General features: G+C 37.7%; 2 pseudogenes; one reads left to right on the top strand and one right to left on the bottom strand.

Moving 5' to 3' along the window:
* The first annotated feature begins 37,745 nt into the window (after positions 1-37,745).
* Positions 37,746-38,144, top strand: LOC114051252 (annotated as a pseudogene).
* Positions 38,145-40,948: 2,804 nt separating this feature from the next.
* Positions 40,949-41,807, bottom strand: LOC114051308 (annotated as a pseudogene).
* Between the last annotated feature and the right edge of the window lie 30,282 nt (positions 41,808-72,089).

The following is a 72,089-nucleotide window of genomic DNA, read 5'->3' as shown; positions in this document are numbered from 1 at the left end:
TATGGTTATAGACCGGGGCAGGGAACCTGCAACCTTGAGGCCACGTGTGGCCTTCTAGGTCTTTGGTGAGGCCTTTTGACAGAATCCAAACTTCACAGAACAAATCACCTAAATAAAAGGATTTGTTCTGTAAAACTTAGATTCAGTCAAAGGTCTCACTTGAGGACCTAGATGGCCACAAGTGGCCTCAAAGCTGCAGGTTCCCCATCCCTGTTTTAGACCATTTAAAATAACTAGATGGTATAAAATACTTGAGCATATAATTGCCAAAACAGACACAGGAACTATATGACCATAAACATAAAATATTTTTATACAAATAAAGTCAGATCTAAATAATTGAAGTAATATTGATTGTTCATGGGTAGGTAAAGCCAATATAATTTTTAAAATGACAATTTTACCTAACTAATCTATTTATTCAATGTCATCCCAATTAAATTACTAAAAGTTATTTTACTAAGTTGGAAAAAATAATAACAAAGTTCATTTGGAAGAGCAAAAGGTCAGGAACTTCAAAGAAACCAGGGGAAAAAAAACATGAAGAAGGTAGATTCAGCAGTATCAGACCTTAAACTATATTATAAGGGAGAGTATTGTTAAAGTGTAAAAAGGATAATTTTGATTATTTTAAATTAAAATTTCCTTGTATAAATAAAACCTATGTAGCCAAGAATAGAAGGAATGCAGAAAATTGGGAAAAAAACTTTCATAGACAATCTATCGGATAGGATGTGATTGGGTTAGAATACTGTTGTGGTGTAGGAAATGATAAGCTGGCTGATGTAGAAAAACATGGAAAGACTTATGAAGGAAGATACTATCTACCTTCAGAGAAAGAGATGACAGGTGGAAATAACCAAAGTATGGTCTTACATATATGTGTATGAGTATATACATGTATATGTTTATAGATTATGTATATGTATTTATATCCATGCTTAATTGTAACCTTATTTAGGGTAGAGGTGGAGGGAGGGGAAAATGTTAAAAAGTGCGCGGCAGAGAATGAAAGAAGGCCAATGGGGAAGCAGGGAAAAGCTGGTCAGCTTTGAAAACAATATAAAGTATATGGGGTTTCTTGAAATGGAAATTTATTGTTTTATATTGAATCCTCTTTTATGGTTTGCTGTGTACATGGCAATGTTTTCTTTTTCTTTTCTCATTTTGTATTTAACTTTAAAATTTTAAAAAAGAGTCAATAAGGGATGAGATCTAGGGAGAACACAAATGGAATGACTAATTACAGTGAATAGGAAACACTTCTACTTCAGAGCTACTTTCCATTGCCTCTTTGAAAAATGTATGTGATGCTTTTTGGTTTTTATGTCATGTTTTCTTAGTAATAGATCCCTTCCAACCTGCCACACCTAATAAACCTTCCCCTGTAACAAAAATTAAAAAAAAAAAGAGGTTCAAAACCATCACATCAACCACATCTAACAATATGGAGGTACTGCTTTGATAAGTAACAAAGTTGCTTCTTTGATGAAGAGAGGTAGGTTGGTTTTTTCAACCATTCTATGGAGACAAATTTGGTAATTGTAATTACATAGCATTTCATTTCTTTATGGTCTTCCCTTTACATTGTTGCTTCAGTCATGATGTTTTACTGGTTCTGTTTACTTCACTCCACATTTCACATAAGTTTTCCCTGTTTCTCTGAATTCTTCATATTTTGCACTTCTTACAGCACTGAAATATTCTGTTTATTCATATACCATAATGTGTTTATCCATTCCCCAATCAAAAAACCCTGTTCCCAATTCCTGCAACCGAAAGTACTACAAAGGATATTTTGAGGGTGTGTGTGTGATTTTTCTATTTGATTTCCTTGGGGTATATACCTAGTAGTGGGATGTCTGAGTTAAATGTATGGACATTTTAGTCACTTTGCTTTTCTTAGCATAATTCCAAATTGCTTCCCAGAATTATTGGATCACTTTATAGCTCTACTAATAGTGTAGCTTTTCTTCCTGTAACCTTTCCAACATTCACTATTTCCACTTTGGTCATCTTTGTCAATTTACTGGTTAAAACCTCTGAATTTGTTTTAATCTGCATTTCTCATTATTAGTGACTTAGAACAGTCATATCGCTGCTAGTTGTTTGCAATTCTTCTTATGTGATCATATTTTTAAATGACTACCATGACTGCTTACCCATTTGGTACTGAATCTTGGCTTTATTTGCATTAATTCCCCCTATATCATGAACATCAGACCCTTATTAGAGAAATTTAATGCAAAGATTACTTCTCAATCAGCAGTTTCCTTCTTATCCTAGATATGTTAATTTTTGTTCATGCAAAAACTTTTCAAATTCATGTAACCAAAATGATGTATTTTAACTTCTTCTTTTATTGCTTTTTTGTATTATGTCCATGCAGACCCAATGTCTGAGATGTGATAAATCCATATGTTTAACATTGAGTATATAGTGTTGTATTTGGAGTCAGTAAGACCCAGGTTCATATCCTCTCTCTGACATTTATTAGCTGGATGAGCATAGGCAAATTATTCAACCTTTCTAAGCTTCGCTTTCCTAATCTATAAAATGGGGATAATAACATTTGTAGCACCTATCTCATAAGGTTATTGGGAGGCCCTTACATACATAACAATGTATATAAAGTCCTTTGGAAACATAAAAACATTGTAAAATATCCATTTTTACTTTTTTAAAAGAGTTCTAATCCTACTAATGCAAATCACAAATTATTCCTGCCTTCTTACCCTATTTCTATCCACAAGCCTTTAATATAGTATCTGATCTGTATAAATAAGTAACTGACCCTCAATTAGCTGAGTAACTGATTGTCAAAACAATGAGTAACCCCTGAAAGTTTAGAGGATTTAGCCATAATGAGTATTGTGTATGTATGCACATGAATATTTCAGTATTTTATGATGCTTAAAGGGCTAATTAAGTGATAAACATTTGTTTAGGATTTATCATTTTAAAAATTGTTGCAAATTTTTAAAAAGTGAGATTAGGGAGTAATTTTTCATGTTATGAAAGGATTTCACAGAGTTACTTTAAATAACAAGCTTCCTTAGCAGAGTTTAGATGATTTCATTTATAGAAATTTAAAGTATTCTAAACTTTAGAAGTATCTGGATTATAAGGAATACTATTTCCTGGAATGCAATGGGAAAATGGAGATACTACATAGCTCATTTTGACGTTTTGTTATGTATGTTGCCCTTTGTATCACATGTCCTGACTTGTGCATTCTGTGTAAAGTCTTTTCTACTTTCGTTTACATAGAAAAGTCAGTAATAAACACTATCACTTCATGATCTAGGGGAAATATTCTTTACTAACTTCTTTTTAAAAGGATTGTTTAAAAAAAGTGACAAGAAAGTGACCTGTAATAGAAAAAGTACAGGATTTGGAGTCAGAGGGCCAATGTTCAAATCACTGCACTTCTACTAATTAACTGTGTGTCCTTGACCAAGTTACTTATATACCCCAAGGAAGTAGGTCATAGAGAGAGGAAAGCATCCTGGATTTGCTGAAGTATTTATAGCAGCACTTTCTGTGGAAACAAAGGTGGTGCCTATTGATCTGGGAATGAACAAATTGTGATGTATGAAGTGACAAATTTTATTAATTAAGAAAACTTGGGAAGACTTGTATGAACTGATACAGAGTAAAGTAAACATAGCCAAAGGAATAGTATAACAGTAACATTTATATAGTGTTTTACGTATCTCACACTATTTTTAAAAGAAATAATACTAAAATACTTTAGAACTTGGGTCAATCCAATAACCAATCTTGACTCCAGAGAATCACAAAATCACAGGATTTAAAGGAAGACGTCTCAGTGGCCATCTAGACCAACCCTTACATTCAAGGAATCTCTACTAGGACATATCTCCCTCCTCTCAGTAGAGAGATGGCCTACTACAAAATAAGTCATATGTTGTCAGATATGGTCAATGTATCTATTGTTTTGCTTAACTATTTTTTGTTACAGGGGGAGGAGCCTATTCAGGGAGAGAGGGTACAATTGGGAAGTGATTAAAATAGTTTTGAAAAGCATCAACAAAACATTTAATAAAAAATTATGGAGTTAGACTAGATGATTTCTATGATTCTTTACAGCTCTAAAGCTTATAATATTTTAAATTTGTTCAGTTCCAAGAAGTGCATGGCATTTCCCACTATTTAATCAGTACCAATTTCCCCAACAACAACAAAAAAAATGCGGACTATAAAGTTTACACAGAACACAAGGAATTTTATAGTATTCATTAGTTTTTTGCACTCACAGAATATCTTTCTTTGTTCTATAGGTCTATGTCTATTGTTTTGTCTTTTTGTACTTAGTTCTTTGTCATAGTTTTGTATTGTCATCTCCTACAGGACAGGGACTTTGTGCCTGGTGTATGAGTGTTCTAAGTACTGCCTAATGTTAATGAAATTACAACATTATTATAAGTAGAAGTTTAAAAAGCAGATAATTGAGTTATTAGACTTTGAAAAATAAAGGAGTACAAAACAGAAGAGGAAATGAGCAGAAATGTAGGCAGAGTCTCATGAAGAAATGTTTTGCTCAAAATTATTAGGTAATAGCATACAGTCATATTTATTAAGCACTTTATATTTTTTAAATGTCAGGAGGCAAGAAGAGTGCATCTACCCTTGTTTAAAAAAGACTGAGCATAAATTAGTCTCAGTGAACTTTGTTCTCAGAGGTGGTTACTGAGGTAGTACCCAAAATTTCCTTGAAATTGCAGTCTCATATAGATATGTGATATTTATAACTACAGATATAGCTGTGGTCAAATTCTGTAGGCTTTATTCATAGTTGGTGAATTTATAAAGTTCACTGGGTGCATCCTGCCTGTTACGAACCATTGATGATTGACATATTCTAACCCTTCACAGTTTTTTTTTAATTAAACAACTTGTAGCAGAAAATTATATCTCTTTCTCCTCAGGCCATCACCTGCTGAGAGCAACGAGCCCTCTCTCTTCCTCTTTCCCTTTCATAGATCTTTCAAGAAGGAGCTGTGGGCTGTTTTGACTAACCCCCAGTTTACTCTGAGTTAATCAAGAGATGGAGGAATAGTAAAAGTGCTCTTATAATGGGGTAGGTGTGGTTAAAAAGCAGTTTATCCATTAAAATACCTAAGGTTTTACTGGATTGAAAGCTCAATATGAGTCATCAAAAAAGCAAATGTTATCTTAAACTTCATTAAGAGGAGAATGGCCAGGATTAGGGATTCAATAGTTTCTACTGTACTATACTCTGGTCAGACCACATCTGGAGTACCATCTTCAGTTTTGGGTGCCACATTTTAGGAAGGACATTAATCAGCTGGAGATCATCCAAAGGAAGGGGATCAGGATGCTAAAGGACTTTGAGTTCATGTCATATAAGGATAAGTTAATGGAAGGGGGAATGTTGAGTCTAGAGGAGACTTAGGTGCAGATGTGATAGCTATATTCAAGTATCTAAAGAGCTCTCATGGTGTGTGGGGAGGCATTTGACTTCCTTTAGCAGCAAGAGGCAGAAGTGGTAGAGAGGGACATTTAGACTTGACATACGGATAAAAATTTCCTAACATTTAGGATGATCCCTAAGTGAGTGGGCTACCTTAGGAGTAAGCAGTTTCTCCTTCCCTAGAGCTTTCCAATCAAAGACTGGATGGCCATTTGTCAGATATGTCATAGAGAGGATTCTTGTTGACATGCAGGCTTGACAGGATGGCCTCTGAAATTCCATTGTTCTGTGATTTTATCATCCTGAGATTTGAGACCCAGTGGAGATGCTCTGATATGAGCAGAAGTACTTCCCAGGTACTGGGGAGAGAGGAGGAAAGCAATACTGAACTCAGCAAAATCCTTTATCCTATAATGAAGATAAGAGACTTCTTAGAATGGAAGAAGACAATCCTACAGCACCCCAAAAGATATTTAAGTGTGAAACAGCAGGAATAGCGTTGATTAGAAAAAATCTAGAAAAAAAAAATCAACCCTGTTACATGAAGCAGCTCTCTCCCACCCAAGCTGAGTCCTGGAGGAAAAAATACTTCAGGATAAAGTTTGAACAAGTGAGTGATAAAATGATATACCTGTTTATATTACACTTAAAAGGAAATTTGAAATAAGAAAAATATCACTGTGAGGCGGGAAAGTCATAGTGGAGAATACAAGTCTTGATCTGGATCTGAGCTGTAGGGGTTTGATAAAGTGAAAATGAACAGGAAATGCAAACCCATTAAGTTAATTTGACCGCATATATTCTTTATAAGCATAATCATCAACAGTAATAGGGAGAGGGTGGTGGTTTGGTTGGAGAAGATGATAGGCATTAAATAGTTATAGAATAAAGCCATCTCATGTCATGCTGTATATGAAATATCACAAAAGAGAGACCCTTCCTGAAACAAAATGAACTTAAGGCCTAACTCCATGCCTGTATAATCTCAATGCCTTTTGAGAGTTGTAATACGCGTATCTTTTTAGCCAGGCTTCCACAAAGCTGTTGCACTAAGGAACTTTTATCTTTACCCAACAAATAGTTCCTGTTTGTTGTTAGCTTTGTCTTCAGTTTTTAACAGTGGTTTGAAACTTTTTCATCCTGTCATCTCCTCTCTAAGATTCCTTTACTATTCTGTTCTCCACCTCTATTCCCTGCCATTGAGGTTGCAGGAGTTATTTTTTAAGTAACTTTCCTTAGAAATTTATAGAAAGGAGTAAGATTGCAAATAGCTTTATGTTGGTAAGACAGTTATAAGCATCCTGGATTTGAATCAGTCCAGTTTTAGCTTTCTAGGGCTTTTCCTTCAATTAATTAAAAACCTAGGCAAACTCTCTCCACAACCTAATGCCAACATTAATTCCTTCCCCCCTCCCTTTCTTGAAGCAAATGATAAGACAGTGTCAGATTAAAGGAATCCCTTCCCTGGGAAGGCAGATGATGATACAACTTCTAAGACTATAAATTATATATACCCCTTCTAGCTACACTATACAAAAAATAATTCTCTTTTCACAAAGCTGTGGGGCTCTGAGGAGGCTTTCACTATACACACATGACTAATAACCACCTCTAAGAACAAATGTGACTGACTCACCATGTCACCTATAACCATTGTGTTGTTGTTATTACTATATTTAAATTTTTTGCATCAATATTTCTTGGAGATAATGTTTTAAAGTGTTCTTTCCTTGCTTTATTTCTCCCTGGTTTAGGTATCAAGACCATATTTGTGTCATAGAAAGAGAGTTACTCACTAATTCAAACTTTGGAATCATCTTTGATTCCTCTTGTTCTCTCAGCCCTTACATTCCCAATTCCCACTATTTCTGCTTCTAAATATTTTTCTTACATTCTCTTAATTCTGCTTCTATCTACACTAGTTAAGGCCATCATTAACTTTCACCTGGTCTAATAAAATGTCTTTGACCAGTCTCCTAGCCTCCAATTCCTCCTCCTAGCTCCCACCATCAAGTAATTCTAGGTATTGCTGCCAAGGCAATCTTTCTTTTTCTTTTTCTTTTTCTTTTTTCTTTTTTTTGGCTAGGCAATGGGGTTAAGTGACTTGCCCGGGTCTCACAGCTAGTGAGTGTTATGTGTCTGAGGCTGAATTTGAACTCAGGTCCTCCTGAATCCAGGGCCGGTGCTCTATCCCCTGCACCACCTAGCTGCCCCTCAGGGCAATCTTTCTAATGCAGAGCTCTAATCATGTCTCACTCTACTTAGAAACCTTCAAAAACTCCCTGTTGTTTACCAAATGTAGTCTAAAATTCTTAGCCTTAGCATTCCAAATCCTTAACCACCTAGTTCCAAACTATCTTTCTAGCCTCATATTTTACAATTCCCCTTCACAAATACTGTGCCAGCATCCTGCAGCCTCTGAACTTTGATACAGATATGCAAGTGCCATTTACCTTACAACACACATTCATTATTGCCAAATCCTTCCCTGTTCTCTGTGCCAAAAAAAACTTGGGCAACTCACAGAGTAGCCTGGTAACAAAGACTTTTCCAAGGATATATATAACACAGGTAAAGACCATACCCTATGAGGAAAGAACTAGAGAAGAAAACATGTAGCAGGAGCAATCAGTGGAAATTGAAGAGGAGCATTAAGCTTGATGTAAGGCAAAACTTTATAAAAGTTAGAGCTATTCAAAAGTGTTCTGGGATGTCTTGAGAAGTAATAGGTTCCTCCTCATGAGAATTCTTCAAGAGAAGGCTAGATGTACACATGTAGGGAAGCTGCAGTAAGGTCTCTTACAATTATGGGTGCAAGTTAGTGGCCTCTAATGTCCCTTGAACTTAGATTCTCTAGACATAGGGACAAAGAGAAAGCCAGGAATAACAGACTGCAGAGGGAACAGATATAGAAAGATCCAACCTTATAAACACCAGCCCAGAAGTTCTGCTTCTCCCTATTTTTATTTTCTGCTTATTTTATGGGCAGCTCCAGAATGAAAGAGAAACTAGTACAAACATCAGGATTATTGCCCATTGCTGCTACTTGCCTACCCCAAACTCACCTGCTTTAGCTTCCTTAATGTGTTAATACTGGAAGTTAGCCGAACAGATTATTTACTATCTCCTGAAAACATTCCATGCCTTTCTACCTGTTGGCCCTTTGCTCTACTCCCAAACTAACCTTTCAACTCTGCTTCTACAATTTTAGTCTGCTGAAAACTGTCTTTGCTTCCTTCCCTGAGCTGGAAGTGATCTTGACCAGTTATGAACTCTGTACCTCTTTTACACACTTACCATCATCTACTTTGTGTTATAGTTATTTGTGTACATGACTTATCTCTCCTATAAGATTTTAAGATCCTGGAAGACAAAGATAGTATAGTGGATAGAGAACCAACGTAGGAGTCAGGAAGACCCAGGTGCAAGTCCCAGCTCTCATACATGCTGAATGTATCACTATGGGAAAACCTTATACACACACACATATACATACACATACCTTAAAGATGTCTTTGATGCATATGCAGATTATCCTTATAAAATTTCCATATAAATGGAAATGTAGATATATTAGTTTGTGGTCACTGGTGTCCTTTTTTTAATATTTTATTTTTTCCCCAATTATATGTAAAAATAATTTTTAGCATTCATTTTTTTTACTGTTGTCCTCTTGATTGTCTTTTTGGGTAGTAATAAGGTCTGAAATTTTGGGGGTGGCATGGGTGGTAGGCAGGCATGGACCTATGACCTCAGAGAACTCTGGGTGTTTGTATATGTATACCTATATATTATGTATATGTGTACATGTATATACATTACATATGTATTATGTGTGTATACATATATATATGATAAATTAGAAATAATCTCAAAAGGAAGGCACTAGAATTAAAGGAGATTGAGAAAGGCTTCTTATAGAAGGTAGGATTTTTGCTGAGACTTGCAAAAAAGCCAGGGAGGCCAAGAGATGGAGATGAGGAGGCAGAACATTCTGTGAATGAAAAACAGTCACTGAAAATGCCTGAAGTTGGGAGATGGAGTGCTGTGGGTAAGGAACAGCAAAGAGGCTAGTGATACCGGATCGTAGTATGTGTGGGGGTGTAAGGAATAAGAAGACCAGAAAGGTAGGCCAAGGCTAGGCTATGAAAGGCTTTAAAAGCCAAACAGAGGATTTCATATTTGATCCTAGAGACTGGAATTTATTGAATGGGGGAGAGCAAGGTGGTTTGTGTGTGACATGGTCAGTCTAGCGTTTTAGGAAGACTATTTTGATAGCTAAGTGTAAGATGGCCTGGAATTGGGAGAAACATGAGGCAGAGAACCAAACTAGAAGGCTTTTTCAATAGTCCAAGTGTGAGGTGATGGAGGGCCTGTACCATGGTACTGGCAATGTCATATAAGAGAAAGAGATGTATGGGAGAGTTATTGGGAAGGTAGCATCTATAGCACTTGGGAACAGATTGAATATGGGGGGAGGGGCAGTGAGAAAGAATGAGGAGTTGAGAATGATACCTACAGTGTGAGCCTGGGTGGCTGGGAGGATGTTGGCCCCCTAAACAATAATAGTGAATTTAGGAAGAGGAGAGTAGTAGTGAACTCTGTATTATGGTTATTTGTGTACGTGACTTATCTCCCCTATAAGATTTTATTTGTGTACATCATCATTTGTATACATATGGCAGTCATGACTGGGCTATAACACATTTCAAAGATTTGTTTTTGTTTTTTCAAAACTATAAAATCATACCAGAAAATGCAAGCTTTTTGAGGAGAAAGATTGTTTTCTTTGTATATGTGTTTCCAGTTCCTACCATAGTGTTTGCCACATAATAGGAATTGATTGTTGTTTGATTAAGAAATGGTATAGAGAATGTGTTCAGAAAAATTGCAATTAAAAAATTAATAAGACAGGCCAGTCATAGAGTAAAGGAAAACTAATGAATAGCCTACATGTTCTACAATTAAGTAACCTCAGAATGTCAAAAGAACCCAAGAAAGATGAATAGTATATTGGGTGGAACCTCTGTGCAAATTTATGGATGCCAGTCACAAAGGATAAGCAACCATGTATGGGCTATGTCCCACACTATTGCATTGCTGGAGATACTACCTCAATTGATTTTATATATAGAAATATATTATTTTCAATAATTATACATAGAAATAATCGTAAATGGAAACATTTGAAGAATACAGTTCCATGCACACACACACACACACACACATATATATATACATGTATATTCAACAATAACAGTGAAATATTATTACAGTGAAGTTATTGAATAATTCCAGGTGTCAGGTGATAGAGGGCCTGTACCAAGGTGGTGACACATGATTGAATTGAAATTGAAATTGAAAAAATAATGAAAAATTATTATAGTGAAATAACCATTCTTCCTTTTTTCATTCTCCATTATATCTATTGTATATATTCCTGCATTTGGTTCTCAGTCTTAATCTGTCTTGTATTACTGTTTTAGGTTTTCCTTGTTCCTTCTTAATTTTACTATCTTGGAATAGTTTTTAGTCTTTCATTTTTTGTTCATTTAATACAGACTGGTCATCTCCATGATCTAAAAATATTCTGCCCTCAAATAGCCTATATTTTGTCACTTGTTTTTACAACATTATATACCTTCTCCCTGTCACTGTGGACTCTTTTTTTCCTTCCCATTCTCCATTTACCTCAACTAAAGCATTAATAGAAAAAAACTTATCCACCCTCATTTTAAATTTGTAATTAAAAAAAAATTTGTTCCACAAAAGCAAAATAGCCAGCATTCTTTACCATTCATCTGGCACAAATTCCTTGCTTAGGGCAGGTGAGTGAGTGGTTTTGCTAAGACCATAGGATTAAAAATAATTATCCCAATGTCTCTTTTCTGTTTCCAGTTGTTCCTTAGACTTCTTTTTCCTATTCTTTGTATGTTTTCCAAGTAAAAGGGTTATAGAATGATGGTTATTGACCTTTATTTGGCTTCAACTTCTTTACTGAACTCTGTGTCTGAAAGGATTTGTCATTTACTTACTCCCTGTACCATGGGCCAAAAGAAACTTTAATCAATGGTTTCTAGTTTGCTTTGTTCCAAAGATGGCTATGTGCCTAACACAGCTTAGTGATTTTCCTTTACCTGGAATTCCCAGGTAAGAGCTGTAGAATTCTGCTATAGAAATAGTCAGTCCTCATATTTATCATTCAGTAGAAAATTTGAAAAGTGAAGTTAATGACGTTTTTGTTTATGGGAGAGATGCCTGACAACTGTCAACAAATAAAGTGAAATATATTGATTCGTTGCCAATTAGACAATGTAGATTTTACTGGGAGGTTAAAAACTATTCAGCTTTCCAATGGTATTTCTAGATTTTTTAAAAATCTTATTTGTCTCTAATCTGGCCACTTTTTTTATCCATGGAGATTATTATTAGGTTATTACACAGAATAATGGTCTTTATGTGAAATTATATTCTAGAGACTTTAATTTGCATTTGTTTTCTTTCATAAAATCACAGGGAAGGAATTTAGAAGCCACAGGATCATAAATCAAGAGTTAGAAAGGACCTGTCATCAGGTCCAGGCATCTACAGAACATACAAATCTCAGTCAGCTAGCCTCTGCTTAAATGCTTCTAGTGGTGAGCAGTAACCTAATGCCATAACTAGGAATTATTTTATCTGGCCTATGAAGGGATAGGGAACTATGTGACAGTGATGGTGGTGAAGGAAAAGGAAGAGGAGGAAGATGGTGTTGAAGAGCAGCCACAGGGTGAGAGGGGAAAACGGGGTAGGGAAATAATGGTGTATGTGATATTCCAACCATGGTGGAAGTCATTTCAGGAAAGGGTATGGCACATCCCCTAGAGGGTCCAATCCTTACCCCCAGAAATTTGGACCCTGAGAGAGGAGTACTATTGTGACAGGACCCTGGAGTGGGGGCCCTAGGGTGTTTGCATCACACAAGGCTCAGTGTCAGCAATTGTTATAGAGAGAAAGTGCCCCTTCCTGGGGAGATCAGAGCCCTTGGAGTGCAGGTCCATCCATTATTTATACTTATGGCTCTAAAGCTCCCTGCCTTTTCAGGCAGCCCAACAATTATTATGCAATTCTATTAGTTTATTCTTATGTAGAATTGAATTTGCTACCTCTTCTACATGATAATTCTGTAAACATTTGAAGACAGTTATCATGTCTCTCCTTAATCATCTCTTCTCCCATCTAAGCTTCATCTGTTCCTTCAACTATTTATCATCATCCTCTCATCATCTAGTCACACTCTGGTTTATCAAAGCACCTCTTAAAATGTGGTACCTAGACATGAATGCAGTAGTAATACCCCAGGATGGAAGGTGGAGGGAAGGTATTATGGCATACTTCAAAGAGCACAACATTTTAAGAAACCTGAGTACAAATACCAGTTCTGCTACTTAATAAACATATGACATCTGGCAAATGATTTAACAGTTAATTTCCTCACCTATAAAATGAGGGCATTAAATTAAATTATTTCCAAGATACCTTCTAGCTTTCACATTTTACAGTTTTCTGATTCTAGATATAGTCTGATCCATGTAAAGTATCATAGGATTCCCCATGTTCTAGACATTCTTCTACTCATAAAGCCTCAAATTGTCTCACCTTCTTTTGGCAGCAATTTTGGCTCCTAGTTTGTGGTCAGCTAAAAGCCCCCTAGATCTCTTTCATTTGAGATTTTGTGGAGCCAATTTTTTCCTGTGCTGTTCTTATGTATGTGCCTTGTTGAACTTGAATTCAGGACTTTATACTTACACCTGTGAAATGCCATCGTGTTGGTTTCAGTCCAGTGTTCTAAGAGTGATTGAGATATTTTTGAATTTTTATTCTATTACATATTGAATGTTCCAACTTGGTGTCACCCAAAGATATTATTAGCATGCCTCATTGATCTTTATCTAAGCCCCTGATGTTAAAACAGTACAGGCCCAAAGATGAAATAAAAAATGGCATGTCAATAAAGAGCTTCCTCCAAGATTAACACCAAGGCAGTTATTCAAGCATATATAAATCTGCTTGCCAGCACTATCATCTACTCCCACTTCCTACTATCTTATACAAAAAGATATAATGAACAGCTCTGTCAATTGTTTTGCTAAAAATCTGGATATGGTACATCTACAGCATTTTTCTGATGTAGCTGCTTAGTAACATTATCAAAAAGGAAAATGAGGTTAGTTTGGCATAACATGCTTAGCAAACCATGCTGGCTCCTAGTGATCATTACATTCTCTTCAAAATGTTCACAAACCATCTGTTTAATAATTTGTTCTAGAATTTTGCTAGGAATTGCTATCAACCTGAGCACTGCTGTTGTTTTCAGGAGAAAGAGCTAGACAGACAAAAACAAAGAGACAGAGAAAGAAGTAAAGAAAGAGAGAAAGATAAAGAGGAAGAAAGGTAGAATACTTGAGTATGGTAAACATACCTTGGAGAGCAGATATTGACTTCTTCCCTGAGTGTTTTCTTTCAGTAGTAGAGCCAGAGGGAGTTTCAGAGTTAGTCTCATACAAAAGCTTACTTAACTTAGCTAGGAAGGGGCAAGTTCCCATTGGTGGCCTTCACCCCAAGTCAATTGACCAGTTCATGCCAATTATCTAGTTCTTTGTTGCTATCCACACTTTGACACAGACTAGCAAATTCTCTATCAAGAGTTTTCGTTCTCGAAGGAACACAAATGTTTTCTTTGTGGCAGTCCCAAAGGGTCTGACCCACTGGGAGATACAGAGACTCACACAAAAGGTCAGTTAAGCAAAGATCTCATACTATGCAGGAGTGGAATTCCCTGGAGTACAGAGTCCTACGTGAGTATTTCAACTTTAAAATTAAATCATGTTCTTACTTAGCAAACTGAGAAAGGTGGCTAATTAAATTGGAATGAGAGGAGTCTTTGACACCAGTATATGCCCAGGTTAACAGTTCACCAGATTGGTGGCAACTGAAGAACGTCATTCTAATATCATGGCCAAATGTTGTTGCCCCCCATTTGCTTTGTGTCCCTTTTCTCATTCCTCTTGGCCTTTCTCTTGTGTGCAGTGACCACAAATATATGATAGGTCTGACTTTAACCAAATGTGTATTTTTTAACTTCCTGCCAAGACTTCAGTTCATAGCCCTTGAGATATTTCTCTCTTTTTGCCAGCTATGACCTCAAGCCAATGGCACTAGTTATGCCCTGCATAGTCTAACCTAGAAATGGAATTAGGGACTGTATCTGTGAAATATGGCAGACTGTCACCATCCAAGTTTGGGGAGGGGTAGGGGCAGGGGCTAGGTGGAGGTGGGGGAAACTTCTGACCGCAGGAAACAAAGGGCTGCAGATCAGTGGAATTCACCCCATGGCTATAAGTCAGGATTGGGCTTCTTTCATAATATCCTGGGTAAGGAATCAGGGGAGTGGTCAACGTCCAGGGAGCAGAAGTAGTAGATTTATTACTGGCATAGTGATGAGCTTGGTAACAAGTTAGCAAACCAGCAAACTGAATCTGAAGGACCAAAGTCAAATGAATGCATGTCCGAATAGCATAGCACCAAGTCAAGAATCCATTCAGCAAACTGTATCCAGAGGGCAGAGATAAATTTAAGGTTGGGGCATAAATAAGGAATTAGCCACAAGGTGAGCAGAAGGATCAAAGTATGATTTTTAAAGTAACAGCAACAACAGGCAGACACAATTTGCTTTGCTCATGTAAACCATGACTCAAGGTCTTCCAGAAGGAGGTTTCTGGTCTCAAACTGGGTTTAATCTTGACCACTGACCTCTAAGGGTTAGTTTCTTATTTTGGCTTGTCATCTCTACTTGGAGGAGCTCCAGGAAAGTCTGCTAATATGCTCAGCATGTAGGCCATGTCTAGATTTCTTCTACTTTTTTCAAAAGTGGGTAAAAGGGGTCCCCAATTCAAACAAATGTTCAAGATATTAAGTATATATCAAGTATTAGACATATAAAGGTAGGCATTTATTTCACTCAATAGAAAATGCACAAAATGAAAATGATTCACAGTAATCCATAAACAGATATGGAAAATACAGAAAAAATTTACATAATCTGTAAACTCTCTCCAGAAGGCAACTTAATTAGAGGTTGTTACAGGGGCAATGCTTTGGCATATTACTTCCCACAAGATTTGTAGTACCACCCTGTATGTTGAGTTACCCCCAGAAGGTACAGATATTGGGGGGGAGGTTACTCAGCCATCCCCTTCCCATTAGACTTTCAGTGATTATGCAATTTGTCAGCTTTGCTCTGTCAATAGGATGATATACAGGAAAAATAAGGCCATCTGTTTTCAAGAAGTGTGTTATGTCAGGAAAGTCCCTTCACCCTTATCTAGAAGGTCTGATCTCTGAACTCTTGATATTTGGTATTACCCAAAAGAAACTGCCCAAGAAATCTCCTTCTCTGGGCAGATGGTTAGATTTTAGGCTCATGATCCTAGAGAATTCAAAATCTAACCCTCCTCCAAACAAGTAGGAGTTCATAAGCAAAGTCCAAAAACGGTTGTCTCAGACCAATGGGTATCAAGGGCTAATTATTCCTCTTCAATATCTGCTGTTTTTCTGCAGTAAATCTGTCAGTTGGCACTATCTGTTAAGCTTGGTAAAAATTAGTTGAAACAACAATTTCAGCAAACTTGCAGGTTATAAAATAAATCCATACAAACCATCAGCATTTCTATGTAATACCAATAAAATCCAACAAGAAGAGATAGAAAGAGAAATATCATTTGAAATTACTATAGCATGTATAAAATATTTAGGAGTGTACTTTCCTTTTTTTATTAATTAATTATGATTTATCAACAATCACTTCCATAAGCTTTTAAGTTTTAAATTTTTCTTCCTCTCCCTCCCTCCCCGAGATGGCGCACAATCTGGTATAGGCTATACATGTACAGTCCTATTAAACGTATTTTCACATTAGTGATGTGGTAAGGAAGAATTAGAACCAATAGGAGGAACCACCAGAAAGAGGAAACAAAACAAAACAGAAGAGAAAAAAATTAGCAAATAGTATGCTTTGATCTGCATTCAAACTCCATAGTTCTTTCTTTGGATGTGAATAGCATTTTCCATCATGAGAGGGAGTGTACTTCCCAAGATACACACAGGAACAATATAAATACAACTACAATGATTTATAGAAATAAAGACACTAAATAATTGGAAAATATTAATTGTTCATGGGTAGGATGAACCAATATAATCAGTACGACAATGTTACCTAAATTAATTTGCTTATTCAACACTGTATCAATCAAATTAGAAGATTATAGAGCTAGAAAAAACTAGATTACTTTGTAGAATTTTATAGAAAAATAATAAAAGTATTGACATAGAGGGGGAAAAGGTGAAAAATCTCAAGAGAAATAATGAAAAGAAGGGAACAAAAGGGGCCTATTGGTGCCAGATCTCAAACTATATGACAAAGCACTAATTATCCAAATAATTAATTAAAACAGAGAGAGATTGATCAGTGGAGCAAATTAAGTAAGCAGAATGCAGAAGCAAAAATGATTTATACCCTAGCACTTGATAAATAAAAAGATCCCAGCTATTGGAATAGAGCATCACTGTTTGACAAGGACTGCTGGGAAAATTGGAAGGCACAGTGGAAGAGACTGAATTTAGACTAACGCCTCACACTTTATACAAAGATGGGTACGTGACCTCGATGTAAAAAGTTATATCATAAACAAATTACGGAAGCATGGAAAAAATTACCTATTAGATCAATGTATAGTTTTTTAAAAGTCCATAACCTAACAAGGAATAGAGAGGATGAAAGAAGATAAAATAGATAATTTATTTATGAAAAATTTAGAAGTTTTTGCAAAAATAAATCTAATATTAAAAGGGAAACAACTGGGGGGGAGGACTTTGAAATAATTTTTTTTTTCCTAATGAAGGTCTCATCTCCAAGATTCAGAAGAAACTGATTCAAATTTATAAGAAAAATAGCCAGTTGCTGGAGGAAGAAGAGACTGTTTAAGGAGGGTAGCCAGGACAGGGAAACTGAACAAAAAACATTCTGTTGGCCCTCATAGAAAACATACAATCTGTTCAGGTGGAGTAATTTTTCAGGAATCGATTCCCCTTTAACCTACTTGAAGGGTGACTAGTTCAGCTTAGTATAAACGTTCCAAGCTTGCTGCTGACCAGTCTGTTTCATTAGGTTAGATCAAGATGATGCTGCCAAGAACATTTAAAGCCCAAGCAACATCTATATAAGCAACTGTGAGGTGAAATGTTAATACGTTATTTTCAAGGGCAAGGCATTGGTTTGCTGGATGTAGCTGGACGCTAGAATATATAAAATGAAAACAGTGTAAGTGATTAAGAGAAAGTGCCCACTCGATTTTTAGTTGATTCTTTGTTGTTGTTGGCAACTTGAGAAGCTCCAGGTTTTTGAGGTTGGAGTAAACAATGATAGTTATTATTCACCACCACCACTGTCACCAAACTCCTACCAGATGGTGACACAATACTTTAAATACTGCTTTGATGGCTAATAGCAACTACTATCCAATTGAAGAATTCCTTTCAGTGCATGAAAGTTTGTAAGAGAGGTAAACCTAGGCAAGAAGCATTTTGAAGGAGATGATGACTTTATGACAATGTAATTTTCTCTGCCATTGCAAAAGAATTAATTCTGAATGTGAAAGTTTTGAGTGATTTAGGTAAATTAACATGGAACCAAAGTAAACTGACTATTGAGTTCCCTAAAAGGACCTTCCACGTCCTTGTTCCACCAGAATGCTTTTTTGGCACTTGGCATATCAATGACGGGGTGCAGACAGCATGAGTATCTGGAGGAAAACTAGTAGCTCCATAAGTCCAAGAAATGCCACAGGCATTTGGTTGAAGTGAGGGGTGCTGAATTGGACTATTGCCTCTGTTTTACATGAATTCATTCTTATCCTCAGCTGATATGCCCCAGGAATTCAAGCTCTTTTATTACCCACTAAAACAGTACATCTCTAACTAGACAAATAGGTAATTATGGCAGGCCCTAAAGTCTGTAGCAAGTTGGTTCGTTAATGAGCATATTGTCTTCCATTGAAGTGGTTAAGCTCTTGAGGTATGGGGTATTGTGGATATGAGATAGTATGTGGGGGTCAGCTATCAAAATAGTCTGTAAAGAGGTGGGTCTCAACAAGTAAGAGAGGAAATCAACTCCAGCCTTTCAAAAAAGAGTTCAGAAAGCGTTTCAAAGTATGAATACAGTAGTAGAGCAGGCAGTAGGGGCATAGTAGGTTCACCCTAAGGTCTGTCTTCTGTTTCAACAAAGAGAAGCAACAGAAGCTTTTAGGTCTGATGTTCAGAAGAAACCAACTCCTTTCCTCCATCCCCTTTGACTCTGTATATGGGTGGCATGCATATGTTTGGGGTGTGGATGTTGGGGCATTGAGTATGGGAGAAGGAGAACCTAAAGTTTATTGAATATTTGGCAAACTAGTGGGTTTGTATCCTGACCTGAAGTTTTACTTAATTTCTGTGGGAAAATTATAAAAATAAAATATTTCTACTTTTTTTTTCTGTTTTCTCATCCTATTTCCTATTTTCCAGTTCCATCTACCCTCCCAAAGTAGGAAAAAAAATATTTTCCATCACACTGTCAGATACCACCTGGCCATATGGGAGGAGAGTAATCTTTTCTAAACTAATCCTATCTAAATTATAGGTGTGGATCAGGGAGGGATAGCACCCTATAATTGCTATATAAATCTGAGATACTATTATTACTACATGAGAAAGCATGATACAATGAAAGGCATGCCAGATTTGAAGTTACAGTAGGATCCATACTAGATTCAAATCCAGTTCTGACATTTACTGGCTATGTAACTTCTGACAAGTCACTTTTGAACTAAATGGAATGTTACATCCCTTCTAACTCTTAATCTATGATCCTGCGATCATTCTAGTTCTGATTTTCAGCTGGTTTCTCAATTCTACTTCTTCCTGTTTTTTAGTAAAGATCCCAGGTTGTTTTGTCTCAGATTCTGTGAAGCAAACCCACATTATGGATCACCATCCTGCTGTGGCTCTGCTGACACAAGACATACCCCCTACATCCCCTCCAAAAAAAATTATCTTTCCCAGACAGTATATAAAGGGCAGTGGAGCTTCATTGTAGAAACTTCACTTCTGGGAAACACAGATGACAAGACCACTTCTACCCTGAGCCTGTTGCTGAAGTCCCTGAGCCTCACTCCAAGCAACCCTCATCTACAGGTCCCATGATCCTGCTAGGCGAATGCACTGTGATTGCTGTCCAGGTTCATCAGCTTCAATAACCTGGATATTGATTAGCTGTATGGAAATGATAATCAGCAATGGCAGATGGGAGAGAAGGGGATGATACTGAGATATTGCTCTCTCTGCCTCAAGACTCTCCCTACGTTAGTTAATCTTCTATGTTATTGCTAAAGTGATTTTCATTAAGGGCATATCTGAGAACCATTTCATTCCCTTTCTCTAATACCAGAAGCTTCCCGTATTACCCCTAGAATAAAATGTAAACCCTTCTCTTTAGCTTTTAAAACCCTTAACAATCTTGCCCCAACCCATCTTTCCAGCCTCATTGGACACTGTTATTCCACCCAAACTATGTGAAACAGCCCAGTTGGCCTTCTCTCTGTTTCTCATATATAACCCACCATCTTTCCATTGGCCATCCCCATGCCTGGAATGCACTGTCTCCTCTTCTGTACCTTACACTACCACCACCACCACTACAACACCATCTAGCATTTATATAACACCTTAAGGTTTGCAAAATGATTTATAAATATTATTTCATTTTATCTTTACAATAACCCTGGGATATAGGTGCTATTATTATCTCCATTTTACTAATGAGGAAACTGCACAGAGCTTAAGTGACTTGCCTAGGGTCACACAGCTAGCAAATGTCTGAGACTGAATTTGAACTTAGGTCTTCCTAATTCCAGGTCCATTGCTTTATCCACTCTATCTCTTAGCTGCCCCTTCCCTCACTACATTCAAAATACAATTCAAGCACCGTCTTCTACCCTACACAAACAAAACTTTCCTGATCCCCTCAGGTGCTAATGCTCTTCCTCCCAAATTGAATTTTATTTACTATTTTGTGTTTATTCTTATTTATTCTGTGTATACATATGTATCTGTGTACATAGAATATATATGTATATATATGCACATATTTACACACTTCACCTCAATTGTATTTCAGTGTAATGTTTGATGTTTGTCCTTTATTCTTGAAGAGGACCAATGACATCACAAGAGAGATGTCTTGGCTTTCAAGTAAATTGGATATAAGTGAGGCAGAGCTATGCAAAGTTGTCAGTCTCACTCTGTCCACCAGAATCATTGAAGTCCAGTGGTAAGACAATGGTCGTGGTTGGCAATAGCCCAGGATGCAGTGAGTGACCTTGGCCTTTCTAAATTAAGATCTTTCCCAGGTCTCCCAGGTTTGTCTAAGTCCACACCCATTCAACAACTAAGGGCTAGGTAAAACTTAAGACAAAAGATGGCTCAGTTGACCATGACAAAAACATCATTCTGGGAGGGGAAGACCCTCAGAGTTCCTGGACAGAACAGAAAATAATTGCTATTTATTTATTTATTTTTATTTTTAATTAATTTATTTTGGTGTATCAACAATCACTTCCATCAGCTTTTGAGTTTTAAATTTTTTTCTCCCTCTCTCTCCCCCTCCCTCCCCAAGACAGCTCGAAATCTGATATAGGCTATACATATACATTCCTATTAAACATATTTTCACGTTAGTGATGTGGTAAGGAAGAATTAGAACCAATAGAAGGAATCACCAGAAAGAGGAAACAAAACAAAACAGAAGAGAAAAAAATAGCAAATAGTATACCTCAATCTACTTTCAAACTCCATAGTTCTTTCTTTGGATATAGATAACATTTTCCGTCATGAGACCTTTGGAGATGTCTTAGATCCTTGCATTGGGGAGAAGGGCTAAGATTCTTAAAATCTAGCCACTGCTCAGATTCCTTAAGAGTCTGCCCAGTATCACGGCTGTTCAAATAATTGCTATGTACACTTATTCTAAATCATCAAAACCTAAAAAGTGAGCCATGGAGGCTTGGTTTGGGGATATCATTGGCTATTCAGTGAGAGCCAGAGTGTTTTGGGTTTAAAGGTGTAGTCAGGTAGCTCCATTTAAAACACGATGGGCTTTTTAAAAGCCTCTCTTTTCAGAGCTATATTTCAATAAATCCAAAGTGAAAACTGCACAGGGCAAAAAGTAAATTGTCCCAGCTTTTTAAAAACAATAATAATATGAAGAAGAGGAGGAGGGGGAAAGGGATGAAGGAATGAGGATGAGGAAGAGAACAAGGAGAGGGAGGAAAAGGAGGAGGAAGGGGGAAGAAGAAGAAGGAGAAAGAAAAGGAGAAAGAGAAAAAGAAATGAAGAAGGAGGAAGAGGAGCATTCCATAACTTCTGTTGGAATTGGCAGGTTGGGGTTCTAAAGGGCAATTACTACTACTCTCAGATAGTAAAGACAGTTAATAGAAAACATTCTCCTAAGAACCTGATTCATTCCTTCCCACAAATACAAACAGCATCCATGGGAGGGGTAAGCTTCAACAACCTAGACCATCATGGTAATATCAGGCCCAGAGGCACTAGTACGCTGCGTTGGACTTTTTCATGTTCCTTCCTTAACCCAGCAGGAAGGAAAGCCAAGCAACTAGCTACTACCCCCAGAGTTTAAAGGGTAGAGTTGAGATGAACATTTTGAATGAATCTTTATAGGGGAGAAAATGCCATCGCATAACTTCATGTACCAGTCAGAAATACCCAGGGCCTGAGATAGAGAAGGGCTTTAGAGCTGGGGTGGGGAGGAAGGAAAAAAGGATGCCTGTTCTTCTTTTTGGCAGCTTTGATTTCTACATCCTTTAATAAACTACTCCCTATTACATTCCATAGCTTCCCTATCTACGATCTTCTCTTCCTTTCCCTTCCATAAGGCACTGTTAGCACCTCTGCCCCTGCCTTAATAAGGGAAAAAATGTACCTGCAGGTCTTTGTCCTGAAAATAATAACAACAATAACTTGCATTTTTATAATACTTTAAGGTTTGCAATGTACTTTACGTATGTCCTATCATTTTATCCTATAACAACCCGTTGAGATTTATCCCCATTTTACAGATGAGGAAACTGAAGCACAGATAGGTTAAATTACTTGCCCAAGTCCCATAACTAAAAAATGTCTGAGGCAAGATTAGAACTGAGGTGTTTCTAATTCAAAATTTAGCTCTACACCATCATCAATACAGCCTTTACTTGAAGACCCTGCCAAACCTCTTAAGGAGGAATCATAAAGCAGGGCAGAAACAAACATCCTTTTCTTGCTGCCCGGAGCTTATTGTGGTGTCTCCTGTTTACTAGTGTCCCACCTTCTCTGACTTTCTGAACACTGGATCTTGACTACTTAGACCTCCGAAATATGCTTGACCACTCCTACTTTCTTTGATTCACACAGACTACAGAATCTTCCTGCTCCTTTCAGATCTATATTTCAAGAAATCAAAAATTGAAACTCATGACTTGTCATCTTATCCAGATGACTGATATTTGTCTAATTCTTCCATCTGTGTCTCCCTCTAGTCAACCTGACATGTCTGACTCATGATATCTGCCAGACCTTCCATGAGGCTGGGCACCTCTAGACCAGCCCTTTCTAGTAATGTTGCTATCATGACACCTATATTCCTTCCACCTCCTTGTCCTCAGCCAAAAAACAAAAAACAAAAAAGTAATGGATAGGTCCAGAGAAATAACTGAGATCAAGGATATAGAAGGAGAAATAATTCTATTTTTTTCCTTCATCTTCAGACACTGTATATAAGAGATAAAGACAGAGTTGTGGAGAACTTTGAAGATAATAATCGCTCACATTTCTATAACATTTTAAGGTTTCCAAAGCACTTCCCTCAAAACCACCTAGTGGGGTTGGGATGCAAGTATAATGTAGGGGGTGTCTCCAGGCAAAAACTCCATGCTCTCTTCTGGAACTGTACCTGGCAGAAGACTATGCATTTTCAAAAGAACTAGGGAGTTCTCATGAAGGACAGAATGCATGGTTATAGAAGGTATGAGGTTAACCTCAGAGAGGTGAATAGAAAAATAGCAGCTCTGTTCTGAGTTCATGTGGTTCTCTCATGCCAAGAAAAAACAACAACATCCTTTACAAACACCCTGTCCCTGGGCTAGGGGAAGCCACACCACTTTACAATGCTCCTGGTTCCTGTGTAGACACAGTGATGAGTGAATTGACATGTGGTCCTACTACTACTGTATTGTAGGGCAGGGGGCAAATAGGGAGCTGTGGTAAAAGAGCCTTAGGAGATATAGGAGGTGGTAGTTGATGAAATGTGGTTATGAATCACCCTGAGTTGTCTTGGTAGCCTGATTTAATTAAATACCTTTTACTTATTCTTTCATGTGCCAAAATGATTTGGTATTCAAAGGAATACTCTGAATGGGGGAGCTAGCTGGAGTTTTTGCTGAACCAAAATACTTCAAATGTGGAAACTGTAAGTGGTTCTGGAGTCACGTGAGGGCTTGATAATCATCCTTATACTATAGTGATGGTCATGTAGCTACTAAGTGGGAGAGTCATAACCAGCAATTTCTGCATTTGAAGCACGTAATATAGGGTGTAGACTCACCGGGGCACCAAAGGGAGGAACACAGACTTCTTGTAGTTCAGCTCCAAATTTCTATAAATATGACATCTCCATTAAAAAAAAAAAGTCAAAGTCTCTTATTTCATCCTCATTTTTACAGCAGGAACTATGATAATTGTGGGGAATCCTGGCTCTGAAGAGAGCACCATAAGTTGAAGTTTTCGCTTGGTTTGACTCTATTTTATAAAGCATTATCATGTCCTAAGACAAGAAGACTTCTAATCTTTTGAAAAATCTTATTTTATACACCTGGATACCACAGACTGTCATGCCAAATTATTCAGCGTATATGAAAATATTTATACCTCAAGACCAGGTAAATATTTAATGACTAACTTTCTGAGAGAAAAATGTACACATGATACACTTTTAAGTTTAATTTATATTATTAATATTTCTCTGTTACTTTCAGTCTTGACAATAAATAAAACAACGAATTAAGCCCTAAATCATAGCATTTGCTGAATTCTGAGATGTAAATGTTCACATTGAAAATTTAACAATTTTTTTTTTAGACAATTGGGGTTAAGTGACTTGCCCAGGGTCACACAACTAGTAAGTGTCAAGTGTTTGATCTGAGGCCAGATTTGAACTTGTTCGGGGCCAGTGTTCTATCCACTGCACCACCTACCTGCCCCACAATGTTCTTTTCTTTGAAAAAATTTTGAGTTCCAAATTATCTCCCTTTCTCCATCCCTTTCCTACCCATTGAGAAGGTAAAAAATGCAACACCTATCAAATATGTGAAGTCATGTAAAACATATTTTCATATTAGCCATGTTAAAAAAAACCAAGGATAATAAAGGAAAAAATCATGCTTCAATCTGTACTGAGTTCATCAGATCTCTGTCTGTCTGTCTGTCTGTCTGTCTGTCTGTCTCTCTCTCTCTCCCTGGAGGTGGATACCATTTTTTTCATCATGAATCCTTTGGAGTTCTTGTGGATCATTATATTGATCAGAGTAGCTAAGTCTTTCACAGTTGACCATCGTTTCAATATTGATGTGACTATATATGATGTTTTGCCACTTGACATAGCATCAGTTCATATTAGTCTTCCCAGATTTTTCTGAAACCATCCTGCTCATCATTTCTTACAATAGTGTTACATTACAATCATATGCCACAACTTGTTCAGCCATTTCCCAGTTGATGGGAAACCCATCAGTTTCCAATTCTATGCTTCCACAAAAAAAGAGCTGTTATCAATTTTTTTAACCATATGAATCTTTTTCATTTTCCTTTGATCTCTTTGGGGTATAGACCTAGTGGCTGTATTGCTGGCTCAAAGAGTATGCACAGTTTTATAGCCCTTTGGGTTGGGCATAGTTTAAAATTGTTTTCCAGAATGGTTGGACCAGTTCACAATTGCACCAAAAATGCCTTAGTTTACCTATTTTTCTACATCCCTTCTAGCATTTGTCTTCTTCCTTTTCTGTCAGATGAGCCAATCTTATCGGTGTGAAGTGATACCTCAGAATTGTTTGGTACCTTGGAATTATTTTAATTTATATTTCTTTAATTATTAATAATTTAGAGCATTTTCCACATAACTATTAATAGCTTTGTTTTCTTCTTCTGAAAACTCCCTGTTCATATCCTTTGACCATTTATCAGTTGGGGAATGGCTCTTATTTTTGTAGATTTGACTCAGTTCCCTATACCCCTTTATCAGAGAAATTTTCTATAAAAATTTTTCCTAGTTTCCTGTTTTTTCTACTAATTTTGGCAGCATTGGTTTTGTTTGCACAAAACCTCTTTGATTTCATGCAACCAAAATTATTCATTTATCTCCTGTGATCCTCTCTATCTCTTATTTGGTCATAATAATAATGATCAGTATTCCTGAGTTGGTTCAACCTGGTTCTAACTGGCTCTAGCACATCCCTGCTTATAAAACCCTCAAATACACATATATTTTCCACTTCTAACTTGTTTGGAGGTGTGGCAGAACCATTTGTTTCCTCTTTCCCCAATACTCAGTCATGTCCCATTGCTCCCAGTTTGGGATTTGAAGAATCACCCCCACTTTCTCCCTACTTATTTTTCTATCCCTTCTTCCTCCAAGTTAGCTGAGACAGGTTATTCAAATTACCCTGGGGCTGCTACACAACATATCTCCAAAAAGAAAGGGAAAACAAAGCCAATTGCTCCTGATTGAGGAGCCAATGCTGGGGTAGGAGGAGATTTTTAAAAAGTATTTTAGAGAAAATATTTTGTTAAAAAACAGAGTTTTTGTGACCTGCTATCTTCTACAAAGATAAAGAATTCCAAGGATATAGATAATTCAACAGAAAACAGATTCAGATTAGATGCTCTATTAAAATTTACAGTCAGTGAACAGAATATTCTTGAATGTGTAAAGCCTGAATTAATTTTGTATTATGCAAAAATTCCTTCTCCTTCTCCTCCTTCCTATTTAGAAGCTGTGGACAGCCAAACGGGGCTATCGTTGACGCAAAATTGATATAGCTCTGGTTTCTAGACCTGAAAAACATGCATATTCTTCGACCAATAAGGGCTGACAGATTTTACCAGGAAGGAGATACTTACAATGATGCTATTAGCATTTAACAATTAGCTTCAATAGACTATTAAACCCTTAGAAGTCAGCATTTCTGGCTGTAGGGTAGAGCTGCTACAAATGAGAGCATCTATAGACCAGAAGGCAAGGCCAGGCATAAGTCTAAATCCCTTTTCAGAAACTGTAAGACTAACTTCCTGACTCAGGAGTTGAGAAGATGACCAACCACTCTCTTGAGAGATATTTTGGATTAAAAGTGAAGATCATGCTTATTTGTCTGACCTCAGCTCAGAAAAAAAATAGGGACAGCAGAATGAGTCCCTCTTTTTACTGCTATTAGCCACAAAAGTCATCAAAGGCCACCATCAAACAGTCACCTAGGAAGATGAAACCTTGTACTTGCAAAATACTTTCTGTTTCTAGTTGCAAACATGGGAAATAGAAAGGAATGATATTTCAGTTTCCAAGTTGATGTCTTCTGGGGAGATGAAACCTCAAATTCCATGCTAATGTCTTTAAAAAAGCCCCAACCTCAGAGCTATAGCTTTAAAAGCCCACAATCATCTGAAGTAATCTGAGGAGGCAGAAATTTGAAAAAAAGTGAACCTATGGTTTAGGAACACACTATAAAATAACATCTTCCAGAAGTGGAGAAAATAACAGTGAGCATGTGAATAAAATGGCATTTGTTTCTGGAAGGATCTTGATGATGTTTGACATTCAGCTCTTGCCAGGTTTATATTTGGAATAAGAAAGAATCAGAGCTTGAACATGAAGAAGGATGTAGGTTTTGGCACCATGTGATTTACTTATTTATTGGTGGCAGGAGGAGAAGGCCTTAGAGATGACTTGTTGTCATTTGGTAAAGACATAGACAAGTCTTGGCATTGTGTATATTCTTTGGAGTTTAGCCTACTCAAATGGATGGTTCACAAATATTTTCCAGACAAGGTGGGGCCCAATGCAGTATTCAAGTGGTACAGTGCAAAGTGTACTGATTTGAAGTCAAAAGACCTGGGATCAAATCTAGGCTTTGCCACTTAACACTTGTGTGACCTTGGGCAAGTCACTCAACATCCATGAGCGTCTGTTACTTCATTTATAAAACAAGGGGGTTAGACTAGATGGCCTTTAAAGTCTCTCCCAGCTCTAAATCTGTGATCCTATGAAAATATTCTAATCCTTCGAGAAGTTGTGATTTCATCATTGGGATTACTCTCCCTTGTACACAAATTGCAGTACAATAAACATTTATTAAGAACCTGTTAGGTTTAAGGCACCATCCTGGGGATCCAGATACCTCCTGCTAAACTGTTCTCAGCCAAATTGTTAATCAAATAATACATATGCCTATGTGGGGCAGGGTGGGGAAGAGGGAGACAGGTACAGAAATTTCTACAATACAAAGGAGAATGCAGTAAGTGCAAGTATGTGACCCAGGCAAGAGCTTTGAGAAATTTTGGTAGAAACGTGTCAGGGAGGGTTTCATGGATGAAAGAGCAGCTGAATTGGACCTTGAAGGAAAGGAAGAACTTCAAAAAGCATAGATAGTATGGAGCTATTTAATTCCAGGCATAGGGGATTATGCAGGTAAAGGCAATCTGCAATGTGGGAGGGAAACTTCCACACTGATAAAACCATATAATTGAATATTTTAATTTGAGTCTGGTCCTGGCTCAAGCAAAGGGTAAGGAAAGAATTGAACAACTATTAAAGCCTTGCTGAATCTTTAACTGGAATTTCACCAAGGATTGTTTCAACTACAAAATGACAGCTTGATTCTCAATGTAACTCATTAGTACATAATGATTTATGAAGCTGTAGTCCTATTTACTGATATTTAACGTATTTTTTCAGTGTACCCAGTGCTTTTTTATTCTTAGAGCTAATTAACAAATGTAATAAATACAGATGTCTAAAGAATTGACATAGAGAAAAAACTTGCCAAAGCACTTAGAAATGTTGTGTTATTCCATAGTGGCTCATAACCATCCTCAAGAGAAATGTTGGTAATACAACAGGCTTTAAGGGTAACACTTGCGTGATTAAAACCAGGGAATACATGATAATTTTGGAGAGGTTGAGAGGTTATAGCATACTCTTTCTCCCTTTTGATTCTTTTTTATCCTATTTTAATGTTTTTCATTTAAAAATGCTTTATTGTAAAGCTCTCCCTTTTTGATATGACCACTCAAAAATATCTGATTGTGAGGGAAAAAAATCTTGAAGCTAAAGAGATGCATATGGCTACAGAAGTTATTTTCTCTCCCATTTTTCAGTATGGAAAATCCATAGAATAGAATTTTCAACCAAAATGGATTTAAAAAGAAGTTACGGCATCATTATTTTGGGAGCTATGAACTATAACCAGCAGGGAATCTACAGGACTTCCAAACCTGTCATTTCATCTCTAATCCTCTCAGTTCTACAAAGAATTATGTGTTTTATCTCCAGAAACCACTTTGTTTCTTTTTTTCTCTCTGTTCAAGAAAGCTTAGCCTAATGTGGTAAGAGTCCTTTGGTTTTCTCTGACCTTTACCCACTGGTGTCACAGCAGAGATGATGCATATACCTCCCAGTTTAATTTTCTCCCTTACACAAAAGGGATTCTCTTTGGTAACCTTTTACACAAACATGATTCTAAAAGATAATAGCTCTTCAAAGAATTTTGAGATAATAACTGTTAACTCCCCCGCCAGATCTCCCTAAAGTATTTGACAATTAACCCAGTTTACTACTGTCTTGGAACTCTTTAGCAATGTTATCACCCTTTAGGGGAATATCTCCTAACATGGTGGTGTTAAACTTCTTTTTACTGCTTTTTAAGGTATTTTAGTCAATGTCTCTAATTCTTCTGTGTCTGTTCTTTCAAAGTGCTCATTCATTTCTGTTGTGATTTTTTTAGTAAATGAATGACTCCCAAATCTTTCTGCACTCAGACTTCCATCCTTCCTTCCTTCCTCCCTTCCTTCCTCCCTTCCTTTCCTTCCTCCCTCCCTTTTCCTTCCTTCCATCCTTTCCTTCCTCCTTTCCTTTCCTTTCTCCCTCCCTCCCTTCCTTCCTTTCACACTTTTTAGATGATGTTGCACTAACTAGATATCCTTCAATATTACTAAAACTACAACTGAAGTATCCCTTTCACTTCCCAGACATCTTCATTCCCTGGTGTTTGCTTTTTCACCAACATCTTTACCTCCTCTCCACCAGAAACTTGGACTCTCCTCCTGGTACCACCCTAAACATTGATGTTCTCCTTCTTATTGTTGTACAGTCATTTTCAGGCATGTCTGACTCTTCATGACCCCATTTGGGGTTGTCTTGGCAAAAATACTGGAGTAGTTTGCCATTTCCTTCTCCCGCTCATTTTATAGATGAAACTGAGGCAAGCAGGGTTAAGTGACTTGTCCATACAACTAGTAAGTGTCTGAGGCTGGATTTGAACTCAGGAAGATGAGTCTTCCTGACTCCATGCCCAGCATTCTATTCACTGTGCCACCCACCAGCATCCAGATCCTATTAGGTAAGCTCTTTTCTATAGGTCTTACACCCCAGCCATCAATCTTCAAACCACGCTTCTGCTCTCCCCCACCTCCCAGTACTCTCCCCACAAAAACTGCCAGTCTCCCTTTCTGTGTAGTCTTCCCTGAGGGCCATGCCATCTTGCTTCCATGTATTTGTTTCCTTAGTGCAAGGCATAGTGTTTGACACATTCTAAGTGTTTAGTAAATGGTCTAGCCAGCTAGCCAGCCATCATCTATCTAGCTCTATTTTTTTTAAGTTTAATTTAATATTTTCCCCCAATTACATGTAAAAATAATTTTAAACATTCATTTAAAAAATTTTTTTAGCTCTCAGTCTTTGTAACTTCAGGGCTGTCTTTGTCCCTTCACTGTCCACTTCATCTGCTAAATCCAGGCTTTTTCTTCTTTACTATTTAATTTATATTTGCCCCTTCATTCCTGACCACTTCACACATTGACTTCTTCAACTTCTTTCTTACTCATCTTCCAGCCAATAGCCTTCAATATCTACCAGAATGTTAATGTGTTTGAAAGCCATGCTGTTGGCTTTGAGTATAGTGTGATGGAGGGAGAGTGTATGGTGCCTCTGATCAGGACAAGTCATACATTTGTTCATCTTCACCATTTTTATACAAGTGAAATCACATTAAAATGAATATAAAAAAAGAGCTTTAAATGAGACAAATAGGTTATAAAAAAAAAGGCAGTCAGATATCATCCCATTACAGGATCATGATTTAGATCTGTAAGGGACCTGACAAGTCAATTAGTCCCACCACTCCATTGTACATGTCAGGAAAATGAGGCCCAGAGAGATTAAATGATTTGCCCAAAGTCACACAGATATTAAAAGAGCTGAGATTGGAACTTCTATTTTCTGACCTTGAATCTAGCACTTTTTCCAGAGGTATGTGGGGGTTTATGAACTGGTTGTATGCATAAGACTCGTAGGTCTTTTTTTTTTCCTTTGTAGCATCAGTTAATACAGTAGGCATACCTCTACCTACTGCCTCCCTGAATCATTGCCCAGACAGGAGGGCAGGAGAAGGGAATTCCAAGAGCTAAACAGATCCAACTCACCCTGTTAGGAACAAAATTGAATGGAGAGTTAAAAGAAAGTTAAAAGTTTTATACAAATATACATGTATGTTATTATTTTCTGAACTTAATCAGGTTACAGGAGTTGGGGCTAGGGGAACCTCTTCCCCAGTATTTAAAGTATTAAAATAAGGTTAATGAATTGTAAGGGGGCTCTTAGAGAGCTGTAAGGAGTAAGTATAACAGAAAGACCATTGGTTCTGGAGTCAGGGAACCTGGATTCAAAACCTACCTTTAATATTTCCCACCTCTATGACCTTGGAAAAAATCACTTAACCTCCCTGGGCCTTAAGTTTCCATCTGTAAAAGGAGGACTTTGGGTTGGGTAGCCTCTGAGTTTCCTTCTACTTCCAGTTCTACGATCCTAGTATCAATAAATCTATTCTTTTAGCCATACAGATGATAGTCCGAATGACTTTCCTCAATTATATGACACTTTTTCTTCCAGTCCCTTGTACTCAAAAGCACCTAAGAGGGAAAAAAATTCCAAGTCAGTTTACCAGAACAGCCACTACACATACAATCTCTCTATTCCCAAATTGCCAATAAAAGAAACAGAATACCAAGCACCTAAATACTAAACTTAAATAAGAAGACTTTCTAAAAGCAATTAGTTCTGCCTTAATTTCAAGGTAAAAATGCTTATATATGAGCATTCTACATTATATATAATATACATGTATATATAATACACATACAGAGAGAGAGAGACAGAGAGACACACACTGTCTCTGTATCTACTCTTTGACGCACGCGGTGTCTTCTACTAGTTGGGTAGCGCTGATATAAGAAGTCGTGGGCAACGGAGGTGAGGAGGAGGGATAAATCCCTTCCCCCACCCCCTTTAGTAAGGGGACAGGGGGAACATTTCGCAGAGCTCTTTCTTGCCTTAAATGTCTTGACTATCTCCAGAGCTAGAAAACTTAGTTTTTCAAAGCCATTAGGATATGGCCAATTTTCAGTTAGCCAATGACAAGCTGCCCTTCCAATTCTATTTGGAAATTTCTTCACATTTTGCAAAGGAATAATTGTACAGGTATAAATTTTTGAACTTCATTTAAAACAGTAACACTCTATATCTTTATTATTTATCCTTTACTTTCTCTAGTTATATCAACTGGACTAGGGTTCCCTCATTCCCATTATACTAGTCTAAACCCTTTATTTGACAGATGTGGAAACGGAGGTATAGGGTCCCATGGGTACTAAAGGGGAAAGCTGGAATTTGAACCCAGATCCGCTCCAAATCTAGTATTCTTTCCATTCTACTACAGCTTCCCTAGGCCATACAAAGACTAAGTCGCAGACTTGGAATTTTAAGTCAGGTCCTCAGACAGCTGTTGTTTTTCAGTCATGTCTGACTCTTCATGACCCAATCTGGGTTTTTCTTGGCAAAAATACTGGAGGGGTTTGCCATTTCCTTCTCCAGCTCTTTTATAGATGAGAAAACTGAGGCAAACAGTGTTAAGTGACTTGCCCAAGGCCACACAAGCTAGTAAATGTCTGAGGCCAGATTTGAACTTAGGAACATAAGTCTTTTGACTCCAGGTGCAGCATTCCATCCACCTAGCTGCCCCCTCAAGCAGTATTCATTTCCAAGTAGTCATATGTGGTATGTCAACACCATAGAGTAAAAGGAGTGCTGTTTAGAGTAGACATCGTAATTTTAAAGGAGTAGAACCCTACTCCCTCCCAATCATGATATGGCTCCCTGAGGTACTGCCTTGTGGTTTTGCACATATATACATATATATATATATATTTGGCATATATATATTTATTTATTTATATATTTGTTTGTTGGGTTTTTTTGGTGGGTGAAGGGGGAATTTCTCCACTAATCAGGAGTCATTTTTTCCTTCCCTATTTAGCCTAGTGCCAAGGTCAGGACGGTGCTATTTCATGAGTTCAGAAAGTGATAATTAATAGTAGCAAATGTTAAAAATGCAATTTATTTAAGAATTAGGTCTCAAAACCATTATGCATTCTATTTTTTAAAGTCTCACAGTCTTCCTGTCATTTTTCATCCTGAAAATAATTCTCTTCACAGTTATAGTTCAGAGGAACCCTTCAGGTTTGTAAATAATTGCTTTTATGAACAACAGCTTACGCAAGATGGGTGGTAAGGCAAGAAATATATTCTCTTTACTGTTTCATACATAATGGCAAGTGGAGAAGATAGACTGATAAAATTCATCACAGAGTCTGGCTAATTTAATTTTCTGCACTACTTTGTAAGACCTGTTTATAGCATAAAAATGAGCAGTTTAGATGTGTTCCAATTTATTCATTAGTAAATGAATTAATATGATTGTCTCCCTCTGGCTTGCATCTGTTTTCTCTGGTTTTATTCCTAGATCTAGGCCGAGAGTCTGATTCTCAGTGCAAGGCTTAGTCCTGAAAAAAAAACAAAAACAAAAACACAAGCCAAAACAATCATTTATGCTCTTCATTTAACCTGTGCTCATGAAGCAGCTGCCTGGGTAACAAGTGAAACAAGGAGATGGTAGAAAGTGGTTCCTTTTTATCTTCCAGTCTTCTTATACCCTACTCCCTACATCATGAGCCAATGACACTGACCTCCAGGCATTTTCACGAACAAGACACTCCATCTCTCACTTCTAGGCATTTTTCTCTGGTTGAGAAGGAAGCCACAGGCTTCACTGGACTGCCAAAGGGTTTCGCAACACCAAAAAGGTTAATATCCCATAGCCTGGATGGCCTTGAGAGTAACTTCTTGTTTTAAAGTTGTTTCTACAACACTGCAGCTATTGTGTCTGATGTTCTGGTGCTTTCTTCTCTCTGTGTCAGTTCATGCAAGCTCTCCCGTGTTTCTCTGAATTCCACCACTCTCCACCTCATCCCCCCCCCCCCCCCCCCCCCCCCCCCCCCCCCCCCCCCCCCCCCCCCGCTTCCTCACAGTTACTTTCTTTTCTGTCGCCCTTCGGCTTCCTTTTGTAAAACATTCCCCATTAGATTGTAAGTTCTCTGAGAGTAGGGACCGTCTTTCTTTTCTCACACTTCTACTCCTGACGCTTAGCACAGTGCCTGGAAATATTGGAGCTTCATAAATGTTTACTAACTGACTGACTAGTAGGAAGGGAAGAAAAGAAAGGGACTTAGAGCCCCAAGTTCTGCTGAAAAAACTTGTGGGAAGTCAAGGGGTCACATAGGTGAACTGAACAGAAAAGTTGTCAGAAGAGGGCACGAATGTTGAGGAATTCCCTCCTTACCATCAGTACCAGTATCAGGTAGCTGTCTAGACACCTTCTTTAACACCAGCCTCACATGAGCTACCCCTAGACTGCCCCATGGCCTTGTGGAAAGCATCCTGAATGCAGAGTTGAACCACCTAGGTTCATGGGGCAGCTAGGTGGCACTCAGTTCTGACTTCCTGACTCAGCTTCCTGAGTTCAAAGTTTAGAAAGTGATAAGTAGTAGTAGCAAATGTTAAAAATGCAATTTATTTAAGAATTGTCTCAAAACCATTATACATTTCTATCTTTTAAAGTCTCACAGTTTTCCTGTCATTTTTCATCCTGAAAATAATTCTTTTCACAGTTCTAGTTAAAATCCAACCTCTTAATAACTTCATGACTTCGGGCAAGTCACTTAACCCTGTTTGCCTCAGTTTCCTCATCTATCAAATGAACTGGAGAAGGAAATGCAAAATCATTCTGGTATCTTTGGCAAGAAATCCCCAAATGGGCTAACAAAGAGTTGGACACCACTCAACAACAATGATACCTAAGTTTGTATCCCAGCTGTAAGTGGTAGTCTTACTACTTGGGCGAATTTGGGCAAGTAGAAACCTCTCTGGTCCTCAATTTCCTCATATAAAAAAATAGAATGTAAAATTCTTGAAGGCAAAGACAGTGTTGGTTTTGTATCCACAGCACCTAGAATAGTGTATTTAATAATACACATAATAGGTATTTAAATAAATTCTTGTAGAATTGAATTGGGTAGGCTGGACTAGATAATTTTGAAGGTCCCTCTGAGCTCTATGTATATAAGCATATGTCCAGTTTATTGTGCCCTGCAATAGATAAGCAGACTCCTGATGACAATCCTGCTCTCATGAAGACATCTAGTCAGTCAGTCATCACACATATATTAAATCTTTACTATGTGTCAGGCATTGTGCTAAGTACTGGGGACACAAAGAAAGGCAAAAACATTGTCCCTACCCTCAGAGAGCTCAAATTCTAACAGGAGAGACAACATGCAAACAACCAGTCCCATACAAGATAAATACAATATAAATAGGAGATAATTCCAGATAAAAAGGCACTAACGTTGGGGAGAGGGAAGGAAAGGAGCCTGGGAAAAAAACGTCCACCTCTTGCTGAAAGTGGGATTTGAGCCAAATCTTAAAGAAAGTCAGGGAAACCAGGAGACAGAAGTGAGGGGGAGCACTCCAGATATGGGAGTCAGCCCTTCAAAAATGTCCAGAGTAGAGAGATGGGGAGTCTTATTTAAGGAAGAGCAAGAAGGCTATAACCACTGGATTATAGAGTATATGTATACAGGAGAAAAGGGTAAGACAAGTTGTGAAAGATTTTAAATACCAAAAAGAGGTTTTAAATTTGGTCTTGCAAGTAAGAGAGAGCCACTTGAATTTATTATGTAGGAGGATGTCATAGTCAGATCTGAGCTTTAGGAAAATCACTTTGGCAGTCAAGTGGAAGATAGATTGTAGTGTGGTAAGACTTAAGAGGCATGGGACCAACCAGCAGGCTATTGCAGTAGTCCAAAAAGTTAGTAACCGCATTTCTATCCATTGTCACTGTTAATCCACACACAATTTGGTGCCCTGGAAAGCAATTCAGCTGCTGGGGCATAAGCCAGACCTGGGGGTGGAAAGTATGCCAGAAAATAAACAACACTGAAAGAAATAGCTATGGATTATTTGTACCTCTGCTACAGTCGAGGCAGAGCTTCTGCTTTGATCTTTCTAGTGAATAAAGTAGTTTTCTTCAAGCTGCTAATGAAAATGGGAAGAGAGGTGATGAAAAGGTGGGTGAGAGGGCATACATGGAAAACAAACATCTCCTTGAAACTTGCTTAGACTAGCCCTGACCAATGCAAGGACCACTAAAAGAGTTGATGACTTGCCACAAGTATTTCATGAATGCTGAATATGTGCCCAATGTTATGCTAGGTGCTGAACATAAATGACAAATACACACACACATATACACACACACACACACATACCCACTGCCACTCTTCTGGGAAATTACAGGGATATGCTGAGTAATGAGGGTATAGTAGGGTAAAGGGTGAGATAGGAGGGGAAGTTATCCAAAAAATAGGAAGCACTAAAGTCAAATGGGGGTCAGGTAGTCACATACCAAACTTTCTATAGCCTTGACATATAATCTATTAAGTTAAGTTTCAGTTACTGAACAAAGGGACATGCATTTCATCTTCAGCTCTTTCATTAGAAAGCTCCTTTCCAGTGGTTCAGGTGACCTAAAGAATCTGCTCCTCACTCTTAATCAAGCACACAGGCATTCCAACAAAGAACATTGCTCATGCTCTTTAAGCAATATGGAAGAATGAGCTCTGTGAAAGAATTTTCCCAATACATTCAAAAAATATTTCCCCTTGCTCTATATGCCCCTTCACTTTTACTTTTTTTTTGCAAGAAGTAGATCTAATTATTGCAAAGTTTCATCATGACATGGCTGGATACAATAAGGAATGCTTTCTGTAGTTTACAGAGCATTTTATGTATGGGATGTCATAAATCAATCAAAATGAATTTATTAAGCACCTAGTATGTGCTAGGTCTTAGAGCTACAAAGACAATAGTTAAAATAGTTTCTGCCCCTGAAGGAACTTAGAGTCTAGCAGTAGGAGGCAGCATGGATATAGATAATTACACACAAAATAAACAAAAGGTGATTTTTGGGGAAAAGCCACTAGCATTTGGAAGGGATCAGAAAAGGTCCAATGTAGAAGGCAGTGAGTGTGTTGAGCTTTGAAGGAAACTAGAGATTTGAAGGGACAGGTTATATATTCCAGGCAGCATTAACAAATCATAACCTTGTGAGATACGTACTGCAAATATTACCACCCCGATTTTGCAAATGAGGAGACTGAGGCTTAGGGGTTAATTCATTCATCGAACATTCTAAGAATAAGCTATCTTCATTAGTAGCTGTGTGACCCTGAGCAAGTCACTTGACTCTGTTGACTTCAGTTTCCTCATCTATAAAATAAACTAGAGAAGGAAAAGCAAACCACTCCAGTATCTTTGCCAAGAAAACCCTAAATGGAGAGCGAGGAGAGTAGCGAGCGTGGAGGCAGGCGGAGCGTTGCGTTGCAAAATTGCTCCGGGTGTCCAGCTTCCCCTAGAGCTGAGACTCCCCTTCACACCCTCGCCATGGCGGAGAGCTACTGGGACACCCTGACGGTGCTGAGCAAGAAGTGCCCCACCACCGCCCAGGTCAGTCCAAGTAGGCCATCTTAGCAGCTCAGAGGAGAGGAGTAGATGTGGAGACTTCCACGAAATGAGCTTCTGGCCAGAGCAAACAGCACTCCATCACAAAGAACACTGAGATTGAGAGACCGAGGAACTTCACTCTACAAGTGGGCAAAGTGATCCGCAGAGCAAAGGACTAACACAGAAGGAGTTGGCCGCAAAAATCAATGAAAAGCCCCAAGTTATTGCTGACTATGAGTGTGGACGGGCCATTCCTAATAACCAGGTCTTGGGCAAGATTGAAAGCTTCGTGGGAAGGACATTGGAAAGCCACTTGAGTCGGGACCAAAGGGGAATTGAACACAAAGCCTCGAAATCAGTTCATTTACACTGAACTTGGCTGGTGAGTTCTCCTTCACCACCAGAACCAATGTGTTTCTTCACATTGCCAAGCTGAACACAGGGGTATCAGACTTGTTTGGGGGAGGAAACTTCCAAATCTATATCTACTGTAACAAAAACAAAAACAAAACCCTGCAAAATAAATAATGCTCTTGACTTTTCTGAAGATTGAGGAGCCAGAACCAATAATCCTCTTAATTTTGTCTCTCTAGAAGCATTTATCTCTCTTGAAGCAGTTGTGATTTTTTGAGGCATTTGGGGCATATGCAAATTGGATCAATTTAAATTAATGTGTTTTAAGGGGAGGGGTTAGTGTGGAGGGAGTTTCTGTTTGGCATCCAGGGATCTTGCTCCCTGTTTTGCAAAGACTGCAAATGTGTCACCAACTTAAGTGACATCTGTTCTCCCTGGTCTGCATTTTCAAGAGAAACTAACAAAAGTTTGTTACCCTTAAAAAAATAGAAAAGAAAGTCCCAGATGGAGTCACAAAGAGTCAGACACAACTGAAAAATGACTGAACAAGACCAACAGTTCTGCCGTACTCTGCCCTGGTCAGACCACATCATCTGGACTGTTGTGGTTAATTCTGGGCATCACTTTTTAAGAAGGACACTGATAAGGTGGAGAGCATCCCCAGAGGGCAACCAGAATGGGGAAGTTCATACGTAAGGATCTTGGAAAGAACTAGCAATGGCTAACTTAAAAAAAGAGGAAGATCTGGGTTGAAATCCCACCTCAGATACTTTCTAGCTGTGCCATTTAATTTCTTTTTGTTTCAATTTGCTTGTGTTTTAAATAAAGCGATTGGATTCAGTGGTATCTAGGGTCTCTTCTAGCTCTAAATGTAATATCTGAGACTTGTGGAATGGAGGTGGGGGCATCAAAGCTGTCTTCAAGTATTTAAAGTGTCTTCAACCATCTACCAAGATAAGATTGACATGGGAAGAATTTATGAGCAAACAAGAGGTAGAGAGCATTATAAAAATGCAAAGTGCGCCCTTTGCTCTTGCCAAGAAAAGCTAAGGCAAACTTAGGCTGCAATATTAGAGGTATCATGTCCAAAGGGAGGGAGGATATATATTTTATATATATATATATATATATATATATATATGTATGTATGTATGTATGTATGTATGTATTCTGCTCTTGATCGACAACACAGTGTCTTACTTACTTCTGAACATCACCTTCTAAGGACACTGACAAAACATAGCACAACTAGAAGAGGGGAAGCAGAATGGTGATCATGCAAAGATCAGATGAAAGAACTAGGAATGTTTAGCTTGGGGGAGAGAAGAACTTGTAGCAGAGCTTGAGACTGAGGTGGAGAGGGGAGAACGATAGGACACAAGGATGCATTGCCATTTTAAAATATTTGGAGGCCTGTCATGTGGCAGAAGAGGGCTGTCTTGTGAGACTTGTTTTCCTTGGTCACCCTAAAAGACAGCAGCGATATTTGAAGAGAGGTTTTATAAAGGAGCATATTTCCTTCCACTGAGTTAGAATTGTCCAAAAGCTGATTGAACTGCTTCAGGAGCTAGTGAGTGTCTAATCACTGGAGTTCTTCAAGCAAATGATGAATGACTACTTTGGGGGGGGGTTGATGTAATGGGGGATTCCTGCTTTTTTATTGTTGTAACTCAATAGAAAGGAAAGGGACCACATTAAGAACTGGGAATTAAGTACTTCCTCATAAAAAACCTAGGTTCACATCCAAATGGTACAAAGTAGACACCTAAAGTATTTTTGCAGAAGAGCTAAACTAATCAAGGCTAGAACAGTTTTTGAGGATTTGACTGAAAAAGAAACCATCCCCTTTTCATATAAGTTAGTGCTCTATCAAGGAATGGATTTCTTTCTAGCCCTGTAGATAGATAGCTCACCAAGTTGACTTAAATAGACCATGAATTCTCAGGAAGTCAAAACTTTATTAATTTACTTAGGACACATTTGCTAAATGCCTGTATGCCTTTGCTTTCTCCTAGCAGCTATCTGTAGATTAAAAAAAAGTGGTTAATGCACTGTTTCAATCCTTAGGAAAACTGTTGTGGTAATCACCACATATTGAGCATAAAGAACACTTTTTCTTTTAAAAAATATTTTATTTTCTCCCAAATACATATTAAAACAATATAAACATTTAAAAAAATTTTTGAGTTCCAAATTCTATCCCTCTCTCTCTCTTACCTCCCCCCTTCTTGAGACAGTAAGCAATCTGATATAGATTATACATGTGCACTCATGTAAAACATTTGCATATTAGTTATTTTGTATAAAAAGACTCAAAAAAGAAAGAGAAAAAAAGGAAGGTAAGAAAGAAGGAAATGAGTGAAAACAGTATGTTTCAATCTGTATTCAGACGATATCAATTCTTTCTCAGGAGGCAGATAGTATGTTTCATGATGAGTCCTTTGGGATTGGGATTCATGATGAGTCTTTGGGATTGGGATCGTTGTATTGCTGAAAATAGCTAAGTATTTCACACTTCTTCATTAAAGAAAAAAAAGCCTGGACATCATTTTTTAAGAAATTATCAAGGAAAACTACCCTCATATCCTAGAACCAGAGTGCAAAATAGAAATTAAAAGAATCCACTAATCAGGTATGTTACCTCTGAAAGGATAACACTTTAAAGCTGTGTCATCCTTAATCTGCAGTTCTAATGTCATTGATGCATAATAATATTTATATTACAGGCATGTAAGATAGAAAGATACAGTAATTTTGGACAGTAATTACCTTGCAAAACTGGTTTAAAATTAAATTATTGTACAATTTGTTGTTATTAATTCTTGAAATTTCAGTCCTAGACCAAACTTGTGGTTGCCAGTGTTGAGATTCTTGCCATCCAAGAATATTGATAAAGTCAGTCTGATAACTGGTTTTAGAGTATGAATGTAACCTCTGAGACTGGAGTTCACTTTAGCAGATAAAGAGGTTATCAGTGTCCATCTGATACTTGGCTGCTGTTCCAAAGCTAGAGTTGCCCTTATTTCCAGTTGTCCAGTTAAGATTGACAGCAGTTTCCAATTCCTTGTTCACTGCCTGATAATTAGAGCCCCAAACATTGTGCCATTATTCATATTGGTGTGAAGCTGGAATTCATCAACCATAGCAATGTTGCTCTGACTCTCTTGACATTTATAGTTTCAAAATCCATTTGGTAGCCCTCCAGGCAGCTCATAGCCAAGTACATGATATCCCATATTGAAGGTGCAGAAATATAAAAACCCATGCCATAACCAAGACTTTTATGCTCCTATGTCTACCCTGACTTCATCTTAGCATTTTTTCCCACTCTGGTAGGTGAAAAGGATCAATCAATAGTCCATTTATGGCTACATTTCAGCTCATCTTCAACAGTAATCTCAGTGCCCAGCATCTTGTCTGTGTTCTGTTTTCATGTGGATGTCAGGGCATATTTGGAATATTGGCATTTTGTTTCCAAATTGCCTACAACTTTGCTGTTCTCGGAGTTTGCTGAACTTGAATTTATAAATCCCAGGCTATTTTCAAATTGTGTTTTCAGATCCGATTTTATAAGCCAAATCCATATTCTTTGGCAAATATATCCATGGCCACTTTTCTAAGGTCAGAAAAAGTAGGTAGCACAACCATTTTCTTCCTTCGCCTGGCAGACATGGTGGAAGCTATAGCAGGCAGAAGACACAGCAACAATGGAGCAGCGACAGTGATAGAAGCAGACCCTACCACCTGTGACTAGAGAGAGGTTCCCCTGAGACTAACCCTAATCCATTTACCAAGAGGAGAGGGATTAGAACCTCGAAACCCCAAACTTTTGACATTGTGTATGAAAACAGTGGCAGGGTGCCAGGGTCCCATGACCTTTATCACAGGCATGACTTAAGCCAGAAGGAATAGTTCAGAAAGTGTCCTCGGACACAGCTGTTGCTGTGCACAGATTCATCACTGCCAAATCTCTTCAGTGTTTTTTGTTTGTGATCAGGCAGTTTAGAAGCATCCAAAGCTTCTCCAAGGACACAGACAACACAAGGGAACATGGCTGTGACGGACTGGGAGAGGAACTCGGGAATGCCAGGCTCCACTACTGCACCCTCTCACTGGAAGATCATCCTGGGCTTTCTTTCTCTCATTCACAGACAATCGGCTTTGTAGTGCTAGTATGACGGGTCAGTCTGTATCACCAACAAAGAAGTTCTGCTTCCACTGATTTTTGCACGCCACCCACACCAAGCCGTAGTGTAGGAAAGAAGTCACTGCTCTGCTTAAAGCAATTGGCAGCAGCTGCTGCCTTCCTACCCTTGCCACTTCATTCTGCATACCTCACACAAGTGTTTCTCCGCCATCAGTGACTTGTTGAAATTTGGCCTGTGTTCTGATCTAAGTCAGGTCTTTGTCTGTCCCTCATATACATTTTCTGCAGTTACTAGAACACATCATACGAATGGCAGATGTGGCCAACGCAGTGGTCCTTGAGTTATCCTTTTGCCCATCATGATTCCAGGCTTTTGTTTCTTCCTTCACTAGTGTTTGTTTGCATGGCTCTGTGGGGTTTCTTGCCATGGGAGTTGGGCCCCAAAAGATTTGTTCAATCTATGTGTTTCTGGAAGAACAGACATTTCTCGATAGTAATTCTGTTGCTCTTTGTCTGTTTATGAATAGCAGGAAGAAACAAGGGAAACAGCCTGTGTGGTTCAGAACACACACACACACACACACACACACGCACACACACACACACACACACACATGAGTTATATCTTTGATGAGCTCCAGTTCCAGAATCTAATAACTTGGTTCATACCTAGAGTGTTGTATGAAGGCATGCTCTTTTTTTAGGAAATATCATAACAAAGAAAAAGATTTCTTCAGACAAGGGTCATGCATGCTGAAAACATGACAAAGTGAGCATAGCTTTCATTCAATTTCATGTTAAATTATAATATGAAAAATGTTGCACATGTATAGCATTTAATAGAATTCTTCTCTGCTGTGTCATAAAGTTTGACTAATTCAGAAAGCCATTTGAAAGAAATATTATTCTGATTCTATCACTTAGAAGGCAGTTTGCTGTCAAAATCAGCATACATTGCCAAACATTACTATTATTTAGAGAACTGTAAAGTATCTTCATTCCCATTGTACATTTGTCTCAGTTTGTTGACTCATATTTAGATTTCTGGCATGTAAAGTAATAAGTGTGCTCTCTTTTAAATGCCAAGACCATTTATTAGAGAACAGAAGAGATATATTTGCAGAAGAACTTATAGTAAAACACCAACCATACTAATCATGAGGTGTTGAGGAGCTATCAATACTACAAAGAGGGCCATTGTCAAACGGTCATATAGCCTTTGTGACTTTTTTTTTTGACTAGGCAATGGGGTTAAGTGACTTGCCTAGAGTCACACAACTAAAATGTTATGTGTCTGAGGCTGGATTTGAACTGAGGTCCTCCTGAATCCAGGGCTGGTGCTCTCTCCACTGTGCCACCTAGCTGCCCCTGTGACTTTTTGTAATACTGAGAAACTAGTGGGATTAAGAGGGCTCCAGTAAAGCAGGTATATGGTCTTTGATATGATACTGATGATATGATACTGATGTAGCATCATAAAGTGATGATTCTCACATTTGTACTAATGGTCTCTCTTTTCAATGACCCTTAATGGTAACATTTCTGCACAGAGATCCCAGGCTCCCATTTACTGCCTCTGGAGGTACATCCAGTAACAGCAGGTGATCAGCCTTTAAGGCTAGGCATTGTACAGATTGGTGGCCACTGATTGTATGGGCCCACTAGGCCCCTGCTGAAGTTAATTTTTATAGCCCTCCTGGAAAATGTGGCAACATATAATTGGTGTTTTAGAACATAGGCATTAGTAATGGGTTGACATAGTTCACACTTATGGAATATTTCAATTAGTGTATAATGGCTCGCTCCCTCTACAACAGCCCCTTCTCCTTGTTTTGGGGAACTGTAGGGCTTTTGGATTGGGGAGTGAGAGAAAGTGATGAAATACAGCTGTGGGAACAGAGAGATGTTGTGCTCAACAAGGGATACAAGTATCATTAATGGTATGGATCCTTGCTGGAGATTGCCCACTGAATCCACTCACCCTGTTCCATGATGTGTTAGCTGTGGATGCAGGAGGTCAGAGATCTCTGCATATGATTCCAAGGAAAGCACCAAACCTCCTGAGTTCTAGTTCACACTAGATCCTGAGTCCATTCTCTGTGCTGTGATTTCCAGATTCAAAGTTCCTCCAGAGCATTCTACCTCTTCATCTGGTGAGTCAAATATTAAGTTGCCCCTCCTTTGCTTGCTCAAAGGGGAGTGACATTGGAAAACCAAACAAACTCTTTCACTCTCTGTCTTTTTTTTTAAAGAACTCCTGGGTCCAGTTGAGTTCTATGTCTGGGGGGACTTTTAGGTCATAGAAGAGTATCAATCAATCAAAAAATCATCAAATATTTACTAAGCACCTACTATGTGCCAGGCACTGTGCTAAGTGCTGGGGATACAACAAAAAGCAAAAGTCAGTCCCTTCCCTCTAAAAGCTCATAATCTAATGTGGAAGACAACAAACAAATATATACAAAAATGGTATATATAGGATAAAAAGGAAATAATTAACAGATGGAAAGCCCTAGAATTAGGAAGACTGGCAAAGGCTTCTTTTAGAAGGTGGGATTTTAGGTGGGACTTAAAGGAAGAGAGGAGGTACTAGGCTAGAATTGTATTTATCTACTTCCTTACATGTTATTAATCTAGGGAATGTAATTTTTAGGCTCAAACTAAACTCCTGATTGCTATTTCTTAATGGGAAAAGGAGAAACTCCAAGCTCTTTATCCAAAGTTTGGCATCCTTCCCACCAGATATTAGTTCCACAATGAACACAAATGACAAATAGGAAAGTCATTTACCTAAGTCCATGGCAAAATAGAAATACATATGAGCATATATACCAGACAATACAAACTAAGAGAGTTCTCCCATTAGGATGAGATATCTCAGTGAGGGGGCCAGGGGTGTGTGTGTGTGTGTGTGTGTGTGTGTGTGTGTGAGAGAGAGAGAGAGAGAGAGAGAGAGAGAGTGTGTCCCAGGTCTTACCTAAAGGGGAAATTCCTTGAAATCTCTAGTCTAACAAGCTGAGGCTTGGCGACATTATGGAGATTGCCAGCTACTCTAATGTTGACTTTCTCCCTTCAGTAACCTGAAGTGGGGCTGGCATTATCTGTCTCCTCTCTCAAAGCTAGAAGCCAGAAGAACCCAAAGAGACTGAAGAGGCTGAATCTCTCCTCCCTCTTGTTCCCACCAATTCCACTCCATCCCTCATGTTTGCATACCACTGGGTTTTGGGACTTCAGCTAAATTCAGGATGTATTCCTATGTAGGGGAAAGGATGTTTGAAAGAGAATGTGTTGTAAAAACAAAAGATGCATATAAAAGTCATTTTTTAAAAAAGAAAAAAATTTAATTAAAAAATTGTGTGTTCATATCACAGCTGATTTTTCTACTGTATAACTCCTTTATTTCTTCTCCATTTATCCTCATTTATTTCCCATTAATTGTCTTATTCAAGGTAATCTAAAGATTTTGCTGCTAGAAAATACAGGGAAATAGCCTGGGGTGGAGAGAGATGGTTCATGCAAAAATAAATAGTAAGGAAGTTACATAGTTAAGTACATAACATATTAAAGTCTATAGATTTAGGTGTGCCTCTTTTCCAATAGAATAAGAACAGAGCTAGGTTTGATCTTTCTTAGCCCTTGTAACTCTCTCATATCTCTCTGTTATTTTTGTGGATATCCTCTCTGTTGAAATCCTCTATCTGAATTTTAATGCTCAAGGTCAGTATTAAGAATCTTTTACATCTCTTGGGTCTGCATTCCACTGTTCTTCATGCATAGCTCCTGTATAGACCTTGGAGTGGTACAAAAAGGCAGCCAAAATTGCAGTCAAAGGAGTCCTTACCAGCTCAAGTGACATTCTTTTTATCTCAGGGGAAACTCCCCATCTCATGTGTTCTTATTTCACACACAGGAAAGTCATCTTAAGTCATTTCCTGACTTCCTTCATAGCCACAGTCAACTCTCCTACCATTGGCTGGGGGAAGTGCTGGAGCACTGGTGGATCAAGGCACCCATTAGATAAAGAATGTGGCTTTCACAAAAGACAGCAGTAAGAGAGGAAATTACTATGGCTTACTTATTGTGAAGCTGGAGTAACTCTAGGAAAAAAAAAAAACACCTTAAAAAACATTCAGCTCCAGGTTGGGTTTGAGACTCCTGAACAGACCTGGAGCCAGGCAAAACAAAGTCTTGATCTGAAGTAAAGAGGCATTAAAGCAACTATTCAACCTTAGTCTATTCAGGCTCTTTGGCCATCTTTGATTCTGTGCTTTATAGCTATTTTCCCCCATCTTGAATTGGATCCCTTTCCAGCCTTTCTTTTCCTTGACTAGTCTTTGATGATCTTTAAAGATGAGAACTTAGCAATCCTCTGGGTTAACAATTATGCAGTAACCTATTCTAGCTGACAGTACTGGGGACCTGAACCTCAGTCCCAATTAGGAGTCATGTCTCTTAGTACAATGCAGCAGCAAACAAAACATCCGTAGCTTGCTTGGAAGCCTTGTTACAGGGAGATGCCTTAATAATAACATTCGTATTTCTATTGCTGAGTCAAGCACTTAATTATTTTCCACTGAGAAAACCCATTTCCTTTCCCTCTTCTGTCTCTTTCTCTCTCCTCATTTTCTTTTAGAAACCCCAAAGACTAGATTACTCTTTCTTGTGTAGCTTAGGTTATCTCTGTCAGCTCCCTCCAGCTTTGTAGTGATAGTGGCAGAGTTTAGAAAAGCCAGTAAAGGGGACGAAGAATCATGTAGCTTTCAGACTATCTAGAAACATTAAAAATTGTTGCTTCTCCAAATGTCAGTTCCTTATCCACTAACCAATATGTTGACATGGAATTTGGGGAACAGAATCATATCTGTCTTGACATTCTAATTACAAAGAATACAAGAAGCCAAAAGGAAATTGTAGCTAAATGGAAGGATGGCTCATAGATTTTAATCTTTGGAAGGTGGCTAATGGAGTTGGCTGAATTGGTTCCACTGTATATTCAAAAGGAATGTGAAACCTCATTTTATGGGACATTTGGTTTTCTGATATTGTAGTGTGCATGATGGCATTTGCCAAAATACCACCATGAAAAAACATGTAGCTTATGTGCTGACATCTACTGCAGAACACGAAGAATTCAATAAGACCCTCAAAGTAAGTCAATACATATCATAATTATTGGTGACTTCAATACAAAGATGGGCTTGCGGAAAATGTGAAAAAGGTGTGGGAAAACATGACTTACAAGTGAGTAACAAGCGAGGCCTTATGCTTACATACCATACTTTTTTTTTCAAAAAGACATGGTGAGCCTTGAATAATACCACAAAAAATTAAAATGACTTTATAACAGGGTTAGAGGACTGTCCAATGAAAGCCCAGGCCCTATGAACATGTGCAGCAAGCTCTGTCTGACACAATTCCCTAAGTGAACTTCAGAACAGGCATAGGTTATGTTGTGGTGGAGCCTTTCAATTGGCTTTTGAGCCAGAATTGAGAATGCTTACTAAAGATGCTCACCAGATGATTCAGGCACTGAGTTAGAGTGTGAAGGTAAGGAATGCTATAAAAATATCTTTTTGTAAAAGCAAATTGATGTTAATTGGTTAAATGAAACTAATCATTAATGACTGATGTTGGAGAGAACAACTGGAACATGAGTCAATATCTTTAGGTAAAGATTGATGTTTGTCCTTCATTCTCGAAGACGACCATGACATCAGGAAGGTGATGACAAGTGAATTGGATTTAAATGAGGGAGGGCTAGGCAAAGTCACTAGCCTCACTCCCTCCTCAGGGAGCCATCTAAGTTCAGTGGCAAGATATAGATCAAGACAACTGGAGATGGCCCTGGTTGCAGTGGGAGAACTTGGCTTTTTTTTTTTTCTCCTAGTGAGGCAATTGGGGTTAAGTGACTTGCCCAGAGTCACACAGCGTTATGTGTCAGGATGGATTTGAACTCAGGTCCTCCTGACTCTAGGGCCGGTGCTTTATCCATTGCACCACCTACCTGCTCCAAGACCTTGCCTTTTTTAAATTAAAGTCTTTCCTAGGTCTCAGTTTGACTGAGACAACACCCATTCAGTGAGTAAGGATAGATAAGAAATGAGGAAAAGAATGGCCTCCTTTACCTAGTTAAAAAAAATCAATCTGGAAAAGAAGACCCTCAGGGTTTCAGGCCAAAACAGAAATAATTGCTATTTACACTCAAATTGACAGTCAATTGATAGCTCTATTCCTATCCACGCCATAACAAGAGAAAGAAGAAACCTTCCAACATGTTCGATCTAACTCCTGTTTGGAGGATGTATAGAAGGATATAGGTAAGAGGCACAGAATGATATGGAGTGGATGAACTGTGAGCTATACCATTGAATAGAAATGTGTACCCTGATGGGGCTACAGATCCATTGAAGTGTTGAAGGAATTGTATCTGAATGTGATCTTTATAAGATGATGACAAATGAATCTTTTCTGAAAATACTTTTATAGTACACTGTTTTTTCTCAAGTTCTTATGAAATACATGTCATTGGACAGTATGTTTTTAAGATGTATTTTAAGATGATAGGTCTACCTTCTCAGATTTACCTAAGGAGCCAATTCTAATTCCATTCAATAATTCAGTCAAAAAAAATTTTAAAACTGCTATTATAAGCAATTACTCTGCTAAGGGATGGAAGAAATACAGAGATAAATAAGATATGATCCCTACTCTCAGAGAACTTATGATTTGATAAAAGATCTCAAACAAGCAAATCATTATAATACAAACATGATAAATGCATAAAAGATGTAAAATAAGGGCTAAGTGAAGATTTCCCCTTTAGCTTTGATGGGAGTAGTGAACTTTTTGTTGTATTTTGCCAGATTATTTGGTAGGTATATTATCTTTTTTTTCTTTCTGCTGACCGAATTTTGGTTTTCATAGCATGTATGTAACTCTAGGAGGAGGTAAGTAGGAGAAGGAGGAGGAGAAACACAATTTGTTGGGCTCTCTGATAAAAGAAGTAGTGAGGGGAAAGATTTTAAAATTATTCTTATTACTATGAGCTACACTACTCCTGTCTCATTACCATTAGTGACTCAGAAGTGCCAATTTGGTGGAGAGATCTATTATAAACTAATTTTTAAGTGTTGCACCTTGTCACATCCATATCTTACAGAAAAAAGTAGCATACAACCATTTTCACATCATGATTTTAGAGTCTTTTGAGTGTTTATGCTGTATATTCACATATTATGGTTAATAAGTTGGTGGTTCTTTGTTCTCAAAGAGGACCAAAATGACACCACTATGTTAAAGTCAAGTTATAGTGTGTCCAGCTGCGGCTGAGCAGACTAATATGAGCTCAGAAGGCTCTATTGCAGGTCGGGTACAAATAGTTCATGTGAATATTTGGGGTAGATTCTCTAAATTTGAGGTCATGTTTCTTTTGTGCTACTGCAATTCTGCATTGCTCATAGAGCACAGCACCTTCTTTGATGAGGGCATGCCATGCTGAGCAGTCCTATGCCAGTGTCTCCTATGTCATGCAATCAATTCCAAATTGTATATTATAACATAATACAAAAGGGCATAGTATACTTTTGAAATTTCAGAGCCAAATAATGCACGTGGTTATGTGAATTTTCAGGATTATTCATTTCTGGTTATGTTTTCCACGTCTCTGTTTTGGGGTTTCCACAAGAAATTAGAATTGGAAGTGTCAGGGACATTTCGTAGGAAAAATGGAATAAGAAAGGAAATCAATAGGTAGTAAGAGTCCATTATATTTACCAGGATTATATTGTTTTACAGGATTATGTAAAAATCTATCAGCTGTCTAAAAGAGATGGAGGCAAAATTAGTAAGGATGATGTGAATGAAAATTGAAGCCTAAAAATATGATCTTTGCTCTGCATATCACTATAAAGACATTTATTTATGGAGTATTATTTACATCACATAAAGCCACATAGCAAAAAGGCATTATGGTGCAGTGGAAAGAATGCTGAGCTCAGAGTCATAGGACTTGTGTTTGAATCCTTAACTTTCCACCTATTATGTGGCATTGATTAAGTCACTAAACCTCTCTGATCCTCATGAGGGGATTGGGCTAGAATAATAATAACAATAAGTACTTTAAAATATGATATCTTTTGATCCTCAAAACAACCTGGGATGTAGGTGCTATTATTATCCTCATTTTACTGAAAAGAAAATGGGCAGACAGAGTTTAAGTGATTTGCCCAGGGTCACATAGCTAGTAAGGAGCTAGATTTGAACTTAGGTCGTCCTGACTTCGTATCCAGTATTCTAGCCACAGTAACACCTAGATGACCTGTAAGGTCCCTTCCAGCTTTAAGTATATGATCCTATGATCCAAAAATTTCACAAGATGGACAAGTATGGATGGTTTGCAAACTGTATCACCAGAGGGTATACCCACAATCAATTTGATAACAGATCCATTGAAATAAAAATGTAGAATCTGGTACTGCTACATGGCTATGAATCAAGTAACACAATGATGTCCAAAGAATTAGCATTATGGTTGTCCCATGGGGCAGTGGAGAGATATATAGTAGGTATAAATGTGTATCAGCATATTAATAAAGGGAAATATATGCGTATGTAATGAGAATAAAGATAATGGATAGACAACCCAAGTGCCGTACTTGGATCCATATAGGGATTACAGAACGAGAAGAAGACAGGTAATATGTTGGGTGGGCCCTCCCTCCGAGGAGGATTTATGGAACTACATGGCCAAGTGTTGCATGAGGTTAGAACTCACAGATATATTGTGATCTGTACCATTGGTGGCAGCCCCACATTGCTAAGATCAAGAATCCATTGAAACACTGAGGTTTTGTAATTTAATATTCTCACTGAACTTTGAAGGTATAGTATGAAGGATCTTGTGGGATAGAATAATACATGATCTAAAGACTGACCATCTTTAAAGTCTTTATCAAATATAATCTTGTTCATGTTATACAGATGTACACTAAGTATGTTATCATATGTTCCATCCTCAGTGTGTTTTCAGTGCAGAGACGCAAAGTTCATCAGGACAAACCACTCTCACTGATTTAAGGGTTCATGTGGCCTATGACATTTCTTCCTTCTTCCTTTTGAACATTTCACTGGTGATTAACCCTTTTCCCAGAAAGGAGAGGTAGGAGTAGGAAGAGGATGTGGAATTAAAATCAGTCAGTTCTATATCAGATTAGCATTGTTGATTGAAGGGTAAAAATGAACATTATCCCACAAGTCCAGAGGACTGAAGATGAATCATAGTACCCACCTTCTGCCAGAGAAGTGACTTAAAATCCAGAATGAGACATGCCTTTTTTGACCAGCCAAAGGGGTTATTTGTTTTGCTGGAATATATGAGTTTATCGTGATGTTTTGGGTTTTTTTTTTGTATCAAGTGTTCAAATTAGGAGGGAGAGATAATTGCTTTAATTAGAGATATATGTATATAGAAATATATGTATCTATCTATACACACATACATGCATACATATTTTATTAGAGTTTATGGGCCAAAATGAGGTTTTCAATTTATTTTGTTTATCTCCATTAGAACTGATAACAAAAGATGACCATAGTTCATAGTTCATTGTCTTTGTTTGATGACTTGCAACTACTGAGTTAAAAAAAGATTTGTGAAGGATTAAGAATGTATTGTAACATCTATGAAATGGGAAAAAAGCAAATGTTTTCAAGTAATCAAAGTGATTTACCCAATGCCAAAATAGCCAGTAGTTTTGATTAACTAAAAGAAATAGTTTAAAAAACTCATCAAACAGCAATTTACCTCAGTTGACTTGGTCAGTTCAGTTAAAAAGATTGCTTCAGTAAGCCTGTTTGGGCAGAACACGAGTGTTACGGCTAAGCATTGCGTCATATTAAAACCAAACCTTCACTGACATGACAAATGCAGGTGTTAGTCATATACATTCCAAGAGATTACAGGAATAATTTAAGGACTTATCTTTCACAGCATGTCAGCTTAAAGAATAGTTTTGTGGTTATATTACCTTTCACCTTGAATCCAGTTATATGCCCTTTCCCTGAACTTATTCTTCTTGCCTCTTTCCATTTTTATTCTTCCTCTTCTCTCTATCTTTTGTTCTCTTTCTCTCCCTCTCTGTGTCTCTCTCCCTTTGTTACTTCGTCTATATGAAACCAAAATAATCAAGTAGAAAGTGAAAAACTGGGGCATCTAGGTGGCGCAGTGGATAGTGCACCGGCCCTAAAGTCAGGAGGACCTGAGTTCAAATTCGACCTCAGACCAAACACTTGATACTTAATAGCTGTGGGACCCTGGGCAAGTGACTTAACTTCAATTGCCTAAAAAAAATTTGAAAAAGAAAGTGAAAAACTAAGCTAATCATCCTTTTACCTTCTCAAGCAATCTACAAGCATTTAGTCAACATTATAGCTAGCATTAATATGGTTCTTTAAGGTTTGTAAAGTGTCATCTCATTTGATCTTTATAAGCTGTGAGGTAGGAGAAATTGTTATCTCTTTTTACAGATGAGAAATAGAGGCCAAGAGGCTCAGTGACTTGGATAGGGTCACACAGCTACTAAGTGTCTGAGGCAGGTTTTGAATTCAGATCTTCCTGAGTCCAAGACCAGCTCTCTATCCATCATGCTTACTCTTTGGCAGGCACTACACTAAGTACTAGAGATATAAACACAAAGAATGGAACAATCTCTACTCTCAAGGAAATTATGATGGAGAAATAAAAAGTACATATATAATGTATCTTGTAACAAATACTATACTGTATCATATATGTAATGAAAAAATATAAAGAGAATAAATACATAATGGGGGGAGGGAACTGGTCAAAAAGGAACCAGTCCATAGAGTGTACTTTTATTTGCCCTTGCTGATAAGTGATACAAAGCACATATAGATATTCACTGCCTTGTCAAAGTCAAATATGTAGAATGTTGGGGAGCCAGTTTCTGACCATGAGTGGTTGAAGTGTTGGTATGGTAGAATGATAAAGTTTTCGAACTGGTTGCGGATATGGAAAGACTGATGACTCATGAGTTGCTGTGGAACTGAGTGTACATATAAAAGGAGTTATCTGCCCCTCCCTGATTCCTCTGCTCTTTTCCTTCCTATCTGTAAGTGAGGCAAGAACTGTGTGTGAGATGATGGGTAGAAGAGTGGAAGCAAACTGAATTTCTTCACCCAGCCACATGGCATCAGAGGAACCCAACAACCTGGGTTACTGGTGGAGTTCACTGGAGACACTAGCAGTGGCTGACAACAGTCATGTAGAAAGCCTGAGGAAGTTAGCAGCTTCAGGGAGTGTGATCCTGAAAAAGATAAAGGCCTATTATGGACTTTAGAAAGGCACAGATCTTCAGAGACCTGCAGAAATACATTTCTTTCCTTTTTTATTTTATTAATTAATTTATTTTTAGTTTTCAACATTCACTTCCACAAGATTTTGAATTCCAAATCTTCTCCCCATCTCTCTCTGCCCCCACTCCAAAGATGACGTGCATTCTGATTACCCCTTCCCCCAATCTGCCCTCCCTTCTATCACTGCCACAAGTTCTACCATGCCAGTACTCCTCCTCACCCCAGGACCACCACCCAGGACTGTGACCCAGGTCCAAGCACAGGCAAAGCAATAGAATACTGCTTCAGTGCCAGCAAAGAGATCCCTGCAATCTCCCTTTGATCAGCCCCTCAATCCTCCCACCATCTGTGGCCTGAGAGCTCCAGAAGCAGTGGCTGCCACCTCTACCCTGGGGCTGTGCCAGGGCTGGTGCCAGACTGTGCTTCTCTCTCACCCAGGTCCAACAGACCTTTCATAATGACCTTCTAAATTGTCTTTGGCATTTGTGGGTTGAGAAGTCTGGAAACCGCCATAGCTGCCAGTGATTCAGCCCCCTGGGGCCTGCTCCAGGTGTACTGGGGCCCCAGTCTTTGCCTGCGTGGCCCACACTGAACTGTGACCAGCCTGGTGCAACAGACCTTTCTCATGGACCATCCAGGTTGTCTTGTGTTGGAACTTTGTTTCACTCTATCTTTTTGTGGGTTCTGCTGCTCTAGAATTTTTTTAAATTTTTAAATTTTTTTTATTTATTTTGATTTATCAATAATCACTTCCATATGCTTTTGAGTTTAAAATTTTTCTCCCCCTTCCTCCCCACCACCCTCCCCAAGATGGCACACAATTTGATATAGGCTATACATTTACATTCATATTAAACATATTTTCACGTTAGTGATACAAGTAGAAATTAAAACCAATAGGAGGAACCATCAGAAAGAGGAAACAAAACTCAACAGAAGAGAAAAAAAATAACAATTCGGCTTCCATAGTTCTTTCTTCGGGTGTGGATAGCATTTTCCATCACAAGGCCTCTGGAGATGTCTTAGATCCTTGTATTGCCAGGAAGGGTTAAGTTTATCAGTATTAGTCATCACACAACGTGGCTGTTACTGTGTACAACGTTCTCTTGGTTCTACTCACTTCACTCAGCATCAGACCATACAAGTCTTTCCAGGTTTTTCTGAAGTCAGCCTGTTCATCATTTCTTATAGCACAATAGTATTCCATCACATTCATATACCACAACTTGCTCAGCCATTCCCCAATTGATGGGCATCCTCTCAATTTCCAATTCTTTGCCACCACAAAAAGATCTGCTATGAATATTTTTGTACATGTAGGTCTTTTTCCCATTTGTGTGATCTCTTTGGGATATAGCCCTAGAAGTGCTATTGCTGGGTCAAAGGGTATGCACATTTTTATAGCCCTTTGGGCATAGTTCCAAGTTGCTCTCCAAAATGGTTGGATCATTTCACAACTCCACCAACAATGCATTAGTGTTCCAATTTTCCCACATTTTCTCCAGCATTTATCATTTTTCTGTTTTGTCATGTTGGCCATTTTGATAGGTGTGATGTGGTACCTCATAGCTGTTTTGATTTTCATTTCTCTAATCAATAGTGATTTAGAGCATTTTTTCATATGACTGTAGATGGCTTTAATTTCTTCATCTGAGAACTGTCTGTTCATATCCTTTGACCACTTATCAATTGGGGAATGGCTTGTATTCTTATAAATTTGACTTAATTCTCTATATGTTTTAGAAATGAGGCCCTTATCAGAGAAACTGGTTGTAAAAATTATTTCCCAATTTTCTACCTTCCTTCTAATCTTAGTTGTACAATTTGTTTAGAGTCATTTTTACAGGTGTTTGGAGGGGTTTAGGGGAGAGCTCAAGTGAGTCCCTGCTTTTACTCCACTATCTTGGCTCCACCAGAAATATATTTTCAAAGGGGAACTTCATGAGGACACTATGAAGACTTCAAGGTCCAGGAGTTGGGAGGTACTCCTTTGCCACATGTTCTCCATGTCTATGTTAGGCTGCCACTGTATTTTAAGCTTCAGTCTTCTTTCTCAAGGACCTTGTGTGTTCAAGGGAGAATATGCCATTGAATTTGGAAGGATGTTCTATTAATTTTTTTGTAAAATTTTAAAGTTTACTTTAAATCTAAATACAAAATGAGAAAACAAAAAGAAAACATTGCCGTGTGTACAGCAGAACATAAGAGAGTATTCAATATAGAACAATACATTTCCATTTCAAGAAAACCTATATAATAAATACTACATATTGTTTTCAAAGCTGCCTAGTTTTTCGTTGCTTCCTTGTAGGTTTTCTTTTGTTCTCTGTTGGGCACTTTTTACTTTTTTTTTTATTCCTCCCTCCCCCTCCAACTTCTCCACCAAAGAAGGCTGTAATTAAGTGTGGAGATATATGTATATGTATATGTATATGTATATGTATATGTATATGTATGTGTATATTTATATATTATGTATATTATATATACACTTATATATACACACATATGCATGTATATATGAGTGTATGTGTATACACATATACATATGTACATGTATGTGTACATATGTATTTATATGTACACCCATATATATGCCCATAGATATCTATAAACCTACATATACATATATACACATACATACACACATGTACTCATATATATATGTAAGACTGTACTGCGCTCATTTCCACTTGTCGTGTGTTCCTCTGAAGGTGAACAGCATCTTCCTTCATAAATCCAAGTCTTTCCATGTTTTTCTAAATCAACCAGATCACCATTTCCTAGACAGCAAAATTTCACCTAATCCCATCCTATCTGAGAGATTGTCTATGGAAGTTTTTTTCCTAAAATTTTCTGCATTCCTTCTTTTCTTGGCTACATAGATTTTATTTATACAAGAAAATTTTAATTTAAAAAATTGAAATTATTCATTTTTAACTTCAACAATGCTCTCACCTTATAATATAGTTTAAGGTCTGATACTGCTGAATCTACTTCCTTTACATCTTTTTCCTTATCTTTTGTTCTTCTAAATAAACTTTATTATTTTTTCTAACTCAGTAATTTTTTTTCAGTAATTTAATTGGGATGACGTTGAATAAATAAATTATTTAGGTAAAATTGTCATATTTAAAATTATATTGGCTTTACCTCCCCACGAACAGTAACTATTACTTCAGTTATGTAGATCTGACTTTATTTGTATAAAAAGTGTTTTATCGTTATGTTCATATAGTTCCTGTGTCTGTTTTGGCAAGTATACACTCAGGTATTTTGTACTGTCTACTTATTTTAAATGGTCTAAAACAATATCGAATAATATCACTGACACATAGCGTAGTTTCTCTATTTTTCACTTTTGATTAAATCTATTTTAACTTTAACTTTGTCTGAGATCATGATTACTACTTCTGTTTTTTTTACATAATAAATTCTATCCCTGCCTTTTATTTTATCTTTGTGTGTATCTCTCATTTTTATAATGTTTTCTGAAAGCAATGTATTGTTGAATTCAAATTTTTAATCTGCTGTTTCCATTTCATGGGTAAATTCATCCCATTCACATTCTAAGCTACAATTACTTGTTGCGTATTTTCCTCCTTCCTATTTTTCCTCACTATCCTTCTCACCCTATTTACCCTATCCTTCTTTACTCCTCTGCTTTACTTCTACCCACTACCTTGTCCTCGTATTCCTCAACTTACCCAAACCTCCAAGAGTCTCTCCATTATCCTCTCCCCTACCCTATCCCCTTGCCCTCTACTTTCTTTCTGAATTTAGAAGACTTTTATACCCTTCTTGATATATATGTTATTCCTTATTTAACCCATTCCTGATGAGAGTAAGGTTCCAGCACTACATCCCCCCCCCCCCCCCCCCTAGCCTCCTCTGTATCAATTTTTCCTTTTAGGCCTCATTTGTGTGAGATAATTACACCTTTTTTATCTCTCCCTACACAGTTTAATCTTTTGAGAATCACCTCATCATACTCAGCTCAGTTCAAGACTACCCAAATAATGATGACAGTCATAAAAGTACTGCTAATATTTTCACATGTACAAAGTAAACAATTTGACCTTATTGAGTCCCTTATAATTGGTCTTTAATGTTTACTTTACATTTCTCCTGGATGAGATATGTTGAATTTTCCCTTAAGTTATGGGTTTTTTGTCACAAAAACCTAAAAGTCTTTCAGTGTATTAAATATTCATTTCTTTTCATTTAGGATTATACTTAACTTTGCTGGGTAAGCTACCCTTGGTCATAACCCCAGCTCTTTTCCTCTACAGAATATAGTATTCCATGACCTACAGTCCTTCAACATAGTAGCTGGTAGGGCTTGTGTAATCCTTATTGTAGCTCATGATATTTAAATTGTTTTTTCTTTTTCTTGTTGCTTCCTATATTTTCTCCTTAGCCTGGGAGCTTTGAAAGTTGGCTATGATATTCCTGTAAGTTTTCTTCTTGGGATCTCTTTCAGTTGGTTATTGGTGGGGCTTTTTTTTTTTCTGTTTCTGCTCTGCCTTCTTCTTAGCCATGAGACCCCTACACTGTCTATGAGGTGAAAGTTCCTGAAGCTGAGGCTACCTCCCAACCCGGCTGCCCCCAGGGCTTGTTGTTAGTTGATTCCTTATACTTGGCCTGGAGGTCTTTGCACTTCACTCAGGTGGAATTTCCACTCCTGGAGGTTGGATTTTTCCTGGGTCTTCTCAAATTGTTTTAGGAGTACAACTGCTTTACCCTGTGTTTATTTCTACTGCTCTAAGGTGATTTTTCTGTCTTTTTTTGTGGAGGAAATTTTGAGAGCCAAAAGATTTCTGAACTACTCTGCCATCTTCCCAGAATCCTCTCTTGGGGGAATGTTTTATAACTACTGTCCTTATTGTACCACCTTAATATGTTTTTTTCAAAAAAGCTAATATAATTCTGTTGGCTGATTAATAATGAGGAGCACACTAGATGGGGGCCCAGTAATTGAAGTTTTAGAAGCAATTTCTGGAATTTTAGTCACCTGAGAGGAATAATAGTCACCTATTATTCTCTGGGTATCTAACCTGCCAAAGTGAGAGTTGGGGAAGTGAGCCTAGGATCTCTGTTACCTCTAGGATAAAATATAAACTCTTCTTTTTAGTTTTAAAGCCCTTCACTACTTGATCTCAAAATGTTTTTTTCCTATGTTCTTTCGCATTACTCTCCCGCTTCATATTCGGTGATCCAGACAAACTTACCTCTCTATTTCTCACATGTGGTACTCCTTTTCTATCTCCAAGCCTTTACAATGGCTGTCCCCTGCGCTTGGAATAAATTTCTCAACTGTGCCTTAAGGAATTCCTTTCTTCCTTTAAGCTATAGGTTAAATAACTCCTTCTACATGTTGTTTTTTTCTGATGACTTCTCTCCCTGCCTTGTATTTGTAGTACTTTTCCTGGGCTCAGTTTCTCCAACTCTCATTTATACTGGCAGGTTAGATACCCAAAGGGTAGCTGACTGTTATTCTCTCAGACTTCTAGGAATTATAGCTTCTAAAACCATAGTTAGGGATGGATCATGAGCCAGCATATTCTTAGGAAGGTTGAAAATAGGTTAGAAAGGTAGGAGGTGGACCAAAAGAGAGTAGGGTTATCAAATCCCAGATTGAAGAGATTATCCGGAAGAAAGTGATCAATGGTCTCAAACACAGCAGAGAAGTTAAATAAGATGAAAACAGAGAAAATATCATGAGATTTGGCACTTAAAAGATCATTATTGACTTTGGAAAGAGCAGTTTTAATTGAGTGTTGGAGTTAGAAGCCAGATTTGCAAGAGGTTAAGGAGTAATGAGAGAGGTGAAAGCAATGAGTATGGAAAGATTTTTTTTCTCTAGCAACTTGGTTAAGAAATAGAAAATCAATAAAAGATAATATATGGAGGGGATGGTAAAGGGTAAGGAGACTTGGGCATGTTTGAAGGTAGATAAGGAGATATTGTCTATTAGAAAGAGAGAGAGGGGAGATGATTGAGAGGGTAATCTCCTGGAGAAAATTGAAAGGCATGGGATCAAGGGCATATTCAGAGAGGCTGATCTTGGCAAGAATGTACTACTTCATTATCAGAGACTGTAGGAAAGGAGGAGAGAGTGGGAGATGATGCCAAGGGGTTTTTAAGTAAAGAGAAAGGGAAAAGAAGTAGCTTAAATGGCTTCAATTTTCTCTGTAAAGTTATTGGTAAGGAGCTGAACTAAAAGAGGAAGAAGTAGAGGTATGGGAGTCTTAAGGATAAAAGAGAAGGTCTGGAAAAGCTTTTGTAGGGAGTGAGATAGAGAATCAATTAGAGAGGAAAAAAAGCATTACCTGGCAGCGAGGGCCCATCTGAAGTCACGTAATAAGAATCTATGGTGTACACAATCATCATAGTTGAGTGACTTCCTCTAGTTCTATTCAGCAGCTTGTAAATAGAAGCAGAAGAGAGAGACAGTAGGAGTAATCCAGGACTATAATTTGGTATGGGATAAATGGTGATATCATCACCCCCTTCCAATCACCAATTTGCTTGACATTTTCCCCACTAATAACTTTTCTAGTTGAAAGCCAGCATTATAGAATATTGCACTTGGAATGAGAAAGACCCAAAACCTGTCTTTGACACTTGCAAGCTGTATGATTTTAGGCAAGTCATTTAACCTTTTTTAGCCTTAGCTTCATCATCTGGAAAATGGGGAGAATAATACTGGTAGGACCTACTTCACAGGGTGGTTGTGATGTTTAAATGAGATAATATTATATGTGCAATCTTTAAAGCACTATACAAATGTTATTGTGTTTGCCAATCAAATTAACCAAAGAGGGTTTTGTCTTTATGTAGATATAGCCTCTTTCTCCAATTGTATCTATACAGCATTGAAACTTAAAAGTAAATCTATTCTCTCTTGTGCTAAAAACATCTGGCCAATTCAGTGAGTTCAGTTTTTTTTTTAGGTCAGTCACTTTTGTTATTTAGTGTCACCTTGGCCAGTGGATTCAGCATGGTGTCATGGAAAGACTATTAGATCTGGGAGTCATTAGTCCTTTCTTCAAGCTTTCACTTTGGCACTTTATATGTGGGTGAATTTTGGCAAATTACTTCATATTTGGGAGATGGTTTTTCTCACCTGTAAAATGAGTTGGGTTGACTTAATTTCTCAGACCCCTTCTAGCTATAATATTTTTAGCTGTGATTAATTTTTGTATTTCAGTTAAACAGTCAGCCTCACATGAACATTATTTTTTCCCCTTTTACATTCAGAATATATGCCTAACTGGAAAGAATGCTTAAAACAACACAATAGCAATACTAAGAAATTTTTAAAAGTAGTGTATATGTGCTTTCTTTTGTTTCATAATTTTGACATAATACTCTAAGATTTAAAAACCAAAATGATGAGAGATAATAACCACCACAAATACTGGAGTATTCTACTCCACTACCTCATTAGGGTATGGAGTTGACTCTGAGTCGCTAAAGGCTTAGCCAGCAGAGTACGAGCCCTGGCATGTTCTATGCAGCTGGAAATGATATGAAAGCAAACCTGCTGACTGTCTCTGCCATCCTAGGAACAGCCAAGCTAAATATGGAGAAACTCATCATCAATCAGCAGGTGATGAAATTTTGCTTATGGCAACACATAAAACAGATAAAAAATACAAAATAGTCCTTGGTCTTGTGTGGCTCTCTTTTGGCTTCTGCGGTGATGGGGCAGAGGGGCAGTGAAGGGGTCAGAGTATTACAAAATTCTTAGACTGTCTACAACTATTAATGCATTCTTAATACATGATCTTTGTTCTATCACCACTAGCTTTGATATGCTATTGGAGGAAGGGGAACCACATTTATATGAGCATAACTTTATAGATAAAAAATGGAATTTGCAGCTAAATGGAAGGACAACCACCAGGTTTTCCTGAGAGACACAAATAAAGGTATTTGTTTCATCATGTGCCCTAAGGCGACAAGAAACAAAATTGAATGCAACATTTGGTTATTTCACCATGCAGTGCTCATAATAAACATAAGCAAACAAGCCATCCATGAAGATGACTGTGGCTTATGTGCCAACATCTGGTGCAGAGGATGAAAAATTAGAGAAATTCTACAAAAAAGTTCATAAGATCTACCCAAATCAACATCTAATTTGTTATGTGTTATTCTCCATAATTTCAATCAAAAAGCAAAGGGAAGGACAATGAAAATTATGTTGGAAAATTCCTGGAAATGAAAAAGACCAAAGACTTAGAGATTCTCCCAGAAGCTTTACACCTGTCCATAATGAAAACTTTCTTCAGGGAGAAAGTGGAAAAGTGTTGGACATGTCAAGCACCAAATAACACTCAAATATTCAAAAGGATTTATGATCATGCTAATGTGTTTAATGATATATGCGGAAAGCCATACATGCTTGCCTATTCTGTGCTACTCTTATCTGTGGCTTTCTATAAATCTGCAACAGGTGGTCCACTCAACATTGTGGTAGACGGAAGAGGTCCTTTTTCTTGACATCACAATTTCAATGGAGCACATGAGTTCCATCAGCCCTGATAATTATCATTATCCCTTACTCTCTCCACATAAACAATCCATCTTATTTTTTTTTGCTCATACATTCTTTGATTTAATTCTGTTCAGTTCAACAAACTATATATTTATCAAGAACTTACCATGTGCCAAGCAACCTCTACAAAGACAAAAATTAAATAATCCCTGCCCTCAAAAAATATGAAATAGTAATATCTCATTTTAATAACATCTTCAGCAAGAAAGAAGAAAGTGTGGAATTGTGATAAGAACATTGCAATATGTTCCAACTTATACCCACAAGGGCTTTTCCTTTACCTTCTAGTAAGGGAAATAATTTTCAATTATTTGGAGGCTATAATGTTCCATGTCTAGTCAATGAATGCATAACCTATGCACTGAAGGATGTCATAAGAAAAATGAAATTGATTGCTTTATAGCATATAAATAGGAAATTACTACTTACTAGTGTAAAGGTCATTGAGGATTCAGCTATCTGTGAGAAATCACATCAGCTGGTTATTGCAAAAGTGAAAATCAATACCAAATTACAAGAAGGGATACAGATGAGAAGAAGATGCTGTGTGTAATTATGGCTGCTTCAGTCTGACCTATTCAAGTGATCTATCAACTTTGAGAAAGGAAAAATGAGCAAAAATAAAGCTGAGAAGGTTACAGCAAAAAAAAAAAAAAAAAAAAACAAAAAACCAAAGAACCCAGAAATCACCTCAATAAGCAAACATTTGATTTCTTCACCAGGTGGAGAAGTGTAGCAGCTCAGGACAATACCGGTTGTATTTTAACATCAATCTCATTTTTGGCCCTTTAAAGACAGTGCTCCAGACTTTATTAAATCACTTTGCTATCAAGACATTTAAATTCCCTGAGCTTCAGTTAATTCATCTGTAAAATGGAGATGATAATATTTGCTCTAACAGACAGGATTCTTGTAAGGAAAGTACTATGTAAACTGCAAGTTACTTTCCTAAATGTGAGGTTATTATCAAACCCAAAGGATTGGCTTTTCATGGAAATTTCTGTCTCTGTACTAGCAAGGAAAAGGTGGTTCCATAGCAGGCTTGTGGGAGAAACATTTGGGCCCAGGTCTGGCTTACACATTAACTTGTATAGATAGTTGCCTATTCTATCTACACATAGGGTCAACTCTCCTGTCTTTTAAAGAAATGACTGAAATGTTCTGGAAAAGTGATTATTTCTGGAGAAATTTGCATTTCTATCTTCAGGGAAGTTAAAATAAATGACTGAAAGATCTCTAATAAAGGTTTGTCACATCTGGTTTCAAAGACGTTAAAAGCGGAGAATAAAATTAAAAGGAACAACTAAAGCAGAATTATTTTTCTCCTGAGGGTTTTTAATTTTTTTTAGGAAACAACTCCTCCCCTTTCCAGTTTATTCAAGCAAGGACTGTTTGCAAGATTCTAATTCCGTTGATCAATAAGACATGGGGAGGGAAAGGAAACAGCCAGGATGAAAATACATATACTGTATATTTCCTTTTCCAGCTCCTTTTTCATAAAAACAAACAAACAAACAAACAAGAAAATTAAAATGGAAAGAAGGAAATGACAAGAATGCTATGCCTGCTGGCATTTTTCTACTTCCTGAGAGCTTTTATTTATATGTGCTTTGAAGAGGCAGTATTGTTTTGGGTTTGAAGGGAACGACTGACAGTCAGGCCTTTCCAAGCCCTAATTATGACTTTGTTCTTGATTCTCTATGTGGCCTCAAGAAAGTCATTCAGCCTTCTTGCCTCAGTTTCCTCTACAGTCAAAAAAAAAAAGGAATAACAACACTGACCCATTTTGACCCACTTCTCCAGGGGGTAGTACTTGGAAGAAGATTTCATATCATGTTCTTCAGGGAAAGAATTAGGAAAAAGAAGAAAAGAGAAGCCTTGTGTTAGGCTAAAAGTCTTTTTGATAACACCAATTTAATTGATTTACTTGGTATTTATTAAATGTCTACTATGTGTCAAATTTGTGAAATAGAACTAAGAAGTAATTGGATTGGAACCCATGCCTCAAAGTCTATTTTCATAAGACTCTTCTCATTGGTAAAGATTGATTATTCAATGTTCCCTGCATGCATTAGGGATAGAATTGGTGAGAGCTTGAGAAAGAGATCCTGGTCTTCTAGCTTCTGTCTTTCAGAGAGAAGATATGTGATTCCAGACTCTCTTCAGATCCCTGAAGGAAGATAAAGTTTCTGAGAAGAAGCTGATATGTCGAGAAGTTGGCACTTCAATCATGTTCCTATCCTCAATTTACTACACTAGAGACTTCAGGATATTTCCCCTTGGATGAGATCTGGGGACTTTCTCTCTTGAGATATCTGTCCCAGTGGCAGTGTATTATCTAGTATGCATTCTTATCTGCATACCTTCTGTGATTTATGTGTATTGTCTTGTATGCTTTGTCATCTGTATACCTTCTCTGATTTCTGTTTACTATTACTGATTTGGGGAAAATGGGTTTATTCGCTAGCTACTATGTGTGTTCATTGTGGAACTGACATTTGGTGGAAAGTGAGTCAAGCCTTTGGTATATAGCTTGCGGAACTCATTCTACATTAAAGGATAGGAATCAGGAGTGTAGCTTAAATCTAAAAACTATCTAACCTAGAATGGCAGGATTTAGAGGGGATGTATACACACACACACACACACACACACACACTCACACACACTCACACACACACATATACATATACATGTAAAATTCTAGCCTAGTACCCCCTCTCCCTGATCTCCTGCTTACCCTCCTGGCAGCAATCAAAGATTCCCTTGGAGAAGGACTCATGGAGGAGACGCTATAGATTTATTTTCATGCCTCCCTCTGAGCCACATCTAGACAGACCTATGTAGAGACATAACCTACATGGGCAAACACAGTATGCAACATCCCTTTACAGGATAATGAAGGATAGGGCCTTGGGAATATGTGGTAGAAATTGTCACTAATTAACATTCTTCTGTATGGTATGTTCTTTAGGACATCTAGGTGGCACTGGATAGAGAATGGGACTGGAGTCAGGAAGACAACTTCCTGAGTTCAAGTCTGGCCTCTAACACTCACTGTGTGACCCTGGGCAAGCCACTGAACCCTGTTGGCCTCAGTTTCCTCACCTGTAAAATGGAACTGGAGAAGGAGATGGCAAGCCACTCTAGTATCTTTGCCAGAGAGTCAGACACGACTGAAATGACTGAACAACAGGTATATTCTCTTCTTTTTCATCAGACTGTGAGCTCTTTGAGAGCAGTGACTTTTTTTTTCTTCTCTTTGTATCTCTAGTGCTTATCATAATGCCTAGGGTCACTTAAAAATGCTAGAGACTGATTGACTTCCTCCATGCAAGTGCCAGAAAAAAGAAGAGCTTGCCTATAGCCTTTCCAGTATGTTTGGAGCCTGGTTCTTTCCTTATAATTGTCAGAAGTAAAGCGAAATGCAGAATGGACATGGAAATCACCATGCTTAAGACCCGTACCTTATATAATTAAAAAAGGGATTTGAAAATCCTATTTGAATATATTTTAATATTAAAAGTCACTGAAATGTGTGTTAATAATGCCTAATTTGGGAGCTATGCCTAATGTTTGGAGGCAGGTCTATGGAATTAACTTACAAAAAATGCAATAGTAGAATTAGTGAGCCTAAAAATAGAAAACTAAGAGAAAGTGAAGGCAAGACAGACTGTCTTAATGTACATGCTTGCAGCCAATGGTAAAGCTACCTACAAAATCCCAGATGAAATAAAAAATACCCACGTGACCTTTACAATGGACCTGTCAAGGTAAATTATAATACCTGTTTAAACTATGAAGTAAAGTAATTGGGGGGAAAGGAGTACCATCAGTGGAGAATTAGGCTCTCATTTGTTGTTAGACTTTATCAAATTCAGCAGAGAGATGTATACAAATTTACTCAGTCATATTGAATAAATTAATTCATACTTTTCATCTTTCTCATTAAAAATAGCATTTCTTCTTTTCCAAAATATCTTTCTCCAAAAAATTTCACATTTTCCACTTACTTACTTTCTTAATGAACATATGGATGCATCTCTTTCCCTAATCTTCTACATTATCTAACAAGTTCTATGGATTCTTCCCTTGCAATATTTCTCTTAACTATCTACTATCCCTTCTTTTTTATTCCTACTGCTTCCTCCCATATTTGAGACCTCATCATCCATTTCATGAACCCTTCATTCCAATCAGGTCAATTGATTTATTGCTTTCTGTAAATATTATTCTGATCCCTATGTCTAAACTTTGTCTAATATATTTTGTCCTTACCTCGCTGTCAGAAATGAACAGCAACAGTGATAATTAATATGTGTATAGTGCTTTTGCCTAAGGTCACATGGAGAGTAAGTATCTAAGGCAGAATTTGAATTAATTTCTTCCTGACTCCCAAGTCCAGCACCCTGTGCCACTATGCACCCAGCTGCCTGGATTCTACCAACTCCCCCTCTCCATCGATTAAAACCCCACAAAACCTTCTGTGCAAACTGAAATTCCACCTTCTTTAGGAAATCTTCCTCAGCTGCTAGAATCCCCAGAGCTGGCTCCCTCCTCTAAATTCCTAGTCTGTGAATTATCCATACCACTTCCATTGGCTCATTTGGCATAATCACAGCCTATTAGAACTGGTCCCAGCTGTAGAAATCTAGTCAGATCTGCTTACTTCACAGATTATAGGATCAGAGATCTGGAGCTAGAGGGGACCTACCCTCAGACATTGTCCAGTCTAATCCCTTCATTTTATAAATGTGAAAATTAAAACCCAGATCACATAGCTCATAGGTGGGAGTGACCAGTATCCCAACATAATATGCTATTTAATCATCCCAGTTATCATTTTCCCAAGAAGATAATAAATGCTGTTAAAATATGGGTAGAGCCATAACTAGAAATATTTATACCCGGAGCAAGCGCAACCAATTTCTGAGGCAAGTAGCACAGAAGATACCTTCCATTGAGGAGGCAGACTGGGATGACACCTGGATGGGGGGAACAGATACACTCCTAGGACACTGACTTGAGGCTGCAGTGTTGGAGATGGTTAGCAGTTTGGAGAAGGACAGGAGCTCTCCCATCTTACAATCTGGTAACTTCCTATTTTAACTAATTATTCTTTTCACTTAGGTACTAGCTTTGTTGTTTCTATGCAGCTGGAGTACTGCAAGTGATTTCAGCCCCAACTACATTTGGTAGTCTATATTGCCAGGGCACTTCAGCCCAGACAGATAATGTCTTCTCTTTATTTTGTATCCAGCTGGTGTACAGTATAGTGTTATGCATAGTCAGAATAGGGGACCTGGAGTAGAATGGAAGTCACCTTCTCACCCTCCAGTCAAAAACCAAACTATCTTGGGTGAAGACTCCTCCAGTGGGTCCTTTCAGTCTATAGAACAACTCATACATTCTCCCAATAGATCCCTTGACAGTTCATATGCTGATCTAGATGAAGGTCTGAACAAAAATATATCCAGTGGTTCCCTGAGACAGATGGAGCATCTCATTTCTCCAGTGAATACTTGCAAAACCATAAGGCAATCCAAATGGAGATACAAATTCATTCAACAATCATTTAAGTAGGCTTGCTCATAAGAAATATGACAAATTCACATAAGTCATGAAGATATGTGGGATTCCCCAACAGAAATTCAACACTTGGGTTGATTGGGTCAGACCTCCAGATCCTGGACAAGATGCTACTCATAGGCTAGGGGTAGTCCCTCCCACAAGAGAATCCTGTCCTGGAGTCATTACAGAGCCTGACATCCTTCTGGGAGAGACCTGATCCCCAAAACTGGAAATTATGTTTCTCTCAATCTCTCTGGCTTGTTAAACCCCAACCTGAGGATAAAAATCAGAGGAAAATCTCTAAAGAAAAGCTTAGTTATAGATCAGGAGAAGAGAAATCCTCTCTCCTTTCTTCTGAAAGTTCAAGAAAGAGATGGAAGAATCCTAAAATAAAGCCTTCAAAAAAAAGAGGGTGAAGTCTATTTACAACTCTACTTATAAATGTGTGTGTATATATATATATGCGTATATATATGCATATATATACATATGTATAACATGTGCATCACCTATATCTATTTCCACATGGCTATATCTATTTCTGTTTCTTTGTATCTATGTCTATATCTATATATCTCAATGTCTCTTCTTTGTACATATCGGTTTATATGTTGACTTGGCCATTAGACTATAATATCAGGGAGCTCCATGAGAGCAGGGACTGCATTTTGCATTTCTTTGTATCTCCAGCCTTAGCACAATGCTAGCACACAGTAGGCCCTCAATAAATGCTTGTTGACTGACTGTCCTAGCAAGCTCTCCACCATCAACCCTTATCCTGGGGACCTGGATTTTGGAAAGCTTTTCATCTTGTTAATTGGACTCAAATTTAACTAGAAGACATTTTTTGGCCTAGTTAATGATTATCTAATTCAGACAGGAAATTTCTCCTTAGGAAAGTTCATTTTGCAGTACAGGAGACTGATTAATAGTCACAGATGAGGCCTTTTTAGATATGAGGCAAGAATGAAGTATTTCAGTAATAGACAATTTTATCTTAAAATCTTGTGATTACTTTAAAATATTTGTCTTCTAAAGCTGGACTAGAAATAGTCAACTTTGAGAACCGTAGCTTTGAAAACAGGTTCTTCTTTCTGCTGTTTGGCTGAGTGTTTTTTCCCCAAAGGGAAAAAAAAAGCTTGCTAGGGCTTGTATCCTTGCTCCACCCTGGAGGAAACTGCTAATTTCTAGACACCTCAAGATGCCTAGTGAGTTAATCAGAGGATTTTTACAATCTTGTGCAAAATGCCAAGGGTCTTTGCAGAGTGTCTTTTCTGCAGCTTAAACATTCCATGAAGGGTGAATTTGAGAACACTATGTTGAATTTGAAAGAGGATATCGGGGTGCTTTAGTCAGAAGAGAACGAATTGATAATTATTGCTTTGATCTGTCCTTCCACTCTTCTCATTCATACACCTCCTCCCCCCACTTATTCTTCAATCCAGTGACTTTGGCCTCCTTGTGGTTTCTCAGGCAAGACACTCCATCTCTTGAATCCAAGCATTTCCCTCCTGTGTCTCCCTCCTCATCTTTGCCTCTTGATTCTCCTGCTTCATCCAAGCCACAACTAAAATTCCACCTTCTCCTGACTCCTCTTAATTCTAGTGCCTTCTCTCTGTTGAGTATTTCCAATTTATCCTGGATATAGCTTGTGTGTACCTAGTCATTTGCATGTCCTCTCCCCCTATTAGGCTGTGAGTTCCGTGAGAACATGGACTATCGTTTACCCTTCTTTGATTTCCTGGTACTCAGCACAGTGCCTTGTACATAGCACATAATTTAAAAATGTTTATTACTAAATGGTATAATAAAAATGAAGGATTATAAGTATAATTTATTATCATGTTAAGAACAGTGCAGAAAACCTTGTCCAATGTCTTAAGAATCTACTTTGTATCTTCAATCACAAATATTACAAAGGATGGGAATAATTGGTGTTGGAGGAGTTGTGAAAAGATGGGCACATTATTGCATTGTTGAGAACTGTGAATTAGTACAAGCATATTGGAATTGGGAAAAGAAAGTGATTAAATGACTTCATCTTTTGACTCATAGACTTTACCAGCAGGCATATGCCCCAAGGATGTCATTGATTAGAGTAAAATCTCCCTCCTGCCCAATATAGAGTAGCACTTTTTATTGTAGCAGAGAAATTGGATACAAAGTAGATGCCCATCAATTGTTTAATGGCTAAGCAAACTATGGCATGTGAATGTAATAGAATATAACTGTGATGTAAGAAACAATGCATGTGATGAATATAGAGAAGCACAGAAAGACTTACATGAACAGATGCAGAATGAATAAATTATGAAGTAATAAGAAAATATATCTACATTGATTACAACAATGTAAATTGAAAGAACAACCATCACAGAACAGAAAATGAATGCTGTGAATGAAGAACAAGTTGGATCCAAAGGAGAGATATGAGAAGACATTTCTACTCTTTTGCAGAGATGGGAGGTCCACAAATTTGGAGCATAGCATATACAATTGTCCCTTCTACATTGCAGGGTTTAGGGGCACAGTGCTTCCCCTCCTCCATCTGGAAAGTCCACATAAAATTTTTTGACCCTCCCTTCTTTGTCAGAGATTATTGTTGTACTATTATGGTATTAAAAGACAAAATATGTTGATATTACTCAATACTATACATAATTTTGTGCATTTTCTGAGTTTCTAAACTTTTTCTGTTTCTTCTGTTGGCCTTCTCATGGTGTCTATTGGTTCTGCAAAACTCCTCAAAAATTTCCATTTAATTTCTTATGCTGACCCATGATATATTGAAACCACACTGGAGAAAGTCATGGTGTGGAACAGATAACTGTATTTTTAGATTTTTTTTTTGATGGATGAATTAGCTTCACTGATTTTTTTTCTTCTTCCTCTTTTTCTTTCTTTAAAAAAATTCTTCATTTAAAATTCCTTTGAGTAATTAGAAATTTCTTCAAAGATGATGTGCATTATTACATAACAATGCATGTTAATAGTTCTCTGGGAAGGGAATGGGGAGAGATACTGGGAAATTTAGGTGATATAAAAACAAAAGATATCAATAATTTTTTTCAAGAAGAGCACTTGCTTTCATAAAGGATGCTTGTGGTCATTAAAGGAGCTTTGCAATTTCCTGAAGGCAATCTGGCCCACTCTCCTCTTTTTGGTCATCTCTAGGTCCAAGTCGTTGTCCATCTGTACTGTCTGTCTTAAGCATACATACATAACGATAGACAAGTTATATAGAGTGTCCATCCAAATGTATGTTGAAATCTGACCACATTAAGGAAGATGTTGTGCTCTATGAGCAAAGCAGAATTGCAGTAGCCCCAAAAAAATGTGAGTTGCACAAATTTAGAGACATCTCCACTCCAAATGTTCATATGGACTATTTGTGCCTGACCTGTGATAGAGCTTTTTAAGCCCATATTAGTCTGATCAACCACAGTCGGACATACTGTACCTTGACCCCAACATACTGATGTAATTTTGGTCTTCTTTGAGCTTGAAGGACAACAGCCAATGTTGAAATCTAGGCAATAGACATTCCTCACTCACTTGGTCTTTCCTGTGCAGTTGATCAAGTCAAACTCTTTTGAGTGATTAGAAACTTCTTCTAAGACAATGCACAATGAGCACAACGGGCAATCAGCACAATGTCTGCTATAGACAAGAGCATCTAAAGGACTTCATCTTCAATAGGGAAGCCCCCTTAAGCTGGAACACTGGGTTGGATCTCTTCCAACAAAGTGGCAAACATCTTCTATGGCACTTGTCCATATTTCTCCAAAATTTTTCTGGGGATGTCTAAACTAGCTGCTTTTCCCATCTTTGTTCACTTTAATGTCTTTTCTACATCCCATGTCCCTCAGGGACTGTGGAGTTAGGATCCAAATGTGGTGGTTCCACTGTCCTTGATGGAGAAACAATATATTATAATAATTTTTTGCAAATCTTTTTCATTTTTCTTCTGTTTGTTGTCTTACTTCCATTTCCATCCTTAAATGCCCTTTGGGATGTCTTTGTTTAGTTGGATGTCTTGCCAAACATTCTTTAAACTGGTTTTACCCTCCACTGCTTTTCTGTCTTATGAAACAATACTTCTCATAACTGCCAATCATCCTTCATAAAATTTTACAAACGATCTTATATTCTAGCCCTATGTTGTCTTTGGCAGCTATCTCTACATTTGGCAAGTAAGTCAGATGTTTGCTGACTAAGGCACTTTCTGGCCTTTTCTAGTCTCATTGTCGTAAAAATTAATTTTCTTTGGTTA

This window comes from Vombatus ursinus, unplaced genomic scaffold, assembly GCF_900497805.2.
Source record: "Vombatus ursinus unplaced genomic scaffold, bare-nosed wombat genome assembly UNPS02014802.1, whole genome shotgun sequence".
In the NCBI taxonomy this organism is placed as follows: Eukaryota; Metazoa; Chordata; class Mammalia; order Diprotodontia; family Vombatidae; genus Vombatus; species Vombatus ursinus.
This window is presented reverse-complemented; position numbering and strand designations above follow the sequence as displayed.